This window comes from Trichosurus vulpecula, chromosome 7 (assembly GCF_011100635.1).
Source record: "Trichosurus vulpecula isolate mTriVul1 chromosome 7, mTriVul1.pri, whole genome shotgun sequence".
Classification (NCBI taxonomy): domain Eukaryota; kingdom Metazoa; phylum Chordata; class Mammalia; order Diprotodontia; family Phalangeridae; genus Trichosurus; species Trichosurus vulpecula.
In genome coordinates, this window is record NC_050579.1 from 148172345 (window position 1) to 148233292 (window position 60948).

Below are 60948 nucleotides of genomic sequence, written 5' to 3' on the forward strand. Positions count from 1 at the left end.
AATGAAATGGTTGACCATGAGGTTGTCAAAGTCTTCCCCACCCAGGTATGTATCCCCAGCTGTGGACTTGACTTGACTAAGAATGGAGGCCACCTCCAAAGTAAAAGATCAACATGTTTCTCTAGAGACCAGCCCTTTTTGTCCAAGCCATAAACAACAGCAACAGCAATTGGTTCATTGATGATTCTGAGTGCATGGAGACCAGCAATGATTCCAGCATCTTTGGTGGCCTAACATTGGGAACCGTTGAAGAATGCTGGTACTGTGATGACAGCATTTAGGGCAGTGTTCCCAAGGTAAGCTTTGACAATTTCTTTCATCTTGGTCAAGACCATAAAAGATACTTCTTCTGGATGGAAACTTTTGGTTTCTTCTTGGTATTCCACTTGGACATTAGGCCTGCCTGAGTCATTCAACACCATGAAGTGTCAATGCTTTGTATCTGACTGCACAATCACATTATCAAATCTGTAACCAGTCAGACATTTGGCATCAAAAACTGTGTTGCAGCTCAATTCTTCGCAGCATTGCCGATTCTATGTTGAAAAAGATGACATAGCTTGGGTGGTCCCGCTTCTTTGGTCGTTAGCAATGATCACCACTTTCCCATACCATCACTATGATAAATAAGATCACCATTCCTCCCACATAGGAATAAGTGTACCAAGATGAATGCCAACTGTGGATCCCTTCAACATGGTTTCTGGAAATTGAGGTTGGTGGGGGGGAGTCACAGCTAACTGCTATGGAGTAAGAAGGGCTGCTGCCATGCTGAGTAGACACTAATATAAACTTACTGGGAACAGGGACTTTTTTGCCTTTTTCTGTATCTCCAATACTTAGCACAGTGCCTGGTACATAGTAAGTTCTTAATAAATACTTGTTCACTTGACTTGAGGGTGAGGGGGACAAAGGGGAATGGATGAAAAGCCCTGCTCGGCACTCCATCACTGTTAAACAAATCATGGTACTAATGGTACTAATTTTCTAATCCGATCTACTATTTATTTATTTAAAGTTTGTTGCTGTTGTTGAAATCTAGCTAGTAAATTTATATCTATAATATCAATCTGTTGTTCTTGTGAACTAATTGGAATGTATCCTATTTTCATACTTCTAACAGCTGCGTTCAAAACTTACTAAAATTGTTTATCTGGAAGATGTTTAAACAGATTAGAAAATTTTTTCCAAATTATTTTTAAATATGCAGGTATGAGTCTTTATAGGTGACTTACATAATTTCCAGCAACAAAAGCATAGTTTTCAATATCTGACTAATCATGATGCCTTCACATTATGATTAATTAAAACTAAAGGTACAATATATAATTAAATTCATTATTAACACTAATGAGTATGAATGCACACTTCAAATAATCTCGATAATTATTTATAAAAATTTATAATTTCTTGTTTCACTTGTTGTCATATCTGATTATTGCCAGTTCTCGCTTAGTGGAAGTGAACCTCCCTCTGCCCTCTCAGGGTTCTACATGGCCCTGCCCCTGCACTTCATTGCCTGGAATGGAGGACCCCTGGCATGAGACTGTACCATTGTCTAGCATCTTCGGTATCTCAGCTCTGCAAGGGAGTTGAATTTGCATAATGCAAGTTATGTAAAACAAAAACTGTCCATATGTCAATGTTTATTACTTCATTTCATAGCTAATTAGTGGCTCATATTAGGATTAAGGCAGTGTCAACTCTGCCATTTATGTGCTTAGTTGGGCTTTCATTATTTGCATTATTTTCAGTTTGCAGTTTCTTTTTAATCCATCTGTTCGGTTTTTCAAAGGTTAGTTTTATTAATGCTAGATAATGTAATCTGCAAACACTCTTTACCAGGTACATGTTAGCTGCATATGTTGTGATATTCTGAAAGCAAATAGATTAGCGAGGGTACTATAATCAACTCCTTTTGATTATGAAACTCATATTCTTCTCATAAAATTCCTAGTTTTCCATATATGACACATTACCATCTGACATAAATACTAAATAAGGGGTCCCGTGTCACTCTGTATATCAACTACATAGAGCTTAAATTTTTGTTTTACTTTAGACAAACTATATGTGTAGGTGTGTGTGTGTAGATATGTATATATCTATATACATATTCCACTATTTTCTTTTCAAACCTCAGTGTGCCCACCAACCTTGGAAATGATTGACTTATAAGAAACACACTTAAAATATAAAGACTTAAACAAAATTAAAATGACTAGCTAAAATAAAGCTTACTATGCAAATCCAAAACTGGTAAAGTAGGAGCAATGATTTTGGAGAGTGTTCTCTTTCCACTCCATTCTGCAACTCTCTTCTTGTTTGTCCTTCATTTTTTGATATGGGTGAGTTCAGCACTTTAAGACAATAGTAGTAACAGATACTGTAAGGAGAGACAAATAAGAGAACTTATAATTTGCTTTATGCTTAAAAGCACCCATGAGAAAGATACCCATGAAACAGTATTAATATTTCAAATGGATCTGTAGTTTTGTTAATTTGGGCATTCCTCACAATAATATGGATTTCAACCAATCAATAATATGGATTTCAACCAATCTATTCTTATGTATCCTATGTGATTTTTATCTATTTTTCCTATTATTTCATCCCTGAATAATAATACACCAAATGTGCTAAGAGCCTTCCTTGAGTTCTCTTGACAAAAATACCAGTGGAGCATATGTGACATCCATAAGAAAGTTCTTATTATCAAAACTCTTGTCACTATCACAGGGTTCAAAAATAGAAACAATCTACTTCGGGGAACTGTGTAAGTTGCTGGCTTACTCATTTTAAAATTTTATGAAGAACTATGGGAGGCAGCATACAACAGTGAAAAGCATAGAACTATCATGTACTGATTCCCACAGTTACTGTACACAATCCAGAGGTCAAGCAATAGATGTCACTTCCCAAGCCTATCTTGTTATGGACATAACAGACCAAAAACACACCCCTTAGAAGCACCCCACCCTCACCCTTGCCCCAGGGTTTCCAGTAGTGAACGACGCCTGTGCCCTAGGTACAGAAACTACATATTCCTTTCTACCTGGCACCACCTAATTAGCATACTTGGCACACCATTCACTGAACTTTTTCAATGTGAGCTTTAGATTCAACCCCTAAGGAGCTCTGCCTGCTTTGTTAGCATTATAATAAACTTTTGCCACTTGACTAGAAGACTGCTTGAGTCCTCAAATTCTTTCCAGATGACACCACCCTGTACCTCAATAGTTTTAGGGTGCCTGCACCCCTAAAACTGTATCAGTCAGATCTACAATTTGAGAAGATCAATTTCATAGCTGAATAGAGAATGCACTAGAATGGGGAGAAACTTCAGGCAGGGAGACCAACGAGAAAGCTATTGTAATAGTCTAGGCGTGAGGTGATAAGGGCCTGTACTAAGATGGTGGCAAAGTCATAGAGGAAAAGGTGGCATATAATGAGAGAAAGGACTATTTCTCTCTTATATTAATAATCAATTTTTGAATTAGGACCAGGATTTTTTTTAAGTTGTTCAGGACATTGACCTGAAGAACATTGTTGATGGATGAGATTAACCAAATCCTTAGAGTACCTGCTCTTTGATCCTGAGTAGGAGACCCTACCAAACTAGAGAACCTTATAAAGAATTTAATCTAAGGTGAATTCCAGCCCGTAGTATTCTACTCAGGCTTGGATGAGGATAAATCCTTTGTCTAGATTGCCTGAGGCTGGGGATGGTCTGGGAATGAGAGTGATCAGAATCCCCCAGTCCCTCATTAGAATGGGTCTGCCTCTCATTATAATATTCATTCTTCTCATTAATTGTTAACCAATAAGAGTTGATTGTCATCCTCAGGAACACCTACTCTTCTAAGGGCATGTAAGCATTGAGTAGGTTCCATGAGGGGACTTTGGCATTCAAGAGTGCCACTGACCCCTTTTATTAATTATATGCTAGCGATGATTGATAAAATGATTACTCAAAAACTATGTCTCTCAAATTTTTTGTATGCCACCATATATCAAAGATGTTGCAAATTTTAAAATTGACAGGATTTAGTAACAGATTGGATATGAGGGAGGGAGATGTGAGTGAGCATTTGAGGTTGACACTAGGATTTCAGCCTGAATGGCTATGAGGATGGTAGTGTCCTCAACAGCAATACAGAAGCTAGGAAGAGGAGAGTGCTTAGAGAAATTGAGGATAAGATGTCTATCATCAGTTTGAGATTTCTAATAGTGTGATGAATGAAAATTCAATTTCTGGGTAATAATCAATTTTAGTCATTATGTCTAGTAGGTAATTAATAAAATGATGATCATTTGTCTTTCTCTTGTGAACCTAAGATGAATCCTGGAGGCCACCCAACACTGTATACCCTTGGAAAAGTAGGTGTTTCTGAAGGGAGAAATCAACTCTGATTGGCTAACAACCAATGAGAGCAAGGTGGCCCTATTCTAAAGAGCGGCTGGGGGGACCATGACTTTGATTATGTCACTCTTACTCATCTTTATCCAGACCACCCCTCATGGCCTGACCCCCTTGGGCAATCTAGAGAAAGGTATCTATCTCCACCCAAGACACTTATGTCTCAGTTGGTGGGGTCACGCCCAAGATTGAGGAGAGTGTTAACTCAGCCTCATCTATCAGCAATGTCTTTTGAAAGCATTGCTTTGAATGAGAAAATAGAAAGGGAAAAAGCCTGGATCCCCGATATTAATTGGTTATTAATATAAGAAAAATAACCATTTCTCTCATTAGGTAATTGGAGATGCAAGATTGAAGGTTATGAGAAAGATTAAGGATGAATAAATAGCTTTGAAAATTCCGAAGTATTATACAACTGTAAAGAATTGTTATTATTTTCTTTTGTATATGTGTTGCACGTACAACCTGACATGGTTGAATATAGTACAATTTTTTTATGGGGGGGGAAGGGGTTATGGCTTATCTCCTCAGGGGAAGGGAAGGACATGGCAAGATGAATTTGAGTAGCAAAGTTTTTAAAGGTGTGAGAGTGTATTGTAGGAAACCATAATGACATTGATGGATTACATTTATTTAGTGCTTTACAGTTTACAAAACAATTTCCTAACACAAATCTTATAAGATAAATAGAGCAAGTGTTATTTCATGCATTTTGTAGTTGAAAATACCGAGATTCAGAGAATTTATGTTGATTGACCATTGTAACACAGCTAATTAGTATTAGGTGGGACCAAATCTAAATTTTTTCTGACTCTCAGAATTCAGAAATCAGCAAAAGTCTAAGTTTGTTTTATTAGAGCAATGGGAGTAGAAAATAGAAGAATAAGGGCTTTAAAAAGAAATTCACATGTACTGGATTTTTAGGGGTATCACATATACTGCAAAACAAGGAAATTTGTAGTAAAGTTATCCCCCCCAAAAGTGTTTAAGTCATAAGGGGCAAAAAAGGTCTAGGGTCTAGGAGCTTTTATCTCTATAATTTTTGGGGGACCCAAATACAATGTTGCAACAATTCTTTTGTTCCACTGATAAGAATTTAAAAATAAATTTTTATTCTCCTCCCCCCAAATGTTCTTTATCCATAATGTTGCACATTTCTGAGAAATAGCTACTTGAAAGAATAGATGAAGTTCAAATCCAGTCTCAGACCTGACCTTGGGCAAGTCACTTAACCCTGTTTGCCTTAATTTCCTCATCTGTAAAATGAGCTGGAGGAGGAAATGGCAAACCATTTTAGTATCTTTGCCAAATAAAGACACCAAATATGGTCACAAAGAGTGGAACATGGCTGAAACAACTGAACAATAACAAGAAGAATACGTAAAATATGAAAAATTCTTATCAGAGAATTATAAACATTGTAACGAAGCCATAACTTAGTAAAACAAACTTATGAAATGTAAAAGGAGAGAGATATTTCCTGGGGAAGGAGAATGCTGGGAGATAGGATATTCCTCAAATAATTAATGGGATTTTGGAACTTCTCCATTGATTGTTTCAGGGCTGATGCTATGATCCTCTCCCTCTGGGATTTCCAGTGCATTTTTGAGGCTTCTCTCAGTTTCAGGGTCACCGATCATCGGTTACTGAATAGGATCTCAGCTAAGCACCGTCAGCTAATTTAGTGTTTATGCACAATCTAAAAATGCTATGATTTTTATTCCCCTGCCCTGCCTTTCTGACCCTCTGCCCCTATCCCTTCAGAATCAATGGGTCATTTTGTATTTTTATTTTTTTATAGGTTGCCTTGGCCAAAGAATTTATTCTCTAGTGGCCAGCTTACCAGTGATGTGAAAAGGGATGGTTTCATTCTTTATATTTGTGTCCCTAGTACATAGCATAGTGCCTGACATGTAAACTCTTAACAAATATTTGTGACATGCCCAGGGCACAGAAAATATTTGAGAAAGGATTTAATTCCAGTTCTTCTTAATTCCAAGCCTAACACTTTTCCCATTATATCATCTAGCTGCTACTTCATTAGTGTACTATAATTCTAACTTCAGATCCAACTTCCTTTAGCTTTATTTTGGTCTCTGAAAGAGTAACAAATTTGCTCTTACTTGGGCCCAGATTCAATCCCTTTTAGTTTGTGGACAAAATTATCATCTGAGTAGTCACCTAGGTGGAACAGTGGATAAGAGCTGTGGACCTGGAGCCAGGAAGACCTGAGTTCAAATTCAGTCTTAAACACTTGGCTGTGTGACCCTGGGCAAGTCACTTAACCTTTGCTACAGTTACTTAACTGTAAAATGGAGATGATTAATCAATAAACATTAAGTACCTACTACGTGCCAGATAATAATAGCACCAAGGTGGTTGTAGGGATTAAATGAGCAAATATTTATAATGCTTACTTTGCAAAAGTACTTAGCATAGTCCTTGGCATATAGTAGGTATTTAATAAGTCTTGCTTCTTTTTCTGTTCTCCTAGGATCTCCTTTTAGTAGTCTTTTTAAAATTTATTTTTTCTTATTTTTCCCTTTTTTTTGTGCTGCTGCTGGCTATTCCTCTGGCCTTCACTTCCTACTGGAGGGCAGAACATTGGAAACATACTACAGGCAAAGAATACTGGATTTGAAGCGAGAGGGCCCAGGTTTGTATCCTGGCTCTACTACTTAGTACATATGTTACTCTGAACAAGCCAAAACCCTTCTGAGCCTCAAATTCTCATTTAAAGATAAGAAGGTGGGCTTATGCAGTCCCTTCTAGCTTTATATCTCTGAGACTGTGATCTTGAATTCTATTTGAAAAGATGGCCCACTTTAAAAAAAATGTCCTCTTTGGTCTTTTTGACTCTAACCTCCTTCATTTGCCTTCCTGGGTCTCACTAAGGCATTCTACTTGTGTCATGGTCAAGTGGGTAAACTTTGTGGAAGATTAGATGTGGGTACAGCCTAGGCAGGGTTTCTGTTGCTTCCGACAAATTGGCCAAGACAGAGAAAACATCCTGGGGCTTGCCAAGGCCTTTTCCCATGAAGGAAAGTAAAACACCTTTGCCACAGAGAGGGCTTGGGCCTTGGAGTATATACCTAGTAAGTGGGACCAGGTTAGAGGGAGGGCTGAAGTATGCCTTCTTCTGACACTCCCACTTTGAAAATCTCTTATACTTGGCCTGCAAAGAAAGATTCTGGGAAGGTTCCGAGAGCTGGAACGATAACAGGAAGATTATTAAGGGATTTGTAACAAAGGAGGAACTAAAAAACTAGAGAAGGAAAGACTAGAACCTTTTTGTGAATGACAATTTATTGAAAAGTAATAATGAAAAGGTTTCGTGAACTGTTTAGTGTTTTGACTAAAGTAGATACTTTGCTAATGGGGAAGGCCCCCATGTCAATAAAGAGGTTTTAGAGCTGTACCTTGGCAGGTCTAATCTTCAAGGCAGTCTGGTTGGAAATGTAGACAGTGGGGACAACAGCTTTTTTATAGCCTGGGTCCAAATCCCTTTAATTAATACCCTTTTCAGGAAAGTATAGTTATTATTGTAGCATTCCCCTACCACACTTTATTCAGAAACAATGCTCATGAAAACCCATTTTCCATTGGTTCCCTTCCCTTCCCTCTCTACCCACTCCTCCCACCCCCATACTAGGCAGTCAGAAATAAAGATGTGATTTGGATTCATCACATCTTTGTTGTTATGTTTCTCATGGGGTAGGAGTGAATCTTGGCATCTGAGGTCATGGAGACTCGCTACACAAGGGTTGTCATTAGTCTTATTTCAACATGCTTATTTAAGAGGGCCCTGAGTTTGACTGGTGCCCTTGTGCCTTCTTCCATCTTTTTATTTATTTCCTTATTTTTTTCCTTATTTATTTTATTCTTATTTTATTTTATCCCCTTGTTTTGTCCCCTAATTTTTTCCTTATTTATCTTTTTCCTTTCCTTGCATTTTTGTGTCTATTAAATAGTTTGCTTGCAATACCTAAGGGAGAAATTTGTTTTTTCTTTTTGCAGGCACAATCTAGACTTAGCAGGTGGTGAACATAATTTTATATGATGAACATGGCAATGAAACTGAAATTCTGGAGAGCATAGATAGATTGAACGCAATATGTTTAAAAGCAGATTTTTTTCAATCGGCCATCACCTTGAGTCTTCAGTATTTACCTTCCATACTATTTGGTGCCTAAAGGTTTGAGAAGCAAAGCAGAAAAGTAGGAAATAGTTTTGATGTTTGTATTTTACAAATATTTTTGATGGTTTTTACAACTTTAAAATTGTTTATAATATATTTACTTGTAATACAACATTTTTTTTTTGAGGGAGGGAAGGCAGGGCAATTGAGGTTAAGTGACTTGCCCAAGGTCACACAGCTAGTAAGTGTGTCTAGTGTCTGAGGCTGGATTTGAACTCAGGTCCTCCTGACTCCAGGGCAGGCGCTCTATTCACTGTGCCACCTAGCTGCCCCTATAACATGTTTTATATTGTATTTCACTCTTTGTTTGTCATTTGAACATGGAACCAACTTGGGGAAGGTTCACTATTCCCCCAAAACGAGAGAATACCATTTTGTAAGCTCATATTCTTTGCAAATAGTTTAATGTGCACTTATTAACAAAGACAATTCCCAATTACCCAAAGGGAAACTAATTAGCTTTTGATTTTTTGAGGTTTCTAGCCAGACAATTTGGTTTGGTAAAGATGTCGAGTTTCATTTCTTCGAGAACCTGCTTCCCAACCCCAAATTCTGCATATGGAGGCAGTCAAACTTGTGCAAGCAACCTCATTTCCATGTGCCTGAATCAATATACCTTTCTCTTAAGCTTTGAGCCTACAAAGACTCCATAGTCCTACTGGTCTTAACCTAGACTCTTTGGGAATCTCTTAGGAACCAAAAGTCTGTAACTGCTATGCCCCATTCTCCCCAAGAGGATAGAGAATAGATGAAGAAAGATATTGTTGGTCTTGTGAAGTCAAGTCCTTGCCAATTCTTCAGTGTTCTCTGCGGCTGACAACCTAGCTGGGGAGCCTGAAACATAACTGTTACAACCATGCTGCTTTCCACTACTATGACTGTGTAAGATCTTTATAACACCAGCACACAGGAGAGCTGCTAGCACAGGTTCTTTGATCTGCTTTTCTAAGGAAAGCAACTTTAAGGGGTTTACAATCTCACTTTAATTAAACACACATAGATCATTTACTTAGTTCAGGGAGAAAAGTCAGCACCCTGAACTTCAGAGAAAACACAAACAGAAATTACAAGCAGAAATTATATAAACAGAACAAATAACACAAATCAGCAGACAGGGCTTCTGTCTATCCATAGCAATACATACATACATACATAGTTGCCAGAGAGAGAAGCACCAAAATCTGGGTTTTCAAAGCCAGGGTGGGGCTCCTTAACAGCTACCCAGAGTCTCGTTTGGTCAAATCACACAAACACTCTTCCAATGAGTGAGCCCCAAAGTAAAACACTAACCTCAGAGTACACACACACACATGCTTCTTCAGGGTCAGAGGGCATCACAACCAGGTGACTCAAACTCAAACTCATGTGACTTAGGCTTTCTTGTGACTTAAGCAAGTCATCAAAGACTTGATTCAAAGACTCTATCAAAGGCACTTGATTGCCTTAGTGCTGAGAAGCACTCCAAAAGAAAAAACAGCAAAAAGTCCCGCTTTGCTTGCCATTACAATAACCTGGCCCACAAGTTCACCTGGGACATAAACAGTACAAGAGAACATAAACATAACTGCACAGGGAAAATAGAACAACACAGCTGATGCTATTTTAGTGTATTCTACACACATTAGTTCATAATACAAATAAGGAAACTGAGACCTAAGAAGGTTAAGTCATTTACCTGTGGACACACAACTTGTACATAGTAGGTGGTGGTTGTTGTTTGTCCTTCATTCTCGAAGAGGGCTATGACATCAGGAAGATGATGTCATGACTTGTAAGTGAATTAAATTTAAGTGAGGGAGGGCTGTGTAAGTCACCAGCCTCACTTTCTCCTCCAGAGCCATCTGGGTCCAGTGGCAAGATGTAGATCAGGATGAGTGGAGATGGCCCCAGATGCTGTGGGAGACCTTGGCCTTTTTAAGCTAAGGTCTTTCCAAGTTCTCACTTTGACTGAGGCAACACTCATTCAGTGATTAAGGCTGGCTAAGAAATGAGCCAAGGAATGAGCCCTTTTATCTAGGATTTGAATACAGGCCTCATCTGAACTCTATATCCAAGGCTCCTCTCACCAGAAATTTAGCAATCAGCTTTCATGAGCTGGTATGAGCTGTCTCTCAGTACACCCAATGGGACAGAGTCCAGGTTCTTAGTAGAGAGGAGGTAGAGATTATGATATAAGTTGAGAAGGCACAATAAAGATCAAGTTGGGAAGTGAATAATTATTGAATATTAACTTAAAATCTTAAAATAAAATTTTGACCCAAAAGACCATATCAATATTTGTTAATTACATGGTGGTTTACTTAGAAAATCCCAAGAAGTTTTTTTATGAAAGGTAGTCCTGTGGGAGAGGGGATGAAAGGGGGATATAGGGTAAAATCTAGTCAGTAAAAAAGTATAAAATAAATCAATAAACATCTATTTTCAAAAGGAAATATAAATAATGTAAATAAGATAGAGATTTGGAAGAGAAAATGCTAAGATAGAGAGAATAGGTAGATTAAACAAAAAAGTGTCTATCTTTAGGTCACATAAACTTTAATATTTCCATAGGGCTTAAGTATATTTCTCTCTACTGCTGTATTCTACATGTGTGGCCAGTATTCCTCTGTAGTTGTGGGGATGTACACTCTGAATTGTGAGGGCAATATTTTATCTCTGTTGTTCATGCTACGCCTGAATTTGTGTGCCCTTAAAGTTATTTGAGTCTCGGTTTCTTTGCATGTAAAATAAATTATCTCTGTGGATCTTAAAGGATTTTCCTTATCTTACTAGTGAGGAAATTGACCCAGGAAAATGAAGAGACTTGTCAAATATCACATAGATAGCATACAACAGATCAAAGATTTAAATTCAGGTCTTCTAATTCCCTGAGGACAAATTCTTGTCCTAGGGAGAGTTGAATTGTATAAATTGAACGAGTGAGAAATCTGTGTCTCACTTCTCATAGCTTTTTTAGACTTTTTCATATCTAGGCTACACAATCCTGACACATTCTGATAGGCTGGGGGAAGCAAAATAAGCAATTATTGAGAGCCTACTATGTGCCAGACACTTGCTTAAGTACTTTACAAATATCTCGTTTGATCCTCTCAGCAGCCTTTTGAGGTAGATGTTATTATTGTCCCCACTTCACAGTTGAGGAAAATGAGGACAAAGGTGAAATGACGTGACAGCTAGTAAGTATCTGAGGTGGAATCTGAACTCAGGTCTTCCTGACCAGCCTCTACTATACTACCTACCTACCTCTATTATGACTAGGTCCCAATTAGTGAGAACAGTGAATTCTGCGAAAAGGCTCCACTTTATCCGAGTTCCCACGTATCCCAGTTCTCATATCCGAGTTCCAATTACTCCAAATTACAATTATGTAAAATACAATCACTGGTTCCAATGCAGTAGAAATATGTTGTATGAATTCAATTTGTACCAATCGAGACCTAGCAATATGTCAGAAAGGGGACTAACAGCAAATAGCTATTAACTATAAGGAAATGAATTCATGAGAAGATAACCTGGGCTAAGGAGTGCCCACAGCTACTAGATTTAACTCTTATAGGAACCTTTGGTTTCTATTTTTTTCCACCCAGTTCTCCCACCCCCCCCACTCTTGCAATGTTTTGCTGTTAGTACCAGTCATAGCCACTAGGGGGTACTGCTCTCTCTTGCTATGCTGGCAAAGGTATAGACTCCCTTGCTAAATTGATGTTTGATGATTTTAAAGGACATTATCAAACCAAGGATTTCATTATACCATCGCAGATCAGTCACTAACTTAAGAGTCTTAGTTGCCTAGGGGACTTGCCTGTGATCCCGATGTATCAAGCAAAACTTGAACGCAGCTCTCCCAAATTCTGACACTGGCTCTCCACCATGCCATGCTGCTTTTATTTATTGTGATTCAGTCATTTTTTCAGTCATGTCTGACTCTTAGTGACCCTATTTGGGATTTTGTTGGCAAAGGTACTGGAATGGTTTGCCATTTCCTTCTCCAGTTCATTTTACCGATGAGGAAGCTCAGGCAAACAGGGTTGAGTGACTTGCCCAGGGTCACGCAGCTAGTAAGTGTCTGAAGCCAAATTTGAAGTTAGGGAGGTAGTCTTCCTGATTCTAGGCCTGGCATTCTATTCTCAGAGTCACCTAGTGCCCACTGCCTTTATTACGTCAAGGTTTAAAAAATTACTTAGTGATGTTTGACTACTTAGTCAATAAACTTTTATTAAGTACCCACTATGTGCCAGGCACTGTTCTAAGCACAGAGGATTTGAAAATTATAATAGTTTTCTTGGAATAGTCTAAAATAGCATTTGCTCACTAGTTTCAAAGTGAGCTATGGGTGTTTGACTCATTTATTACATGGAGACTAAAAAAGACTTGCTATTTACGTGAACCTTGTTTTAAACAATTTTTTTTGGGTGGGGGTAGATACTTTTAAGAGGATTTAAGGGGGGAAAAGCATAAAATTGCTAGGAGAGGGATAGATTTCAATGATAGACATTTTAAAAAAGCAAAGGCAGAATTTTATCTTGAAAAGGTCCTAGCTGTGGGGAGAAAACAGTTTAAGACCTAGTTGCAGGCTTTTATTAAAGTTGGAGTTTTAGAATTTTCTTTCATGGTGAGTAAAATATTAACACATTGTAGTGGTCACATGGGTAGCTTTTGTAGCCATAAAGAATTGCTTAGATCTGAGTACTGAGAAGGTAGGTGACTTGCTTTCAACTTGCAGCCCTTTGACTGAATCCAAACTTGTTCTGTGAAGTTTGGATTCAGTCAAAGGGTCTCACTTGAGGATGTAGCGGGCCATGTGTGGCCTCGAGGCCGCAGGTTCCCCACCCCATCCAATATCTCATTCTGCCTCTCACCCGTGGCTCCAAGAAGCTGTAGTGTGCACAGTGGCCCACATCGTGATAGTCTTAGCAGACAGGCTGAAACCAGGTTGAAGGTAACGGATGGGCCTCAAACCTGTTGGTGAATTAAAGCATGTGAAGACTTCTTCCAGTGGAATGGGTGGACAAGGACAATTAATTCCAACAGCCATGAAGGTGGCTGAAGCAGTAGAGTGCTTAGAGCCAGAGTAGAGTAAAACATCGAAGACACCAAGGTCATCCACTGCATTCTGAGCCATCACTAGTCATTACGACTTTTGTATTGCCGCTGGACTTCATTGACTCTAAAAGAGAGAATGAAGCTAATGACTTCGCACAAGTCTGCCTCACTTAAATCCAATTCACGAGCAAGTCAAGGCGTCACCTCTTCATGTCACTGGTCCTCTTCAAAAGCAAAGGATGGGTAACGACAATTACCTCTCCAGTGGGCTTTGTCACTTCAGAATGTGGACACAAGATACCCACCCTGCTTGACTGACAGCCATGAGTATATTGACAACCTGGGGGAAAGAAATGTGACTTTTCAAGTGATGTCAAGGTAAACATTACTACAACAGAGACCATTATGATGAAAGCCCCTGAGCCCTGGCCAGTGGCCACATTTTTAATGTGAAATTCCAATACAAGAGTATTGTAATATTTTAAGGCATGGTCTAATAGGAGTTGCCCATAGAGATGACAGAATCTAGTTTTAGCTGTTTTCAGATTTTCTAGTCCATTTCTAATGTCTTAATAACGCCAGGAAAATGAAGAAAAACAGCCTGAAGAGGAAAGGTTATTCTGATGAGGAAAAAAATAATATTGCTATTATACCTTTGTGGTACTTAGGAGCAGCTGTAACTTTTAAAAGGGTTAATTAAGAACTAGATAGTAACATTCTTGTGAGATGTGAAGGAATTAGAGGAAAGAGTGAATAGTTTGGGCACATGTGTAAAATGTCAGCATGAACATTTTTCTCAATAATAATAATAGCACCTACTTAATAATATAAAGCACCTACTATGTGCCTAGCACTTTGCAAAGTACTTTTTAAAAATATCTCATTTGATCGTGAAAACCCTGGGAGGTAGGTGCTATTATTATCCCCATTTTACTATTGAAGAAACTGAACCAGACAGAGGTTGACTTGCCCAGGGTCACATTGTTAGTAACTGTCTGAGGTGGGATTTGAATTCAGGTCTTTCTGACTCCAGGCTTAGTATCCTAGCCATCGAACCACCTGCCTTCATAGTTTGAACCTCTTCATTTAAAAAATGGTAAACAGTCGTAGTAGTGATAAAAAAGAATTTTAATGTACTGAGCTTAAATTATAAGCAGTTTAGAATTAAGGAGATCTGTGTTTGACTCCTGCCAACATTTATTAGTTGTGTCAGTGTCTGCCTCAGTATCCTCACCTGTAAAATGTGGCTCTTAAAGCACCTACCACACAGTTGTGAAGATAGAGCGAGATCATCTATACGAAATGATTTGTGAGCCTTCAAGGACTTTATGAGGTTGGCGTTGTTTTTATTAACTTGCCCAGTGTCACCCAAGTAACACAGCAGTAGTGAGGCTTTGAGTGTGTGTCTTCTAACACCAAACCCAACATTGTCCCAATATCGCATTCAGGGGTAGGCACTACTTTCACAGTTCTGCTCGGCTACTTTTAGGCTAATGTACTAAGACCTAGAGGAATAAAGGTGTTTTATCAGAAATCAACAAAACTTCATAAACCATGCAAGGCAAAGAGTTATTTTAAAAATATCTCAGTGCTTCCTTTCCATTTGGTGATCTCGTTTCAAGGTAGACAAGGGCCACTCTAGGCAACGCATGGAGTTCCCTGCTTTTCTTGAACCCTTACTCTCTCAATAACCACTCTTTTTTTCTCTTTTGGGCACCTTTCACCCCTCGCCTCATTTGACTTTCCCCTCCCTCTCATTGTTAGTGATCATGTTTACTGGTAGTTTGGATTTCCTCATTTGAGAACTGTCTGTTCATAGACCCCTTTTTAAAAAATATATAAAAAAATTCCTCTATTGGTAAATGCTCTTATTCCTAAACTATTTGAATCAGTTCCTCATATATCTTGGGTATGAGATCTTTATCAGAGAAACTGGCTGCAAATATTTTCCCCAATGAATCTTTTCCCTTATAAGACTTAAGAAATCTGATTAAGGCAATGACAAATCATAATTGCAGAGGACCATGTTGAAGCATGCTGTCACCTCCTGACAAAGGAGTGATGGACTCTAGGTGCAGAAAAAGACATATAATTTTTGGCATGCAAATGGGTGGAATTAATTTCCTTGACTATGCTCATTTGTTAAAAAAAAAGTTAACTTTTTTTGAGGTTAGTAATGGAATTGAAAAAGAGGAAGAAGGGAGGAGGAAAGAGTAGGAAGAGAAAGGGAGAAAGGAGATAGGGAAGAGAAAAAAGAGAAGGAGGAGGGAGAAGAGGAGGAGGGAAAGGAGGGGAAGAGGAGGAGGGGAAAGAGGAGGAAGAAGAAAGGGGAAAGAGAATGGAGAGCAGGAGGAAAAGAAAAAGCAGGAAGAAGAGGAGAAAATGAACAAAAGAGAACAAAAAGAAGTTCACAAGGAAACAGTCAAGCAGGATAATTTTGAGAGTACCATATTGAATTTATTATAGCCTTGTTCAAAAGCATGGTATACATAATACAGGTTTGTAGTTTCATTTATAATCCACTTTTTCTGTTTTGCTTTGTAGATAGATAGAGATGTTCCTTTTTTTTGTTTTCATTAATTTCATAGTTTAAAAAAAAAAGATTCTAAGAAGAGGAGAAAAACCACTGGATTTTTAGTCTAAGACCTGTTTTACCTATTACAGGTTGCCACTTAACCTCAGGCAAGTTGCTAAATCTCTCAGTCTCAAGTTTCCTCCTCTATAAAATAGGAATGATAATTTACCTATGTACCTCACAAAGTTATTGTGAAGACCAAATGAGACATTTACGTAAAGCTTTACACAAAGCTTAAAGTGATAAATATGTCACATTATTTTACAGGGATTTAAAAATGCCTTCCTCCTTCCCCCCTCCAGTTCTCCTAGTGTTTATTTGTTTTCATTTTAATAAGTTTTCTCTAATTACCTGTGAAAACAATTTTAACATTCATTTTACAAAACATTGAGTTCAAAATTCTCCACTTCATCCTTTCCTTTCCCCTTCCTGATACCACAAGCCATTTAATACATACATATGTAATCATAATTGTCATGTTATGAAAGAAAACACAGACCCCCGCAACACACACACACACACACACATATACACACAGAGTGAAAAGTTGTATGTTTAGATCTACATTCAAACTCCATTGGTTCTTTCTTTGGAGGTGGGTAGCATTTTTCATCATGAGTCCTTTGGAATTGTCTTGGATCATTATATTGCTGAGAATAGCTAAGTCATTCACAGTTGATCATCATACAACATTCCTGTTACTGTGTATAATGTTTTCCTGCTTCTACTCACTTCCCTTTGCATCAGTTCATGTAAGTCTTTCCAGGTTCTTTTGAGAGCACCCTGATTGTCATTTCCTATACATTTCCATTACAATCATATGCTGCAACTTGTTCAGCCCTTAAAAATCTTCCCTTGCAATTTTATCTTTAATGATTTTTGTTTGTGCAAAACCTCTTATCTTCTGTCCTTTGTTTAGTCATGAACTTTTCCCATATTTCCAAAACATTGTTACTTTCTTGTTCTTCTAAATTGTTTATAATGTGGCCTTTTACATGTAAGTTATGCACCCATTTGGAGCTTATGTTGGCATAGGGCATGATTTATCTAAACCTAATTTCTGCCAGACTGCATTCCAGTTTTCCTAGCAGCTTTCCCCCTGAAAAAGTGAGTTCTTAGTTCAGTAGTTAGGCTCTGTGTTTATCAAATGTGTTGCTATAATGTTCATTTGCTTTTATATGTTCTGTCTGTAATCTGCTCCACTATACTCATTCAAGGTCTTATCCAAAATATAAGAACTGATTCAAATCTCTAAGAACAAAGGCCATTCACCAATAGACAAATTATAAAAGGCTAGGAATAGGAAACTGTCAAAGGAAGAAATCCAAGCTATCAACAACCACATAAAATCAATGATTCAAAGCACTAGTAATTAGAAAAGTGTAAATTAAAACAACTTTAAATTCAACCTCATATTCCTTTATTTTTTTTAAACCAGTACCAAATAGATTTGATGATTTGTAATTTAAAAGCTTGTACTGACAGGCCCCTCTCTTAACTTTTTTTTTCATTTTTTCCTTTGCTGTTCTGGACATTTTGTTCCTCCGTAAGAATTTTTTCATTATTTTTTCTTGTTCTATGAAATAATCCTTTGGTAGCTTGATTGGTATAGCATCGAATAAGTAATTATATTGGCACAACTTGTGCAGAAGCAATGAATTCTTTTTCCTATTACTTAAGTCTATTGTTATAAAGGGTTTTACAGTCGTATTTGCATGTTTCCTGTGTCTCTGTAGATAGAATCACAGATACTTTGTATATTCTGTTATTACCTCAAATGAAATTTTTATCCCTTCCGGTTGAGTGTTGGTAAGATATAAAATGCCTGATGATTTATGTGGGATTGTTTTGTGTACCGAAACATTACCAAAATTATTGTTTTAATTTTTAGTTGACTCTCTAAGATTCTCTTAAGTAAACTATCATAGACAAAAAGTAATTATTTCCTCTTTCTCTATGCTAATTCTCTCAATTTCTCTGTCTCAATGCAATTGCGAGTTTCCAAAACTATCTAAAGTAATAGCAGTGAAAAAGAGGCATTCTTGTGTCATCCCAGGTCTTGTAAGAAAGGTTTCCAGTTTTTATTGTATACAATGTTGGTGCTGGTTTTTAGATAAATATTACTTATCATATAAGGAAATGTACATTTATTCCCATGCTTTTTAGTGTTTAATAACAGAAATAGATGCTTAATTTTTATCAAAAGCCTTTTCAGTATCTACTGATATCATCACATGGTTTGTATTTTTAATGTTACATGTATAGTTGTATTGACCCTTATTTTCTGGTATACATTTATCTTGGTCATAGTATGTTTTCAATATATTGTTGTAGCCTCTTTGCTAAGATTTTAATATTTTTGTGTTTAATATTCATTAGGTATGGTGGTCCAGTTTTCTTTCTCTGTTTTAGGTATCAAAATTTTATTTGTATGAGTTTGGTATGTATCCTTTTCCTATTTTTTTTTTTGAGGTGATCAGGGACAAGTGACTTGCGCCATCATCACACAGCTAGCGTCTGAGGCCATATTTAACCTCAGGTCTTCCTGACTCCAGGACCAGTGTTCTATCCACTGTGCCACCTAGCTGTGCCTCCTTTTCCTATTTTCACAACAAAATACTCAAACTGTTCTTTGTATGTTTTGATAGAATTCACTTGAAAAATCACCTTGTCCTGTTGTTTCCCACTGCTTCTCACCATCTCCACTTCTTATCCTGTAACACTTTTAAGAGTTCATTTGTGGATTGTTGGATTTCTTTTCTCTGAAATTGAGCTAAATTCTCTATTTCTTGTTCTATTAATCTAGGTATTTCATGTTTTTGTAAATATTCCTCATTTTATCTTAGCTATCGGCTTTGTTTGCAATTAGGCAAAATAGCTCGATAGTTTCCTTGTTTCATCTTCAAATTTTATGACTTCTTTTTCATTTTGAAACAAACTTGTATTTATTTTCTTTTTTAGACACTTAAAAAACCCAGCTGCTAGTTTTATCAAATTTTTTTGTTCTTCCAATTTTGTTATTCTCCTTTGATTTTTAGTTATTGATTTGGAGGTCTTTTTTTTTTAATTGTTGCTTCTCTAGTGTTTTTCCTTTTTTTTTTTTAAAGTTACCTTTTGTTAATGAAAGGATTTAAAGACATTAATTATTCAATTTAACTGAATCCTGAAAAGTTCTGGTATATCTTCTCATTTTTGTCATTTTCTTTGATGAAATTTCCTATCATTTTTATGATTTGTTAGTAAAAGTAGAAGAAAAAGGCAGCAAAATTTTACATGTGGTCTACTTTTTTCTTTTGGGGCCAGTGCTAATGTACATGGTTAGTTTCAAAAATTCCTTTTTAAAACATTTCGAGAAAATATACCTCCTCTCACACACCCCCCCACCCCCAAAATGGATCAAGATACCATAGAATTTTTTGACTCTTCCTTGGAATAAATGCATGTTTTCAAGGCCCCAACACACTCAGAAATTCATGACTTTTTGAAAACAGTACTTGCTTCTCCTTAGTTCCAAATTCCTTAGAATTTAAGTTCAGTACATTAAAATTCACTTTTATTATTACTACAAGTGATTACTATTTTTTTCAATGAAAAGGTTCAAATTATGAAGGCAGCTAGATGGTTTAGTGGATAGAATACTGGGCCTGGAGTCAGGAAGATCTGAATTCAAATCCCACCTTAGACAATTACTAACAGTGACCCTGGTCAAGTCGCTTAACCTCTGTCTGCTTCACTTTAGGACCTATCTCCCAGGGTTGTGATGATCAAATGAAATAGATTACAGCGGCTCCTGAGTCCCATAAAGGCATAACAGCAATATTATTTTTTTCCCTTATTAGAATAACCTTTCCTCTTCAGGCCATTTTTCTTTATTTTCCTGGGGTTATTAATACATTAGAAATGGGCTAGAAAATCTGAAAACAGCTAAGTTAAAATTAGTCTCTGTCATTTCTATGGGCAACTCCTATTGACCACACCTCAAAATACTACAATACTCTCGTATTGGAATTTCACATTAAAAATGTGGCCACTGGCCAGGGCTCAGGGGTCTTCATCATAATGGTCTCTGTTCTGGTAATATTTACCTGGTGTCACTTGAAAAGTCAAATACTGGAATTTCTTTCCCCTAGATCATCAATGCTTATGTCTGTCAACTAGGTAAGGTAGGTACCTTGTTGTGTCCACATTCTGAAGTGACAAAGCCCACTTGAGAGGCAGTATGGGATAATGGATAGAGGGCCACTCTTAAGAGATGAAAAAAGACTGAGGTACAAGTCCAATGTGAGCTCAAGAAAAATTTGCCTTTCTCTGTATCCCCAGTACTTTGCACAATGCCTGATGTTTGTTGTTGTTGAGTTGTGTCTGACTATATGCCAACACCACGGCATGGAGTTTTCTTGGCAAAGACACTGGAGTGTCTAGCCATTTCCTTCTCCAGTGGATTAAGGTAAACAGGGGTTAAGTGACTTGCCCAAGGTCATACAGCTAGTGCCTTATCTTCCTGATTGTAAGCCTAGCACCCTATCCACTGAGCCACTTAGCTGCCCGATATACTTGTTGACCGACACATACTGGCTCCCCAACTATGCGCAAGCATGCAAGTCTAAGCAATTCTCTTTGGCTATAAGCTACAGACACAACCACTATGGTGTGTTAATATTTACTCTCCATGGAAGAAAACAATAAAATTCCAACTTTAATGAAAGCCTGGCAACTAGACCTTAAGCCGTTTTCTCTTCATAGCTAGGACCTTTCCAATACAATTCTGTCTTTGCTCTCCCAAACTGTTTTAAAATTATGTCGCTGAGATCTATTCCCTCCTATCAATTTTATGGCCTTTCCCCTGCTTAAATCCTCTTAAAGGTATTTATTTCACCCCTCAAAAAAAAAAAACTGTTTAAGCTAGGTTTGTATAAATAGCAAGTGTTTTTTACTCTCCATGTAATTCATGAGTCAAACTCCCACAGCTCACTTTGAAACTAGTAAGCAAATGCTGTTTGACTATTCTAAGAAAATTATTATCATTGTTAAGTCCTCTATGCCTAAGCCAGTACTTAGAATGGCGCCTGGCACATGGTAGGTACTTGATAAATGCTTATTGACTGACTAGCTGGAGATCACTCTGATTTATTTTTAACCTTGAAGTAATAAAAGATGCGTGATATAGTGGAGAGCCAGTGTTAGAATTTGGGAGAGCTGAGTTCAAGTTTGGCTTGTCACAGTGGGATCACAGGCAAGTCCTTCAACCTCTCAGTGCCCCCAAGTAACTAAGACTCTTAAGTTAGCGACTGATCTACAATGGTCTGATGAAATGGGTTTACAGGATTCAGAGACAGAGGGGAATTCAAGTGAGGAGTCTCTCGCTCTTTTATTTTTACAGATGAAGTCAACAGGACCCAGGTACATTAACAGACTGGACCAAGACCCCAGTTATTATGTAGTAGAGCCAAGATTCAAACTCAAAAAAGTTCCAGTATACTATGTGATACCCCAAGAAACCTTGTTGTTGCTGTTCAGCTTCTTCTTGGCAAAGGTACTGAAGCGATTTGCCATTTGCTTCTCCAGATCATTTTACGGATGAGGAAATTGAAGCAGAGAGGGTTAAGTCACTTGCCCAGGGTCACACAGCTAGTTTCAGAGGCCAGATTTGAACTCAGGTCTTCCTGACTACAGGCCTGGTGAGGCACTCTATCCACTGTGCCACCTAGTTACTCACATGCAAATTAAGTAATCAGCCTACTAAGAGCTATGTGGATCATTTCCTGGAACAGATTCACTGCTTCCACACTATTACCAACTTCTGATGACAACTCAGGTTAGTCCTCTGAGTTATGCACTGAAAGAAGCCTGCCCTTTGCACACTAATGGTTCACCTGTCATTTCACTGTGTTGGCAAGATAGGTGCCCCATATATTTCTTGAAAAGCATAAAGAACAAATGATTCCCCAGAGATTAATTAGCTCTAGTTGGGTCATTTTTAGTTTTTAACCATGAGGTCTATCTCCAAAGAAGGAAAGTGTGGAGTTTAGGGGGCAGACTGAAGTCTGACCCACATGATGATATAGCCATCCTGACTTCTCTAGCTGGAATTAATTAGACTGATCCAAAATAAGGCAAATCGAGGAAGCTAATTTCAATTAGGAATTACTGCCCCCCTCCACCCAAGTTCCTAAGCTCTGACACTAACTGTGTGACTTTGGTCAAGTCCCTTTAACTTCCCTGTTGTCAGTCTCCTCACAATGGGTAAAGGGCATCCAAGGTCCCCTTCAAGCATTAAATCTGTGACCTCATAAGGTGCAGGGTGGGAAAGGATCATAAAATTTAGAGCTGGAAGGAATCTTAAAGGTCACCTAATTCAAACTCTTCACTTTAGAGATGAGGAAACAGGCCTAGAGCAATCAGCAGTGCTAAACAGAAAAGCCAGAATTCAATTTTGATATTCTGATTCCATATACCATACCTCTATACTCTCTCTTCCACAAAAAGGATATATTTTATCACTATGGTCACATGAAACATGACTCTGAGACAGCCCCAGGAATGCTCCATGGATTCCCCCATATTGAGGACACCCACGAAGTCACATTTAGCCTGGGCAGGCCTTCCTTTCTGCTCACAAACACGGAGACTGCTTGATGCCATCAAAATGCACTGGATACTTTACAGTTGAAATTTTCAAGTCAATTTATTAAGCACAATGATGAAAGTCATCAGAAGAATATTCTTCTGAAAATTAAAATTATTTTTTTCTTAGAAAAAAGAAAAGGAAACCAACACACGCTCAGCAAAGCCACAGATGCTGTGGCATTCCAGCTTCTCTGCAAGCGGAGATACAAGGAGGGGACTCGCATACTGCTGACACCACCAGTTCATTAGTCAGTCTAGTTGCTAGTCACTCTCTAAATCAACTGGATTAAAATCAGGATCATCCTCGTCATCGTCTAGCTCCAAGTCATCCATTTCTTGGAACAAAGATTCATCTACTTCCACACTGTTACCAGCTGTAAAAAAAAAAGAAACACATTTTTTATTATTTCCTTAGGAACAGATGCAACTCAGTGGAATAACTAAATAGAACTTCTAGATTTCCTCATGGAAATGCAATTATTCAAAACTCATGACTTTTGGTTCAAATGATAGCAAGAATGAGTTTTTGTAATAAAAACAGGCACATGTTTATTATGTACAGCATTGTTGTTAGTCACTCGTGTCTGACTTAATCGATCGATCTAAAGATGATACTAACGATCTGACCATTGTTTGGTTGTAATTCATGCCGTTCCTGGCAGTACTGATAGATTTCTATATGGCAAAGTACACAGTAGGAGCTCAAGAAATCTTTCTAAGTGGATTGATTTGAACAGATTCTTACAGTCTCATTTAGGATCCCTTGATACCTCATGCACTGGAGAGCTGGCTTGCCACAATTCAGGGTAAAGCCTAAGGCCCAAAGAATAAAGTCAACTTAACTGGTCCACTCAGGGATCAAACAAAAGTTGCAAGCTCCTTAAGAGCAAGAGACTGTCATTTTTCACTTCTGTATCCCATGTCCAGCTAGGTGGCATAGTGGATAGGGTGCTTCACCAGGCCTGGAGTCAAGAAGACCTAAGTTCAAATGTGGCCTCAGACACTGGGCAAGTCACTTCACACTGTTTTTCTCAGTTCCTCATCTATAAAATGAGCCAGAGAAGGAAATAGCAAACCATTCCAGTATCTTTGCCGAGAAAACCCCAAATGCGTCACAAAGAGTCAGACATGACTGAAATGAGAAACAACATCATCTCACGCCCAGCACGGTAACTGGCATACAGGCACTTAGTGAATGTTCACTGTCTTTAAACCTATGATTTTGACTTCAAAATCATAGTACTTTATATAATTGAATATATAATAAAATGTATAACAGTGTATTCATAGAACAATCACAAAACAGCTTTTCTTTATTTCAAGCCCAAATCTTCTTTTCAACTTAGGCTCACTGCTTCTATTTCTGCCCTCTGGGGCAAACAGAGTAAGTCTAATTTTCCTCCTAGAGGACATTCCTTTAAATACTTAAGAGACAATAGGCACATCCCCCCAAATCTTTTCTTCTCTAGGATATTTAATTCCTTCAACCCATCCTTAAGACCTTTTACTATTCTATGGACTTTCTCAAGCTTATCAGTGTTCCAGCTAAAATGTGGTACCCAAAACAAACAGAAAAGTAGTTTTTTCTTTTCCAACATATTGAAAAAGAAAACAAAATTGGTCAAGGCACAGCAAGACTATGTAAGAATACCTCTGTATTCCTGAAAATGACTGCCTCTTTTGATAGAACCCAAGATCATGATTACTTTTTTAGCTGCTATATCATATGGTTGGTTCATATTGACCAAGTAGTTTCCCCCCAAATCCCTAGATATGTCTCCTACAAATTTCTCCCACTGTTTCCTGCTAAGAAGAAAGGTGTTCTGTGTTCGAGGCCTGGTGAGTTAAAGAGCAGGGATGGGTTCAATAAGAACTTACTAAGCCACAGGTGCTGTGCTAAGTGCTAAGGATACAACAGCCAAGAATCAAACAGTTCCTTTAAGTAGTCTACGTGCCACTGAGGCAGGGGTCACAAGTATGTATAGAACTGAATATAAAATATGAACAAAGTAATTTATGGGGAAAGGGCACTGGAACCCGAGAGAGAAGAGGAATCAAGATAGATTTCCTGGCACTGGAGCTGAATTTTAAAGTCTAATAGTTAATGGGCAAGTAGAAGAGGGCATAAGCATTTATTATGTACCTACTATATGCCAGGCACTGTGCTAACCACTTTACAAATATTAGCTCATTTGATCCTCGTAACAACCATATGAGGTAGGTGCTACTATATAATTCCCTATTTTACAGTTGAGGAAAATAAGGCAAATAGAGATAAGTGACTAGCCCCAGGCTCACACAGCTAGCAAGTGTCTGAGGCAGAAGCTGAACTCGGGTCTTTCTGACTCCAGGCCATGCACTCTTTCCACCAAGTCACCCAGCTGCCTCTAAAGGGCACATAAGATGCATCATCATAGGATTAAAATAGGTAGTTCCAGAAGGATCCCATTCTATCCCATTAGAAGATAACTTCCTTGAGGGTATAGACTATGTTTGCCTTCCTTTGGATCTCCGATGTTTAGTATAGTGCCTGGCATGTGGTATCTGCTTAATATTAATAAATGTTTGTTGCCCAATAAACTGGAAGGGACCTAAGAGATCATCTAGTCCAAAACTTTCATTTTATAAACTGGAAGCCCAAAGAATCCAAGTGATTTGCCAACAGTCATTAAATATCAGGGCCAGGAATCAAACTGAGCCATTCTTAGAATCTCAGGAATAGGAAAGGAGAAATAGGACAGGAGGTGTGACTCCTGGTGGGGGATCAGCATTTCAGTCAAGGGGATAAGGAGTTGTAAGGTGCTATTCGAGGGGTAACAATGTCTGATCACAATGTAGAAGACAGGTAGGAAGAAAAGTAAAGCCAGAAGGTGTCGAGCTGATGGATCTGGGGAGCAAGCACTCGAGGAAGGGAAGTTAGTGCCAGGAGGAGTAGCAGTAAAAGGGGGGAGGCTGTGATAAGAAAGAAGGTCAGTGTTAGGGATACCTCGCAGATTTCTCTCAAAGCCACCAGAGGACTTGGAAAGTAGCTTATGTGGATTTATGTAGAACAATTGAAAAAAAAAGTGGCTGGAGTGACGCTATTGCTGGATTTTTAAGACCTTTGGTTTTTCTTAACTTAGAAACTGATACTATTCTTGTTCAAGTTTTGCTCATACATAGAATAATTTTTAAAGTTAATAACCAATTTTAATATGTGTTAAATGTAAAAAGTTGACAAATATCTTCAACAATAAAGAACGCTTTTTAAAATTCCTGACATCTTTTTATACTAAGAGGAAGTTCTTCATTTTCAGTATGTTGGAAAAGAAAACACAAGCTACTAAATTTTCACATATTACAATTCTAAAGTCATAGTTGGCGTACCTTCTTCCAGGAACTGGATATCAGATGTGTCAAGATTGTGATCGGTTTCAAACAGTTGTTTTCCTGAGAGAAATCAGTATATTTTCATTAGAGTGAATGGTTTTCTTCACCCTCCTCAAGAAAAAAAAAAGCCCAGACTCCCTCTAGAATGATAATGAAACAAGAAGGAATATGTTGCTCTCATCATATGATAATAAATTCTGAGCTAGAAGAAACTTCAGAGGCCGTAGAGTCCCTCGTTTTATTTTACAAATGAGGAAACTGAGGCCTAGAGAGCTGAAGCACACAGGCAGGTAAATGGCAGAGCTGGGATATGAATCCAGAACTTTTGACTACAAATCAAGCATTCCTTCCACTTTACCAAGCTGCCACTCAATTTCAACGCATTTTGGAAGTTACCCAGCATGGCTGAAGGATACATGGGATCTATTCACATTAGTATGAGACCATAGCAGCTGACATTTATGTCCCTAGAGGTTCACCAATCACTTTATGTACATTATCTCATTTGACATTTACAACACCCCTGTGAGGTAAGGGCTATTATATATCATTCCCATTTTAAAGAAGGGGAAACTGAGACTCAGGGAGCTGAAGTGGCATGCCTAGAGTCACAGAGCAGTGTCATACAGCTGAAAGTGTTTGGGATTTGACGTCAAAGGACCTGGGTTCAAATCTCAGCTCTGCAATTTACTACTTGTACAACACTATTAGGCAGGTCAATTTACCTAGGCCTCCATTTCTCATCTATAAAATGAGTGCTAAAGATCCCTTCTGGTCCTAAATCTATGATCTTTGATAAAGGTCTGAGTTCAGAACTGAGCTGGGGTCATTCTGAGTATGGAATTTCTTTGAGGTTATCTGGTCCAATTCTGTCATTTTACAGATGTGAAAACTGAGTGCCACAGAAATGAATTACCCATAATCCTATAGGTATTAAGTGGCAAGCCCAGAATTTATACCCAGGTTCTAAGTCAGAGCCCTTTAGTCTGTATCATGCTGTGACAAAAGGGGAATACAGTGAGCTTTAGACTGATATAAACAGTGATGATAATATAGCTTGACTCTGGCACTGAAAAGCTTATAAATATCAATTTACCACATTATACACTTTTTTCTACATCTGTAAAATACAACCTGCAACTTCCCAACTTCCTTTTTTCATAAAGATACCACAAAAATTAGCAAGAATATAAATTACTATGTATTTGTCAAAATTTTTCCCAAATGTTCTTCTTGCTGGGACATGAACATGATGTCCTGGAAGAAAGGAAACAAAATCATACCACTTAATTTATTTTTTCCAGCTTGTTCGTCTTCCTTCATTCTTTTCCTTTTAATTTCTAAGAGCTCTGCATCAAACTTGGCCTTCCAACTTAAGAAATTCTCAATTGTTACAGGAGTGCCATGGAAACATTGCTTAGAAAACAAAAACAGATATATAAGGTACAGATAACTGAGTCCATAATTCTAAAGCCAAGTATTAACCCTGCTTCCCAAATTCCTGGACACTGAAAAGTTATCAACTGGCAACTAGAGCAGGAAGGTTAAATTAACATATTTCAGTCAATCCTAGTAAAATGTTTCAAAATAATTAACCTCCTTTCTGCTTGCTTTGGTACTTATCATTGTACCAAAGAAGACTTTTTTTCCCACAGGCTGCCCACATTAGGGTTCAATGGCATTTGGGAGAAGAAGTTCATGATTCTATCAATACAAAAGATAAGGAAAACACAAGATGTACACAAATGGCTATTAGTAGTAAGAAAGCAAAATAAGACAGCGATTATGGCCAATGAGTCTTTTAAAATAAGTACTTAACCCTTATGCTAATAATAATGCTAAGAAACCAATGTTTTTGTAGTTCCTAAAATCCTTATAACAAATATTTGCAACTTTCACAAAGCAATGTAGGGAGTTTTTAATAAGGATTTTATTTTTGTGGAGTATTTTACTTATATGGAATATTTTAAACAGAGACTGACAATACAAAACCACTTTTAACCCATCTGATATCATTCAGACTTTGTGGTATAATACCTGAGTTTTAATTTCACTGCTGGAACCCGAGTTAGTACTCCCTGCTGTACCACCAACCAAAGGAAAAGGGGCATCATTTTTGTTGTAATTCACCAAGTAATAAAAATATGAATTTAGGAAATAAAAAGCCACTTCCCAGAAAATAAACCTTGTCTTTTTCATACCCTTTCTGCCTCTTCTGCTTCTTTTTCTTTCTGCTTCTTTTCTTCTTCTCTTCTAGTTTTGATCTGATCCACAATTTCATTTAGTTTTTCTTGAACAGCTGATACTAGAGTGAAGATCATTACCATCCCAAGGTTTTCTTCTGCCTACAATGCCGAAGAAAGGCAAAATTTTCAAAAGTCTACAAGGAAACTCATCCAAGTAACCTGTTATTATGAACACTAACAATATATATAGAGACAAGGATTAAACCTATAATTTCACTGAGAATGAGAAAAGTCTCTACCAATCAGTCAACACCCTCTCTACAACTTAGTCTTCGAGAAGTGCCAAAAACAAAGGTAAGGCTAAGGGATTTCTCCAGTGGTCAAATAACCAATATGTCAATCAGTCAATAAACATTAATTAAGTACCATGTCCCAGGCACTGTGCTGAGGGATGAAAACATAAAAAAGAGACAAAAGACAGCCCCTTCTCTCAAGGACCTCACAGTCTAAGGGGGAGACGACAGGCATACTGCTTATGCAGAAACAAAGATATGTTACAGCGTAAGTTGGAGATAATCTGAGAAGGAATGCACTAGCATTAAGGGGAAACAAGAAAGGCTTTTTAAACAGAGGATGGGATTTTAGCTGAAACTTGAAGGAAGCCAGAGAAGCCAGGAAGTGGTTATGAGAAGGATATGCATTACAGACACAAGGGATGAACAAGTGAAAATGCGAAGTCGGGAGATGGAACACAGTGTGTGAAAAATAGCATGGAGAACAGTGTTCATGGGATCACCAGAGTATTGGGGGGACTGTAAGATCTAAGAAGACTAGAAAGGCAGGAAGGGATCAGGTTATGAAAGGCTTTTAAAAACCAAACACAGGATTTTATATTAAATTCTCAAGGCAACAGTGAGCTACTGGAATTTATTGATTAAGGGGAGGTGACATGGTCAGACCTGTGCTTTAAGAAGATAAATTGGGTAGCAGAATGGAAGATGGACAAAGGTAGGGAGAGACTTGCAACAGTCCAAGCATTAGGTGATGAGGACTTGCACCAAGGTGGTACCCATGTCAGAGGGGAGACAGACATATAAGAGATGTTATAAAGGTAGAATTGACAAGACTTGGCAACTAATACTGGGGATAGGAGAAGAGAGAGAGATTGAAGAACTGAGGATAAGATCTAAGTTGTGAGTCGAGGTGATTGGGAGGATGACGGTACCCTTTTATAGTAACAGGGAAGTTAGGAAGAAAGGAGGGATTGCGGGCAAAGACAGTGAATTCAGTTTTGGAAAAGTTAAGATGAAGTCATCTAGTGGATGTTTAGTTCAAGATGTCTAATAAGCAGTTGGAAATGTGAGGTTAGAGGTCAAGAGACAGATTAGGGCCACATCCTGAAAATCATTTGCATAGATAGCTTGAAGGTTAGCAGGTGTGACCTGGATGAAGATCTAGCAAAGAAGACTGAGAAAGGTAAGAGGAGAACCCAAAGAGACCAATATCACAAAAATCTAGAGAAGATAATATCAAGCTGAAGATGGTGACTAACAGTGCCAAAGGTTACAGGAAGGTAAGCAAGAATGAAGGTGGAGAAAAGGCCATTAGATTTGGAAATTTAAAAAATCACTGGTCACTTTGGAGAGAACAGTTTCAATTCAATGACAAGGTCACAAATCAGAAGGCAGTTATTTAGAGTGGGAGGAAAGGAAGAAAGCAGAAGCCCCGATTACAGATGGCTGATGTTCTTTTCTTGAAACCTTAACTTCTGAGATTTTCTGAATCACTTATTTATAGAAAATATTTTTAAAAGAAAAATAATTAAATGATGATTTTAGAGACATTTAAGATTTTGTCAAAATTTCCTGTTTTAACTCTGCCTTGGCTTTCTTTATACATGAAATGGTCTGACACACAAAAAAGCCAAGCAACCTTCCAACTTATAAATGAACTGCATTCCAAAATTAAGTTTTAAGTCAGGGGTTCAGAACTTGGAATGCATTTTCTCGTAGAAACAATGGTTCAAAAGTGGTTAGGTTTCCAAACTAAGACACAAAAATCTTTACATTTATAATGTAGCTGATCCATAATATTAATAGAGAACTTGCCTGAACTGTACTACAAAAACAGGGTGTTACCACCCCACTTCCTCAGGCCCTGGGAGGTTTTGAAGTAGATTAAAATTTATCTTTGGTACCTTTTCTACCTCCTTTTCTGCAACTTTCTGGGTCACTAATGTTTTCATGTTTTCCTACTGCAGAACCTCAATTCTATTTGCCCTACGTTCCCCCAAATGCTCCATGCTCCAAATTTACATTCCTCCTTCCCTGTCTCTCCCCACTCAAACTCTCATTCCTTTGGTACAAGTGATTGAATTAATTCACACTGCAGGGTGAATGAACAGATCCCTTAGTTTGTATTATGTGCATTTTTAAAAGAGCCAATTTGTCAACCCAAATGAAGTTGGTGAAATTTCAGAAGTGTAACAAACTGTACATAGGTGGGGATGGGGGATGGGGAGCAAGGGAAGAACAGGCAGTTTGGTGCAGGGGGAATACTCTAAGTAGTCCTTCTAAGCTATTATTGCTTTTGTGCATCTCTTCTTCCACTTCTGAATCTAAAGAATCTCAAAAGGTTCCAGGTTTTTTCTACAACTGATCTGACAGCTGTGGGAATCCCAGAGGTAAGGAGGACTGCCACTGAAAATAGGGTCATTTGCAAACTGAAGATAGGTGTCTATGTGCTCAATGCTTAATTTTTCTTTTCTTTTTTTTTGGGGTGGGGTGGGGTAAAGAAATGTGGTAGAGAAGAAAAAGCACTGAAGGAGTCAAGGTTTAATTCCTAGCTCCACTTCCTAGTTCTGTGACCTTGTACAAATCATAATCTTTCCTGGGGTAGAGGGAAGAAGGGTTGGCCCAGATGACAGAAGAGCCCTTCCAGCTCTTTAGGATTCTCTAAAGTCTTCAGGTTTAAAAGCTGCATTATCCAAACATCCTGAATAGAATTACAAAGTGTCAAGTTGTATCCCCTCATTTTATAGATGATATCCAAACACATGAAGTTATTTGTTTAAGGTCACAAAGCAAAATTACTGGCAGGACTGGAACACAAGTGTTCCAGCTTTTAGTTCTGTGCGCACAGAGTGCTATAGCTGTTAGAAAATGTAGAGTATTGAATCCAACTCTTTTCTTTTTGCACTTGAGGAAAATGAAGTCCAACGTAGTAAATGCCCTTCCCACAGTCTACAAGAAGAATTCGTCTTTGGAGTTACATCCATTATAGAAAAATAAGGAACTTTTTAACGCTAAGATGTTTAACAACTGGTAGCATTTTGCAGTCTTTATAACCAGTGCTTACTACTTCAGACCAATGAAACAATAACAAGAAAATAACAAAATGTTCCCTTTTTCTTACTTGTAATTCTAATAATTTTAATATATCTGAGACATCATTATCTTCTAGATTTTCCTGGGAGAATATTTCATATCGAGGCATTTCATCTGGATACTTTTCTCCATAAGTAAACTTAAGGGTTGTCTGGACAGCTAAGAAACAAAAGGGAAGCATCATGTTAACATCTTAAAATCTACAGCACACTGTTTCCAACATACCTGCTAAATCAGCATTTCAACCATAATAGCTTTGCATATGGAATAAAACAAGGCTATTTATTGGGTGGAGAAGCTATCTTTGATTGGAACATCAATATATTAAATGTTTGCTTACAGAACAGCAAAAATAAAAAAAAAACGAAGCTTTCTTGCTTGGAGTTTATCACATATCTGAGAAACTAGACGGATAAAAATTACTAGGGTTTTTTCCTTTAATTAAAAAACAAAACAAAACAAAACCTGACACTTAAAAAAGGGACCGGAGTAAGCATTACCCCTGGTTCATTTTCTCCAATACTAGGATTGCACCCCCCCCCGGCTTTTTTTTTTACACAAAGAATGAACGACTTTAGAAAAACTGATTATATTTTAAGCAGTCAATAACCATTCTTGCATAATAACTATATATTTCAGGCCATAGTGTAAACTCTTCAAAATTCTGCTGATAAGGCTTTTGAAAGTTATATCAGTGAATCAGTGAAAGTGACGTAAGCATTAGGATTCATCAGAGATCACCAAAGTGATAATACGGGTTGTTTTTAACAACTGTAGCTTCTACGCATGTTGGAGGATTGTTTTCATCATTTGGATAAATTTATTCTAAATTCAGAAATCGTTTTAAAACTTAAAAAGCCTCTCTTGCCAGTCCTAGTCACCAAACAAGGAGAAGCTGTGTAACCTAATATTTTAAGTTTCTATGCAGTGCTAAATAAAATCTTTATAGAAATATTTCATATAAAAATATAATTCTTTTTTAATAGTTAAAATAAACCTACAATTCTCTATATAAGCATTTCACATTAAAACTAACAGTAAAAAATTATATTAAGGTATAAAGATTCAAATACATTTATTATTTAGTAAGAAAAATTAAAACTGTACAAAAATTAAATAACTTAAACATCTGCCGGGTTTGTTAAAAGTGGTTATCTTCCTAATGCAACATGGCAAAATAGTCTACCCTTCAACCCCCACTTAAACACAGAGACACAGACTGAAATTAACATAATGAACTGCAGATGTTTACCTCCCCAAAAGTGAACTGTTTAAAGTGCATGCTTTGTTCTATTTAGTGTTTAACTTAAAAATAACCGAGGTTTTCTGACAAAATTGTAAAATTAATCTGAATAAAAATATCTGAAGAATCTAATTCTCTTTCTTCAAATTAATTTAATTTTAGTTTTCAACATTCACTTCCATAAGATTTTAAGTTTCAAATTGCCTCTGCCTCCTTCCCACCCTCAAGATGGCACGCAATCTGATAAAAGCTCTACATATACAAAGAATCCAATTCTTTACAGATTGCTTTACCTGTACAGTTTATTAAAAAAAAAAATCAAACATATGACATGGGGCGGGGTTTACTGAATGGAGTGCTGGACTTGGAGTCAGGAAGACCTGAATTTAAATGCTGTCTTTGACACTTATTAGGAGTGGCCCTGGACAAATTACTTAACTTCTCCGAGTTGTAATTTCTTCATCTGTAAAATGAGGGGGTTGGATTAGATGACCTTAAAGTTCCCTTCTAGCTCTAAATCTATTATCCTATGATCTTTCAGAGTTGTGGAGGACATGTATTAAAAAGCATAAAAAAACCCAAGAACGTACTTTTGGTAGAAAAGTAATCAAAATTAAGTTTCCTAGGTTGTGATTTGAAGTTATTTATTCCACTTACAAATAAAAGACAAAAAAACCCAAGACACCTTATGACTTTATTCAGCTGCTACTTCCACCATTTATTGTCATGGTCCAAAATGTCTTGAGGAAAAAAAAAATTAAAAGACCTTCCTGAATTCAGTCATTTAAGTCTTGTGAAAAAAAGGACTGATGGTTCTGATTACCTAACAACAAAGTTCAAGAGAAAAGATCAATGTCAATACAGCCTGATGAGTTCTAGACCCAGTTCTCTGAGAAGCAGAGGATCCGAGGGAAAAGTTATCTGAGACACTTAAAAGTGAGAGAATCCCACGATGTCTTCTTAATGAAGAGTGGCCAATGAAGGTACTGAGCTAATTATAAATAACATGAAGTGCTTCATTTACTATTTATTTCACCAGGCATTTACTGGACACCTATAATGTACATTATCCTTTCTGGTGCTATAAAGTAATCAAAGGGCCTAAAATCCACAATTCCTGACCATAGAGATCTTCCAGTTTAGGTGGAGAACATCAAAAAACGCATCTTCCTGTGATCCAGTTTGCGTACAAAGCACTGACTGATAAGATTCTGCAAATGTGAAAAACATAATCTGAAATTATGGCCAATTCCAATTACAGAATCAGAATTTAGAGTTCTCCTCTGTTTTCCACGTATAATGAGCAGAGTCTTTAGTAAGCAAAAAGACCATCCCCATAGGCTCGAATATCTGTAAAACAGCTGACCCTTGTAGGAAGAGCATTGTCTTATATTTGGTTTCTGATTTAGATTCTCCTAATCAGTTTTACGGACCAAAAAAACCAAGCCCATTCCACTATCCAAGTCCCTCTTTACCATACTGAAACAAACATGAATCTTGGAACAGATGGACACAGGGCCACTTGTGGCTAAAACAGAAAAGTGAGAGCTAAGGATAGCCTCATTTCTGGAAGCCATGGGATGATGATTTTTTTTTTTTTAAAAAGTAGCTAGTAGAAACAATATTTGAATCTCCTATTAATGCCACCACTTGCCACCACTCTCAACTTCTTCTTTTCCATATCTCCTTCTTTCCTGGGTCCTTTTTTCCCTACTTCTTTAGCTTTAAAGACTAAAACCTACTCCAGTGAGAGGTGGGTCTGGCTATCAGAAAAGGTCTCACTAATTTACCTCCCTATTCTCCAAGGCTCAGCTATATTAATTTGGAACTCAGTTAACAGGGATAATAAGACTGGGAGAATTCATGAGCATAACTAAGACCAGAAAGCCAATTTAATAACTTAACAAAAATTTCTCTTGTCACATGCAAAGCCACATCAAGACTAGAAAGTTTGGTGAACATACAAAACTGTAGCAGAGAAGTAGCCTGTCAAAGTTCACAAGAGGCTCAGGTCTGGGCCAGGCACCTCCTTCCTCTGATAGTGCTGAAGGCATACTATCCAGATATCTCTTCCCAAATGTCTCCTTTGCAGTGCTATAGCCAATCCTTTCAATTTTTCCGTTTATGGAATGGAACTGGATTTATGATTTCAATGTTATAAGGAAGTCTCTAAGAGGAAATTCCCTCTACTAATAAAGATCATCAGCACCTTCTCTTCAATTTAGGATACTGCCTGGGCAACTGAAAGGTCAAGTCACTTACCCAAGGAGTCAGACAAAGGACTTGGACCCAGATATTTCTGGCCTCAAGGCCAGATCTCTATCCACTATAGCTACCTGATTCTATCAGTGTTTCGATGAAAACAATGCTTTAAGGGGAAAAATGCTAATCTTTCCTAGAAGTAGCAGAGTATAAAGAACGCCCAAATCTGGAGTTCAAAGACTTAGGCTGAGTCACAGAGCTCTGGAGCTTCTTAGCTTCTGTGTAAGAGATCACACAATCATTATGAGGGTCAATTTCCTCATCTGTAAAATAAGCATAATGCTTGTATTCTCTCATGGGTATACTGTTAGGAGAGTACTCTGTAAACTGCAAAGCATGAGCTACTGTTGTAACACCGTGAGACTTCTGAATACTGCTAAGCACAGCTACCCCAATACTAAGAAATAATTAATAATATCGAGAAATCCAGAAATAATACCCATGTCTTTCATGTAGGGCTAAAACGTCCAGCCTTATTTGTTCTGTTCTATTATTAAATCATCTCCAATGAGTGGCTGTTTTAGGATGGAAGCTTTAGGTGGTAAACATCTCTCTTGCTGATTACCTTTTGTATTTCTCCGATAAGCTAGTATTTAGACAATGGATGCTCACAAAAGATACTCAATATTCATGAACAAATGTTGAGTTCCTGTCTTTGTATCCAGAACCTTTTTTTTAAAGGAACCTTAGAGGGAAAAGGGCCTATTTATACAAAAATATAGCATCTCTTTTTGTGGTAGCTAAGAACTGGAAATTGAGGGAATGCCCATCAGTTGAGGGGATGGCTGAAAAAGATGTAGTTTATGACTGTACTGGAATATTATTGTGTTATAAGAAATTATAAGGATGAGTTCAGAAAAACCTAGAAAGACTTATATGAACTGATACAAAGTGAAGTGAGCATAACCAGGAGACCATTGGACACAGTAGCAGCAATACTGTATGATGAAGAACTGTGAATGACTTAGCTATTCTCAGCAATATAACGATCTAAGACAATCCCAAATGACTCAATGAAAAATGCTATTTGCCTCCAGAGAAAGAATTGATGTTGTCTGAATACAGACTAAAGGATACTATTTTTCAGTTCCCGTTTCTTTTTTTTTTGTTCCAGCCTTCTTGCACAAAATGACAAATATGGTAATGTTTTACATGACTGCACACATATAAGCTGTATCAAATTGCTTACTGTCTCAGGGAAGGAGGAGAGGCAGGGGAAGGATTTGGAAATCAAAACTTTTAAAAAAAGAACAAATGTTAAAAATTATTTTTATATGTAGTGGGGGAAAAATAAAATATTTTTGTTTGGGTTTTTTTGGGGAAGGCAGGGCAATTGGGGTTAAGTGACTTGCCCAAGGTCACACAGCTAGTACATGTGTCAAGTGTCTGAGGCCGCATTTGAACTCAGGTCCTCCTGACTCCAGGGCCGGTGCTCTACTCACTGCACCACCAGCTGCCCCAAAATAAAATATTTTTAAAAAGAAAAGGAACCTTAGAGATCATATAATACAGGCCATCATTTTACAGAGGAGGGAACTCAGGCTCAGAGAAATGATACGTGTCCAAGACCATGTTATTAACTGGCAGAAAAGCCATGACAAGAATCCAGTCATATATACATATATATGCATGCTACTGAAGATTCAGACTTCCTGGTGCAACAAGTGGATCCTTAACACCCAATCATTACCCTTACCTTAAAATACCTCAAATTCCTGGGTGAGAATTTGGGGGAAATCAAAAGTAGAAGAGCTATACACTTACTTTCATCATTTTCTCCTGCTTCAGATGTCACAGTAATAGTGAAACTGGTTGGATTTTCTGATAATACTGTAAGAAAATATAAACAGCAACCAAATTAAAGAATGTTTCCCCAAATTGAATGTTTGTCTCTTTTGAATAAACTATAATAACAGTTTGTTTGTATTTGTCTATAATCCTGCATTTCGATTTCAACAGAATGCAAACTAAACAAAGCTCTTAAACAAGAAAGCATGCAACATTTCCTTACTCGAGTCCAAAAGAAATGTCAATATACATAACACCTTACAGTGTTTTCATACAATTAAGCAACTCAATTTTTAACTTCAGCATTTCCAGGTCTTAATGATGTTCTACAAATCACTGACATAGCTCAAAATATATCCTTATTAATCAGAAACCATTTGTTCATGAATAAGAAGTGCCGTATCTAATTTCTGTACTGGGATAGTGCCTAGAGAGTCATTAACACAAACACTGAATATTAATCTGACAGGTTAACCCTTCTTGCTGAGGAAGGTACATTTGCTAAACATAGAGATTAACCTCAAAGCCCTCTTTTAACCCAAAACCCTCCTCCCCCCACTGCACCCCTGCCGCCCCAATCACCAACACTATCCTCTACTCCCACTGGAAACATAAATTAAGAGAGGTTTTAGGAGAAAATTTCTTTGTAGCAAATTCCATGTCCATCACCTGCAACTTATCTCTATACCATTCGAGGTGGAGCCAAAGATTGGCATGGCTCGTAAATAGGAAGATACCCAAAAAGGCTGTAATTCCCAGGAAATATGACCATGAAATATCCTAACTTCTGTGTCCAGGAACTAAGATAATTTCATATTAAGAAAACATAAATAAATGGGACAGTAATTTTAAATTGAAGAATGAAACACACAAAAAAGGAGAAAACCAAATCTCAGTGTATGTTTGAATTTCTATCTGATGTTGTTAAAGGTGCTCAACTGTAGGAGTGCCTGAAGGGGTCAAATTAGAGCTGATGACCTAAACGCTGAACCAACCCCTTCCATCAAGAGGGGAGCAACACTGATGTTACACACTAATATCTTAGAACATCACAAAGGACCAAGGAGTTCGTAATCAATAAGATCAATACACTGAGTGGCTAGCAACAATCCTTAATCTCAGCTGCCACTCTTTCACCTCCATGCATTCGCATAGGTCATCCACTCCACCTATAGTAATCCCCTCCTCATAGCGTCCTTTAAATAGTCTTTTTTTTCAACCAACTTGAATGCCACTTCTTTCTATGAAGCTTTCCCTGATTCCCACTTCATCTCTCCCCTGCTGAAAGTAATTTTCCCACCTCCTCATCATACCTACTCTGCTTTGAATTTATTTGTGTACACTTCATGTCTTCATTATCAGACTGAATGCTTCTTGATGGCTACAACTTGTTTTCTCATGGTCATATCCCATAAAAGTGCACTTGGAGAGTGGAGATTAATTGTAGCACTTTGTGCAGTGCATGTACTGTTGGAGCCTTGAGGTTGCTTTACTGGCCAAAAGAAAACCAAAATCACATACAAACCTGAACTAAATGTTATAATGAATTCTACTGCACTTCCCAGGGTCAATGTTTTGCTCATGAAGAAGAAAATAAGATCAGAATAGCCAGTTCATATTTTAGAAGATAATTTGGGGAGGGGGAAGAAGAAAATAAGATCAGAATAGCCAGTTCATATTTTAGAAGATAATTTGGGGAGGGGGATGCCATAGCATCCAACAAAGAGCTAAAAGTCTGCATGTGTTACGATCAGCCTCAGAAAAATTTATCAGCATGATGCTATTCCTTTGTCAGGACCCTATCATATTTAAGCAACAAAATCCTGAATTGATGACAATTGAAGCTATATCAGATGTAGCTAACAGACAGGACTGTGGCTATTTAGTTTATAAAAAAACTACCTGGCACAAAGCCAGAAAAATGTATTTATTTCAAGGTTTAACAACATTGGGCACTAAATATCATGGCACTTCTTATCTGTACACTGTGGACATTCACTATACGTATTCACAATTACCTACTTTGACAAATTTATAATCTCACTGCCACAAGTAATCCTTCGCCAGTACAAATTACAACCATTCAAAACCTTCTTGTGGGAGACTGATTCATCTTTTCATAAATCACCTATGGAGGACTTTCCCAATATGCTGAAGACTGTCCTCTAGTTCTTTTAATGTCTGAGGCATTGATCTCAGTGGAGCATTCAGGCTGTTTATTCTCACTAATAAACTACTGACCCAGAGGCTTGTCCATTTTCCTTCTCATTTTAACATCAAAATATCTCACAAAGAAGTTCAAATCACTGGACAGCAACAATCGTTGATACAAAATCACCAGGGGCCAGCTCGAGGGCTTTCCAGCTGTTATCAAACCTCCTTTACCTCTGCCCAGGGGTTTGCCACCAGGATTTTCACCTACCCCTTTCCTTTAAGGTCCAAGAAGTACCTAGTACTTGCTCTAAAAGATCGATTCTACTTTTCTGTCAAAAGTTGTAGGGGATTTTTTGGGGAAACAGCTGGGCTCAGCAGTCACTATAGTCCCTTCCCAACTCCAAGATTATGAGTCTAGAGATACTGTTAGTGAACCTGATTTGGATCTTGACCTGAGATTGGGAACTAATTCCCTTTGATGCCATGTAGCCCCTCTTCACTATTCTGTTTCACTGAAAATTGAAAAACAAATCTGGCTCCTTAATTTGGGAGAATGATTCTGAGATCCAAATGAAATTTGTCTTGCTATAGCTTAATAAATGCTTTGTGATAAGGACCTTAAAATCACTTGGAATAATTCAGTGTATCTACTTCATTTCACATCAACATGACTAAACACCACTTTTTTAGTACTGACTTTATCAATGTGGGTACTCCCTTCATTAATGCAGACTGTAGTCTTTACAGACCTTAGTAGATCCTTTTACAATGTTCTGTGCCAAAAAATCAAACTTTACCACCTGGTGGTAGCCAGCATTTAGGTAAGTATCTTCTGAATTTAGCTAGTTGGGTCTATAAATAAAAATTCTTTTAAAAGAAACAATAACATCAGATCACAGGATTTTAGATCTGGAAAAGACCACCGAGATCAACTAACTAGGCTCAGAGTGGTGAAGGTAACTTGCCCAGTAGCCAACAGACTTTTGACTCTAAATCTACAACATACTAGTTCATGACTGAAGTAAAATCAGAATAATTATAATTTGTGTTTCTCTGGACAATGATGACAGCAAAGCTTTGTACTCGTTGAAACTGGCATGAAAATAACAATTCACAGATACAAAAACAGAAGAAGTGGATAACAAGTATCCATTCTATAAATTTTCAAAGAGTCAAATCACGTTTTACTTCAAAACTCCTAGTCTCCCTTTTCTAATAGCAAAGGGTTTAACTGTGAATTAGAAACATTAAAGTAAGGTCTTAAGAATCACAGTATCCACGAAGATAACAGAGTAAGGAAGGAACCTTCTGAAGCCCTCCCAAATTACCCTTCAAACAACTAGAAAACTGCATCAGAATCTGTCTAGAAGCAGGGAAGGAGCTTAAACGGCATGGCAACAAAGTTCTGTCTCACTGGGATTATAGGTCCAAGAGCAACAGTAGCAGTCAACCTCACAGCAGAGAGCCTGCAAGAAGGCTCCAAACCTAGAGCAATCCACCACCACCAAAGGAGGCCCTGGCTTCCTGCAAGCCAGCACACTCCTAGGCAAGTCTGTGCAGTGCAGCAAGGACCCCTTCTCCCCCCCCAGTAAAAGCCACCAGCTAGGCCTTAAACCCACTGTTGACCAGTAGTAAAGGCCCATGCCAGGGCTGGCCAAAAGCAAGGCTCCACCCTGGGGCCTACCAACAGAGAGACCCTGTTACCAAAGCAATACAGCAGCAAGGCCCCACCCCAGGATCAGGCCAGCAGCTGAACCCCACGCCCAGGGGTGGCCAATAGGGAGACGTCATCCCCCAGTAAAAGCTAGAAGGGAATCCTACCCTCCAGAGAAAGCAAGCAGTCAAGCCCCAAAGCCCAGTGAAAGCCAGCAATAAGACTCAGAACCCCAGCACAAAAAGCCTGGGACAATGCAAGACCAGAGGTCAACTTTCACATTAAAAAAAAAAAAATTCACAAAAAAGGCAGAAAAAAATGAGCTAAAAATAAAAAAAAGAGTTAAAGTTACTATAGTGATAAACTATAAACTTAGAAGAGGACAAGAGTGTCAAAATGGCTACTTGAGAAGCCTAAAGAAAAAGGTAATTTGGTCCCAGGCCCAAAAAGCATTCTTGGAAGAACTAAAAAAGGATTTTAAAAAGCAACTTAGAGAAGTAGAAGAAAATGTGGGAAAAGAAATGAGAGTCATGCAAAAGGATCATGAAAAGAGTCAATAGTATGTGAAAAGATGTAGAAAAATTTACTGAGGAAACTAATTTCCTAAAAAATAGAATTGACCAAATGGAAAATGAAGTACAGAAGCTTGCTGAAGAAAATAATTGCTTAAAAATTAGAAATGAAGGGGGAAACTAGGTGGTATAGTGAGTAGAGCACTGGCCCTGAAGTCAGGAAGACCTGAGTTCAAATCCAGCCTCAGACACTTGACACACTTACTAGCTGTGTGACCTTGGGCAAATCACTTAACCCCAATTGCCCTGCCATCCCCCTCGCAAAAAAAAAAAAATTAGAATTGAATGTGTGGAAAATAATGACTATGAGACATCAAGATAGAATAAAACAAAATCAAAAAAGTAAGAAAAGAAGAAAATATGAAATTTCTAATTGGAGAAACAAATGACATAGAAAATAGATTCAAGAGAGACAATAAAAGAATTATTGTGCTATCTGAAGGCCAAGATGAGGGGGGGCGGAAAAAAAGGCCTGGACAACATCTTCCAAGAAATTATCAAAGAAAACTGCCCTGATATATTAGAACCAGAGGGCAAAATAGAAATTGAAAGAATTCAACGAACATCACCTGAAAGATATCCCCAAATGAAAACTCCGAAGAACATCATAGACAAATACAGATCAAGGAGAAAGTATTGCAAGCAGCTCCCCCCTAACCCTGTCCCCCCCCCAAAATACCCAATTCAAATATCATGGAGTTACAGTCAGGATTACACAGGATTTGGCAGCTTTCACATTAAAACCCCGGGTGTGTGTGTGTGTGTGTGTGTGTGCACCACAGAGTGGGGCTTGGAATATGATATACTGGAAGGCAAAGGAGTTAGGATTACAACCAAGAATCACCTTCCAAGCAAAACTGAATATAATCTTTCAGGGAGAAAATGGTCATTTAACAAAATGGAGGACTTTCAAGCATTTCTAATTAAAAGACCAGAGCTGAATAAAAACATCCGACCTCCAAATACAAGACTCAAGGAAAACATATATAGATTAAAAAAAAAAAGAAACAAGAAAGAAAAAACATAAAATTCAATAAGGTTAAACTGTTTCTATTTCTATATGGGAAGATAATATTTGTAACTCTTAAGAACTTTATTACTACAAGAACACTTAGGAGTATATGTAGACAGAGGATGTGGACAGAAGGTGACTTTGATGGGATGATACCCCAAGAAAACAAAATAAAGGGGTGAGAAAGAAAATTGCACTGGAAGGAGGGGGAAGATTAAATGGGGTAAATTATCCCATAGAAAAGAGACATGAACTATTATAATGGAGGAGAAGATAGGGGTGGGGGGCAAAGTTTAAACTTTACTCTCATCAAAATTAGCTCAAGGAGGGAATAACATACACATTCAGTTGGATATAGAAATCTATCTTACCCTATAAGGAAGTAAAAAGGGATGGGGATAATAGAACAGGGTGGGGGGACTGATAAAAGGGAGGGTATGTTAGGAAAGGTGGTGATCAGAAGTAAAACACTTGAGAGGAGGGAAAGGATGGGAGGCAAGGAGGGGAGGAACAAGGGAAAAATAGCATGCACAAGTAGTTATCATAACTATAAATGTGAATGGGATGAACTCTCCCACAAAACAGAAGTGGCCAGTCAAGTGGATCAAAAACCAGAATCCTACCAGGCGTTGTTTATAAGAAACACATATGAAGCAGAGAGATAGAAGGTAAAGGTAAGAGGCTGCAGCAGAATCTATTATGCTTCAGCTCTAGGAGAGAAAGCAGGGGCAGCAATCATGATCTCAAAGCAAAAGCAAAAATAGATAAAGAAGGAAACTATCTTGCTGAAAGGTACCATAGACAATGAAGTCACATCAATACTAAACACACATGCGCCAAATTGGTATAACATCTAAATTTTTGAAGAAGTTGAATGAATCATAGGAGGAAATAGATAATAAAACTATACTAATGGGGACCTCAGCTTTCCATTCTCAGAACTAGATAAATCTAACCAAAAAATAAACAAGAAAGAAGTTAAAAATAAAATTCTGGAAAAGTTAGATATGACAGATCTCTGTAGGAAACAGAATGGAAATAGAAAGGAATATACCTTTTTTGCAGCAGTACATGGCACCTACACAAAAACTGATCACATATTAGTACATTAAAAAACTCACAACCAAATGCAGAAAAGCAGAAGTGGCAAATGCATCCTTTTCAGATCATAAAGCTATTAAAATTATATTCATTAATGGACAATGGAAAGCGAGATTAAAAATTTATTGGAAATTAATTAACCCAATCCTAAAAAACAAGTGGGTTAAAGAACAAATTGTAGAAACAATCGATAATTTCATTAAAGAAAATGACAAGACAACACACCAAAATTTATGGGATACGGCCAAAGTTAGTGGAAAATTTGTATCTCTAATTGCTTACATCAATAGAGAAAGAACAGATCAATGAATTGGTCATGCAACTAAAAAAACTAGTAAAAGAATAAATTTAAAATCCCCAATTAAACACCAAATTGGAAATCCTAAAAATCAAAAGAGAGATTAATAAAACTGAAAGAAAACCAATGCACTAATAAAAAAAACTAGATGCTGGTTTTATGAAAAACAAACAATAGAGAAACTATTAGTTCATTTGATTTAAAAAGGGAAATAAGAAAACTAAATTGCTAGTATCAAAAATGAAAGAGATGAATTCACCAACAATGAAGAGGAAATTATAACAATTGTTAGGAGCTATTTTGCCAAATTATATGCCAATAAATTTAACAATCTAAATGAAACGGATGAATAGCTACAAAATATTACCCAGATTAACAGAAGAAATAAAATACTTATATAACCCAATCTTAGAAAAAGAAATTGAACAAGCCATCAATGGACTTCCTAAGAAAAAATCCCCAGGACTTGATGGATTCACAAGTGAATTCTACTAAATATTTAAAGAACAATTAATCCTAATATTATGTAAACTATTTGGAAAAATAGGTGAAGAAGTCCTACCAAATGCCTTTTATTGATACAAATATGGTGCTGATAAGGGCCAAAAAGGAGAAGGAAAATTATAGACCAATTTCCCTAATGAATATTGATGCAAATATTTTAAATAAAATACTAACAGATAGATAACAGCAATATATCAGAAGGATTATACACTATGACCAGGTGGCATTTATACCAGGAAGGCAGGGCTGATTCAATATTTGGACAACTATCAGCATAACTGACCATATCAATAACAAAACAAGAGAAATAATATGCTCTCACTGGATGGAGAAAAAGCCTTTGACAAGATACAACACCCATTCCTATTAAAAAACACTACAGAGCATAGGAATAAATGGAGCTTAAACCATCAGCAAGCATTATTCATAATGGGGACAAGCTAGGAGCCTTCCCAATAAAATCTAGGTGAAGCAAGGATGCCCATTATCACCTCTATTATTTAATATTGTACGAGAAATGTTAGTTATAGCAATAAGGTAATAAAAAGGAATTAGAATAGACAATGAAGAAACAAAACTGTCACTCTTTGCGGTTGATATGTTATACTTAGAAAATCCTAGGGAATTAAATGTTTAATAAGATCATACATATATAGCTTATATCAGATTGCATGCAAAAGTGGGAAGTGGAAGGGGGAATTAGAACTCAAAATCTTAGAAAAGCAAATGCTGAAAATCAAAAAATAAATAAAATTTTAAAAAGAAATTAGCAACTTTAGCAAACTTGCAGGATACTAAATAAACCCACATTTCTACATATTACCAACAAAGTCCAGCAGCTAGAGACAGAAAGAGAAATTCCATTTAAAATAACTGTAGACAATATAAAATACTTGTGAGTCTACTTGTAAGACAAACCTAGAAACTCTCTGAACACAACTATAAAACACTTTTCACACAAATAAAGTCAGATCCAAACAACTGGAAAAATATTAATCGCTCATGGGTGTGTTGGTAAGCAAAATGGGCTCTTAGCACTCAGTTCAACCAAGTGCCCTTGAAGAGTTTGGCTTTTGTTTCCTTTGATTAATTCAGTGTATTTCATTGAGTCTTACTAGGTGCTAAGTCCCAGGCCCAAACCCCTATTAGGTGCTAAACCTATGTGAGTGTGAAGCTCCCAGGGTACTAAGGGGAGGTGCTAACTCAAGAGCCAATCATAGGAGCCTAAGTTCTGGTAATTCAGATGATGTTTGATGACATCTGAAATGGTATAAGAAGAGAAGACAGAGCTATTTGTGCAGGGCTCTCACTCTTGGTGGTGGGCGCGCTGATGCGGAGACTCCGGGCAGCTGTAGCTAAGAGCCCTCCAGCTCATAAACCCGGACGTTGAGACTTTGTTAAACTCTGGTAACTATATTGGGATTTGAATCAGACAAGGTCTGTTTGTCGATGTTTGTACTTTGTTTGTATTTTGCTCTAAAGTTCAGGGTGCTGGATTTTTCCCCGGAACTGAGTGATATTTGTATGCTGGATTAAAATAAGCTTGTTAACCCCTTAACGTTGCTTTCCTTAGTAAAGGAGATCAAAAGAACCTGGGCTTTTGCAAAGTGCTGGCAGCGTTCTTGTTGTTGGGCTTGTGTTGGTCTTTTACCCCCACAACAATTGCTAGCTGGATTGTTGAAACAATGGGTAGGCTGAGCCAATATAATAAAAATGACAATTCTATCTATTTACTTAGTGCCATACAAATCAAACTATCAAAAAAATTATTTTATAGAGCTAGAAAAAATAATAACAAAATTCATCTGGAAGAATGAGAGCTCAAGGATATCAAGGTAATCAATGAAAAAAAAATGTGAAAGGAGGTGGTCTAGTCAAACTAGATCTCAAACTATTATAAAGTGGTAATTATCAAAACAGCTAATACCAAGAAATACTGGTGGGTCAGTAGGTACAAATTCCATTACAGTAAATGGCCATCGTAATCTAGTATATGATAAATCCAAAGATCTAAGCTTTTGGAACAAAAACTCATTATGTGACAAAAGCTGCTGGGAAAAATAGCAAATAGTATGGCAGAAACTAGGTACAGACCAAAATCTCACGCCATATACCAAGATAAAGTCAAAATGGGCACGTTATTTACACATAAAGGGTGATACCATAAGCAAATTAAAAGAGCATGGAATAGTTGATCTATCAGATTTATGAATGGGGGAAGAAATCTAGGACCAAGGAAGATATAGAGAGCACTACAAAATATAAAACAGATAATTTTGATTATATAAAATTAAGAAGTTTTTGCACAAACAAAACCAATGCAACCAAAATTATAAGGAAAGCAGAAAACTGGCAGGAAAATTTGCAACAAGTATCTCTGATAAAGCCTTCATTTATCAAATATATAATGAAGTGAGTCAAACTTATAAAAATACAAGTTATTCCCCAATTGATAAATGGTCAAAGGATATGAACTGGCAGTTTTTAGACAAAGAAATCAAAGCTATCCATAGTCATATGAAAAAATGCTCTAAATCTCTATTGATCAGAGAAATGCAAGTTAAAACAACTGTGAGGTACCACCTCATACCTATCAGAATGGCTAATATGGCAAAAAAGGAAAATGGTGAATGTTGGAGGGGATGTGGGAAAACTGGGACACCAATACATTGTTGGTAGAATTGTGAACTGATCCAACTATTCTGGAGGGCAATTTGGAACTATGGCCAAAGGGCATACCTTTGATCCAGCAATACCACTGCTAGGTCTACATCCCAGAGACATCTCGAAAAAAAAAAAGGGAAAAGGACTTATTTGTACAAAAATATTTATAGTACCTCTTTCTGTGGTGGCTAAGAATTGGAAATTAAAGGGATGCCCATCAATTGGGGAATGGCTAAACAAGCTGTGGTATATGCTTGTAATGGAATAGTATTGTGCTATAAGAAATGACAAGAAGGATGATTACAGAAAAACCTGGAAAGACTTAGTTGAACTGTTACACAGTGAAGTGAACAGAAACAGGAGAACGCTGTACATGGTAACAACAATGCTGTTGGATAAAGAATTGTGAATGACTTAGCTATTCTCAGCAATACAATGATCCAAGAGACTCTCAAAGGACCAGTGATGAAGCATACTATCTGCCTCCAGATAAAGAACTGACATTTGTGAATGCAGACTGAAGCATGCTATTTTTCACTTTCATTCATTTTTTTCCTTTATTTGAGTCATTAAACAAAGTGACTAACATGGAAATGTTTTACATGATATAACATATCTGATGGCATATCATCTCAGGGAGGGGGGAGGGAAAGAGGGATAGAATTTGGAACTCAAAATTTTAAATAAAAATGTAAAAAAAAAAAAAAAAGCAGCATCAACTCTACTTATCCCCCACTGCTACTAATGATTTTTACTACTTTAAATACTGCAACCTATAGGCATTTACGAGGTACTAACAAATAAGTCACACTCTTTTTTTCTGAGAGAAAAAAGAATGGCAAATCCAGTTTTCTTTATGCTGACTCACATATGGAACATATCCTAATTCTTAGTTACAAAAATCACCTCACTGTATGCTTAAGAACATAATCAACAGCTGTCCATGTTTGTGATTTTGGTCCCCTCCCCCCCCCAAAAAGAAAATTCATACATATTGATGCCATAAACTAGAAACAATGGAGTGTGGTTCAAACCTAGGATACATGCTGAAGAGAAGGTCAATTCCACAGTATAGACACTTTCCAACTTTACTCATCTCTGAATATTCTCATAGCTCAAACTACACTGGTTCAGAGGAGGCCTTGGCCAAAGGCCTTGATGACATCCTCTAGTAATTCCAAGACTTTCAGTCACAGTCAAGGGCTACTTTACAAAGTGTGAATGTTAAGAAGCCTCTCTAACTACTTAAGGAAGAGCAGTATCTGGGAAAGAGCACAGAGCTGGGAGCTCAGAGACTTGGATTACAGGATTTAAAGCTGAAAGGGATCCTTCTAGGTCACCTACTCCAAGCCACTCACTTTAGAAATCAGGAAATTGAGAATCAGAGAGCAAGTAATTAATCTGAGCCACACAGACAGTAAACAGCAGTTGTGGTATTGGAACTCCGGTCTTTTGATTGTACCTTCTTTTTAACTATCTTCTCTGGTATGACCTCAAGCAAGGCACAGGCTCAGGGAGAGTAAGGTGATCTAGTCCATACCCATATACCATATACCATCCCCCACCCCCACCCCCCACCCCCCACCTCCAACCTGACAGAAAAAGACAGTGAAACCCAAAGGGTTTTAATGTCTTAGGATCATAGATTTGGAGCTAAAAAGAACCTTAAAGGCCATATAATACAACCTCCTCGCTTTATAGATGACAAAACTGAGACCCTGAAGTTGGCTGAATAGCCAAAGATCACTCCACTAGTAAATGGCAGGTCACACAGGTAATAACTAACATTTATATGATGTCATTTTAAGGTTTACAAAGCATTTTTTATTAAAATTACCTGATTTGTTCCTCACAATAACTACAATGTAGCTATTGGAAAAAAAGGGTGGGGGGTGGATGTTGGATTAAATAGCCTTTAAGGTCCCTTCCAGCTCTAAATCTGATACTATGACCTTGTGTAAGTCATTTAATCTCTAAGCCTGAAGTTCCCTTATTTGTCAAATAAGGAGGTGGGTGGAATAGATCATTCTTCATCCCCATTTAATAAATGAGACTTGCCCAGGTTCACAAGTTACTATGGAAAGCTTATGGAATTCACACCTCTGTGGTTTTGTTACCTCAGCTGGAGAATGAATTACACACAGCAGCTGATCTCTCCCCTTTAGGCCAGAGCTAGACTGTATTCACAATACCAATTCACTCAAGTCTCTATGCCCTAAACCAAATAGAGACTAGTGAGGTTTACTTCTGAATGAAAACATTCAGGTAACCACTTTCACTCCAACAAAAAGTGAAATTTGGTATCTATTTCCAGTAAGTCAAGGTTTCTTAACCTTTTAAGTAGGCTTAGTCTGTAAATGTCTGTAATGTAAAAATCTCTTTTCTTAATGTCTACCCTGATTTGATTGTAAGCTCTCTGAAAGCAGGAACTCCTTTCCCCCTATTTTTTACCTTCAGCTATTAGCAGTGTCTGGCACGTATGGTACTTCATAAATATTTGGCTGAAATGCCAACATAACTTATTTTTCATGTATCATGGACACCTTTGGCAGTTAAGTGAAGTCTATGGACCCCTTCTTAGATTAATGTTTCTAAATGGGTAAAATAAAAAAATTAAAATTAAAAACAGGATTACAAATCCGTTATGGGATATAATCTCCCAAAAGTCATACAAAGCTTAAAACTGGGACACCTGGTATATACCTATACGGATGTATTGAGTAGGCATTATACATACATACACACACACGTATACATATATGTATATATATATATATATATGTTTATATGTGAATGGGCAGCTAGTGGCACAGAGGATAGAATGCTTGGTCTGGAGTGAGGGAGACTTAATTTCAAATTCAGCTTCAGATACTTCCGTGTGAGCCTCGGCAAGTCACTAAACGTGTTTCTCTCAGTTTCCTCATTTGTAAAATGATCTGGAGAAGGAAATGGCAAACCACTCCATTATTTTTGCCAAGAAAACCCCAAAAGGAGTCATAAAGAGTCAGACAATTGAAAAACCACTAAATAACAACAAAAAATATTTATGTATATAAAAGCAGAAGTTCTCAATCTGTGGCTCATGGATTATTTTTACATACATGTGTATATACACGCACACAAATATACATACCTATAAGTACACGCATATACGTATGTCTATATAAACGTATATATTCCCTTGTATCTATGTATGTCTACATGATACACATTTTATCTACATACACATACATATACACGCACATACATATACGCGTTATGTGTGGGTGTAAAAAAGTTCAAAAGCTCCAGGTTAAGAACTCCTGTTCTTTCTACGTCAATTTCTACTGTCAAAAAGAAGCAGAACTGCCAGATGTTACCTGCTCATTACCGCATGGAAACTAAACTGCCACTAACTTAGTTACAGGCCAGGCACCTTCCACGCCCCCGCCCAGGGACCCAGGGAGGAGACGCAGCGACCTCAGTGACCAAGCCTGGCCCAGGACGCGCCTGCGGGAAGGAGCGAGGCCTAGGTAAGACTGATTTTCGGCCGGTAACTCGAAAAGCTATGACACCCTACGCGGAGGGAGGGCCGGCCGATGAGCCCAAGAGTGAGGATCCCGGCGCTGCCTCTACGCGCGGGGCCCCGGGCAGCGCCGAGGTTCGGCGTTCCCTAGAGGGAACGTGCACGGGAGAGGGGCGCCTCCACGGTGCGGGGCTGGCCTGGGGGCTGTGCCGGGAGCAGGGGGACCAGCAAACAGCTGCCCTCCCCCCTCTGATTGCAGTCACCTGTGAAGGAGTCCGGGTAGATGGACTCCAAAGCCTCCAGCTCGTTGCGCTGCTCCTCGCTGTAATCCGTCATCGTGGCTCAAGCCGCTAGCCCATGGAACGCTCGGACATGGACAGCTAGAAGCTCGAACCTGGAACCCCGGGGGCCCGCCGGCCTGGCGGGCGGGGGGCGCAGGCGCAGATTGCTCCGATTTAGGACTCGCTGGTGTTCGTAGCCAGGCTGGGGCCTGATGCGGGAGTGGGGATGGGGGTGGGGGAGAGGAAGGGGGGAAAGAGGGGGATCCCCACCTCTTCACTTCCTCCAGGCTCTACGGCTCTCCAATCGGCTGCTTGAGTCTGGCCAGCGCGTGAAAACTAGCCCTGCCTCTCTGCTGGGTGGAATCACTTTGGATCGCGAGATCTGGCGTTCTCTGTGGCCATCCACCGGCGAGAGGAGAATCTCGCGTTTGTAGGGCCTCTAAGAATGCCGATCGTCGGTAGATGCATTAGGACTGGGTGTCGCGTCACGTGCTGACGCCGAGCTCAGGAAGGCGGAGCGTGCCGCTTGCCTGCGGAAGGGGTTGTGAGTAGATAAGGCCAATGTCAAGTCGCACGCTCCCCCCTAACTTCCGGTTGCTGAACCCTCACATCTAGAGACGAAGAGGAGCGTTAGCGTTCTTCGTATCTCCTGCTCGTTTGTTGTTAGCCATTTTAGGGAGCTGGAAAGCACTTTCGTCATCGTGTAAAAAGGGCCCTCATTTTACAGGCCTGGAAACAGGTACCCAGGGAGGGAGGGGGTGGAACGAGACTCATTAAGGGTCGGTGGTGGAGTTGGGAGTGGGGGCCTCGATTTTCCCCGAGGAGCGGCCCCGTGTCACGTGACTCGCAGAACTGTTCTCGCGCTCTTTGGGCTGTTGGAGATGCGCCACGATCTCGACGCCCACCTGAGCTTAGGCGACAGGGCTGCGCCACAGTTCACCGTTGCGGCAGCTTCTAATCTTTGCGGAGGTAAACTGGCGTCCTTCCTCCGAGGAATGAGGCCGCTCTTTTAAAGGGGACACTGAGACGTCATCTCATTCGACCCCTGAGATAGTGTTAAGTATTTTCCTCTCCCCTTGGCCCTTGCGGGAACGCCGCGGGAGGTGGATCGTGTTAATGGTTTGTTTCTGAGGAAACGGCCTTGGAAAGATTGTTTTACTCAGCACAGAGGACGCAGCTCCTATGTGACGACGCTAGGACTTGAATCCGGGTCTTAAAAAAAATTACCCTAGTTCTTTTGACTGTACAGGCTACTTGTCTGTCTTTGACTGCTGTCACGGTTGTCTCCAAAAAGAGAGACAAGGAAAAAGGGATATAGTATGAAAGGTGCGCCTGGAAGGGAAGCTTAGTGAGACTTGATGAAAAAAATACACTCAATTCGTAGCTAAGAGCCTATTACTAAGCCTGATATGTGCCAGGCACTGTGCTGTGAATTGGGGGTACAAAAAGAAGCAAGACGTTCCAGGACCTTAAGTAGTTTACCGTCGAATGCGTTTTATTTAGCCTGATTTCTGACTTTGAAGGGGCTACGGAGAAAATAGTGAGTTTGTAAGCCATTTTGGCCAGACTGTAAAGCATGTGAAGGGGAATAAGATGAAGTTAGCCTGAAGGATCGATGTCAGCCAGATTGGAGTAGTTTTAAGCGTCGCGCCGGGTAGTTTATGTTTTATTGTATAGGTAATAGGAAGCCAGTGAAGATTTGGGATAGCACTGGGTAGTGGTTAAGAGACTGGTCTTGGGAGCCAAAAGACCTGGACTCCTCATCTTGGCATTTGCACATTGTAACTTTTAAAACCACTAGAACTGACTGGTTTGCTGTTATCTACAATCAGTAGTTGGGATGGAATCTGTGCCTTGGAACAAACTGTCCCACATAATTGGGAAGAGGTTGGGGGAGGGGGAGGGGGAGGGAAGGCGGTCAGTGCCTTGGCTGTAGGTGGAGGTTTGCCAGTCTTTTACTATTCAAAAAAATTGTCTCAGTTGAACACAGAAGGCTAGAGGAAACGTTTGTTTTCCCTTTTAAAAAAAAATCACTTGGTCACAAGACCCAGAACTCGGGCTTTTAATATAACATTGTAATATATATACATCTGTGTCCTTGACACTCAGAACACTCCGTATAACATGTGTATATAATTTTGTACTAGTTTGTTTTAATTATTCAGTGAGCATCTACTAAGCATCTCCTATGGATTAGGCACTGCAGGGTCCTGAAACTGAAAGACAAAAAAGAAAATTTTTTTTTATTTCCTTTAGTATGAACCTTTTCATATATTAACTTAATCTACACACATTGTTTCTAATAGCTATGCTGTAATCTCATTGAGTTGTTTATCCATACTCTTGGAAAGTCAGGTTGTTTCCAGTTGTGTGGTCTGCAGTATTTTTGTAAAATAGCACAGGTCCGAGTATCTTTGTAAAAATTATTATGGTCAACAGTGAACACAGATAACTATTTTCCCATACAACTGCCCTAAATTTTTATCATGTTTATCTTTTACAGGTCTAATATACTGACCACAGCTGATATTTACATAATATTTTAAGATCGCAAAGTGCCCAACGTATTTCCGTATTTTATAGGTGAAGACACTAAAGAGAGACTTAGCCAGGTTGTGACTTGCCTGGGTCCACCACAGAACTGGTAAGTCTAGAAGTTTGAATCTAGGTCTATCTTGATTCCAAGTCATCCTGTTATATCAGGCTGTCTATCTAATATATACTAATAATTTGCTTTCCTTGAGTTGTCGGTGAGGTAAGTGATACATTTTTGTGTGTGATGATATCCTGAAATGTCTTTATTATATACTATTGCTGCTTTGCCTATTAAATGTAATCTGTATGTTGGTAAATGTATTTTTTAAGTAGTACTTTATATGTTTGTATTTTCCATAAGATTATGTATTTATATTTTACATAGATCTATATACTTATGTCCTTAAATTTTTACTCTGATGCTTCATTGCCAAAGCTGTGCCAGTGTAACATAAGTTCTGGCAAAGTGTATCAAGCTGGAAAAGTGTTTAAATTCAGTCCTGCATTGTTCAGGGAACCAACCTAGCTAAGTTTCAAAAAGCTGGTCCTGAGTTTTTGACTATAGCAATCCTCAAAGACCATCTCTTAAGTGATATAGGGCTTACAATCAACCCGTACAGACGGTACCCACATTGATGACATTACAGATAACTTGAAATATATTATGTGTTTGTATAAATGTTTTATTTGTATAGCTTACATCACTAGCATTTATTAACTGCTAATTACAGATATTTTCCCATACCATTCCTTTCCTTTTCTTGTTTATTGCATTTCATTGTGCAAAAGTGAAATGTATATACTAAAATATATATAATACTATATTCATTACCTACTGAAATGTCCTCTTCACATGTTTCAGAACTTCAGTGGATCTGTGACATCCTTTGTGAGGGTATTATATACCCTTCACCAGTGCAGATCACAATCCACCTCTCGTTCTGTGCAATTCCATCTCTTCCCTTAAATCCTGGGCTAGGGGAAGAGAAGAGATTGGGAGACAGGCATTCATCTTCATCGTGTTAGGTGGTAAAGATTTGTGACAGAGGTTTGTGTTGATTTTTTTGTGTTTGTTTTTCCTCTGCAGCCTCCATTGTCTCCTAAGAATATTCCAGAGGAGTGGGTTGGGCCCTAAACCCAGAGTCTAGGGTACAGATTTCTGTGTCTGTCACTAGTTTTGCTGTTAGGGGAACTTGTACTCATTTAATCTCACACGGAAGGAGTGCTGATTGAAAAAAATAATACATGTATACTACAATATGTACATATGTATGTATGTATGCAGTTCATTAGTTTGAAATATTTCGAAACCAGACCTTTATTGGACATTGTGGAAAGGGTCTTGTTAAATTAAATTCCCAAAGAAATAAATTTCTTTTCATTATCTAAAGCCTCACCTTTTACCAAAGATGATCATGAGTAATTAGTTTATGCTTATTTTCTTTTAAGTTTCATTGCTTCTGTCTGATAAAAACTAAAATGCGTAAAACTGGAGAAAATACTTTAGAAGTTCTACTAGGAAGTATTGAATTAGGATTGTTCTGGCAAAACCTTAACAGCAAAAGTATTGCTTAAGGGTTTGATTTGCTAATGTGTTCAAGCTGTAACATTTTTGTTTTTTTTTAAATTATTTTTTCTTTAATTTATTTACTATATTTAGTTTTCAGCATTGATTTTCACAAGAGTTTGAATTACAAATTTTCTCCCCATTTCTATCCTCCTACCCACTCCAAGATGGCGTGTATTCTGGTCACCCCGTTCTCCAGTCAGCCCTCCCTTCTGTCACCCCACTCCCCTCCCATCCCCCTTACCCTTCTTCTCTTGTAGGGCAAGATAAATTTCTATGCCCCATTGCCTGTGTATCTTACTAGTTGCATTCAAAAACTTTTTTTTTGTTGTTTTCGAACGTCTGTTTTTAAAACTTTGAGTTCCATATTCTCTCCCCTCTTCCCTCCCTGCTCACCCTCCGTAAGAAGGCAAGCAATTCAACATAGGCCACGTGTGTATCATTATGTAAATCCCTTCCACAATACTCATGTTGTGAAAGATTAACTATGTTTTGCTCCTTCCTAACCTACCCCCCTTTATTGAATTTTCTCCCTTGACCCTGTCCCTTTTTGAAAGTGTTTGTTTTTGATTACCTCCTCTCCATGTCTGCCCTCCCTTCTATCGTCCCCCCTTTTTTATCTTCTTCCTCCTCCTTTCCTGTGGGGTAAGATACCCAATTGAGTGTGTATGGTATTCCATCCTCAGGTCAAATCCAATGAGAGCAAGATTTACTCATTCTTCCTCACCTGCTTCCTCTTCCCTTCCTACAGAACTGCTTTTTCTTGCCACTTTTATGCGAGATAATTTACTCCATTCTGTTTTTCCCTTTCTCCCTCTCTCAATGTATTCCTCTCTTATCCCTTAAATTGATTTTTTTTAGATATTATCCCTTCATATTCAACTCACCCTGTGCCCTCTGTCTATATATATATATATATATATATATATATATTTACACATACCTACATATATACATACATAGACACACATATGTGTGTGTATGTATATATATCTATACACACACACACACACACACACACATATATATATATATATATATATATATATATATATATATATATATATATATATACATGTGCATATTCCTTTCAGCTACTATGATACTGAGGTCTCATGAATCATACACATCATCTTTCCATGTAGGAATGTAAACAAAACAGTTCAACTTTAGTAAGTCCCTTATGGTTTCTCTTTCTTGTTTACCTTTTCATGCTTCTCTTGATTCTTGTGTTTGAAAGTCAGATTTTCTATTCAGCTCTGATCTTTTCACTGAGAAAGCTTGAAAGTCCTCTATTTTGTTGAAAATCCATATTTTGCCTTGGAGCATGATACTCAGTTTTGTTGGGTAGGTGATTCTTGGTTTTAATCCTAGCTTCATTGACCTCCGAAATATCATATTCCAAGCTCTTCGGTCCCTTAATGTGGAAGCTGCTAGATCCTGTGTTATCCTGATTGTGTTTCCACAATACTCAAATTGTTTCTTTCTGGCTGCTTGCAGTATTTTCTCCTTGACCTGGGAGCTCTGGAATTTGGTGACAATATTCCTAGGAGTTTTCTTTTTGGGATCTTTTTCAGGAAGTGATCTATGGATTCTTTCAATTTCTGTTTTGCCTTCTGGCTCTAGAATATCAGGGCAGTTCTCCTTGATAATTTCTTGAAAGATGATATCTAGGCTCTTTTTTTGATCGTGGCTTTCAGGTAGTCCAATCATTTTTAAATTATCTCTCCTGGACCTATTCTCCAGGTCAGTGGTTTTTCCAGTGAGATATTTCACATTGCCTTCCATTTGTTCATTCCTTTGGTTCTGTTTTATCATATCTTGATTTCTCATAAAGTCACTAGCTTCCACTTGCTCCAATCTAATTTTTAAGGTAGTATTTTCTTCATCGTCTTTTGGACAACCTTTTTCATTTGGGTAATTCTACCTTTCAAGGCATTCTTCTCCTCATTGGCTTTTTGGAGCTCTTTTGCCATTTGCGTTAGTCTATTTTTTAAGGTATTGTTTTCTTCAATTTTTTTTTGGGTCTCTTTTAGCAAGTCATTGACTTGTTTTTCATGGTTTTCCTGCATCGTTCTCATTTCTCTTCCCAATTTTTCCTCTACTTCTCTAACTTGCTTTTCCAACTCCTATTTGAGCTCTTCCATGGCCTGAGACCAGTTCATGTTTTTCTTGAAGGCTTTTGATGTAGGCTCTTTGACTTTGTTGACTTCTTCTGGCTGTATGTTTTGGTCTTTTTTGTCACCAAAGAAAGATTCCAAAGTCTGAGACTGAACCTGAGTGCGTTTTGCTGCCTGGCCATGTTCCCAGCCAACTTACTTGACCCTTCAGTTTTTCAGCAGGGTATGACTGCTTGCAGAGTAAAGAGTACTTTGTTCCAAGCTTGAGGGGATGCGCCGTTGATTTCAGAGCTGTTTCTATACAGCCAGCTCTGCCACACCAGCACTCCTTCTCCCCCAAGAACCGCCAACCCGGGCCTGACTCAGATCTTAAGCAGGCTCTGCGTTCCTGCTCTGATCTGCCACTTAATTACTCCCACCAGGTGGGCCTGGGGCCAGAAGCAGCTGCAGCTGTAGTTCTGTAGCTGCACCACCCCTGCTGCCCCGGTGTGGTGGCTGAACTGTGAACTCTTTTCACTCTGTCCCCTGCAGCTTTTCCCACTAACCTTCTCTGTTTTCTTTGGTGTTTGTGGATTGAGAAGTCTGGTAACTGCCACAGCTCACTGATTCAGGGCGCTAGGGCCTGTTCTGCCTGGCTCCTGGTCTGGTTGTTCCTGCTGCCGCCCTTGCTGGGCTCTGTTCCCCTCCACTCCGTGCATGATAGACCTCATCCAGCGACCATCCAGGCTGTCCTGGGCTGGAGCCCTGCTTCCCTCTGCTATTTTGTGGGTTCTGCAGTTCTAGAATTTGTTCAGAGCCATTTTTTATAGGTTTTTGGAGGTACCTGGCAGGGAGTTCACGCAAGTCCCTGCTTTCCAGCTGCCATCTTGGCCAAGCTATAATGTTTTTTTAAAAAATTTCTCATAAGTTGTATTTTACATGATTTTTTTTCCCTTTATTTTTAGATTTTGAATGATACAGTTGTTTACGGTGAAGCAAGGTGAGAGGAAATGACTGTTACAAAACAGAAGATGAGCAAGAACAAAGAAGATGCTCCCCATGAGTTGGAAAGCCAGTTCATATTACGTCTACCTCCAGATTATGCTTCCACTGTGAGAAGGGCAATACAGTCTGGAAGTGTCAATCTGAAAGATAAATTGACCATTGAATTGCATGCAGATGGACGTCATGGAATTGTCCGGGTAGACCGAGCCCCTTTAGCTGCGAAGGTGGTAGACCTGCCCTGCGTTACTGAATCCTTGAAAACTATAGATAAAAAAACCTTTTACAAGACAGCAGATATCTGCCAGATGCTTGTGTGCAGTGAGGATGGAGATCTTTACCCACCTCCAGAAGAACCAGTTGCCAGTACTGATCCAAAAGCAAGTAAGAAAAAAGATAAGGACAGGGAGAGGAAATTCATCTGGAACCATGGTATTACTCTACCGCTAAAGAACGTCAGAAAGAGGAGATTCCGTAAGACAGCCAAGAAGAAGTACATTGAATCGCCAGATGTGGAAAAAGAAGTAAAGAGGCTTCTCAGTACAGATGCAGAGGCTGTCAGTGCCCGATGGGAGGTGATTGCAGAAGATGAAACAAAGGAAGCAGACAACCAGGTTTCCCTAGCAGGCCTAGATATTTCCTCTCCAGGAATGAGTGGTCATAAGCAGGGCCATGGATCTTCAGAACATGATGAGCTTCGGGAGATATTTAATGATATTAGCAGCAGTAGTGAAGAGGAAGATGAGAGAGATCCTCATGATGATGAAGATATAAACATCCTTGACACTGAGGAAGACCTAGAGAGGCAACTACAAGACAAGCTTGATGAATCTGATGAACAGCGCCAAGAAAACGAGATGGTTGTGGGAATTCAGAAGCAGATTGATATAATGAAAGGTAAACTTCAAGAAACTCAAGGGAGAGCAAAAAGACAGGAAGACCTTATCATCAAAGTAGAAAATCTGGCACTCAAGACTCGTCTTCAGGCTGTGCTGGTTGAGCTCAAACAGCAGGAAGAACGAGAGAAACAACAGCTCAGTTCCTTGCAGGAACAGCTAGAATCACTCCTGGAGAAATAAGAGGCTCCTGCTTGCAAATTCGCTATTGTGCCAACATTGGTAAATGGCTCACATTCCATCCTTTGGGTTGAGGACAATATAGATTGTTAATACAGAAATTTGACTATTTACATTTCATCATTTTTCTGTCGCGTAGTTTGAATTCATCCCATTTCTCTGTAATGGTGTTTATTTTGCTAGAATCTTACACACTAATAAGTAGAAGGTGATAGGTGAGAGAAGACTGGTTGTAGAAGAGTTTTGGGATTAATGAACTAAATGGTTCAGCCCCTATAATTCCCACATTTATTCCATTCTTTTCTTCCCAATATGAGAACTTACTATCGCTTTGTGGTAAGAACCAATTCAACTATAAGGAGATTTGAGGATAGATGCTGTAAAGCTTGTTTTGCATATATTTTAGTTTCTCAACTGTTGTAGGTAACTCCTCTCAATGTAGAGAAGAAAATTATATATATACTGATAGATAACTGCCACAGAAAATAAAAGTGGCAGCCATTCTTGTCTAACAGAAGTAGTTTCCTACTGAGTATTTGTCTCTCCATTTTTTTACTTTGTTAATGTTAATATTCATGGGATTAATGAACAGTTATTTCTATGATATGTTGTAGACTCTTATTATAAGAGAGTGATAGGCTGTTTGGCAACTGTTAAGGCTCCATTTTGTATCTCCCCTTCACAATTGATAAAAATGTTAATTCTTTTTTCTCGTATTATATATGTGTTTTTGTTTAACTCAGACTTACCTTGAATTTATTATAATAGGGTTCCAAGTTAATTCTTCATGCTGTGATCCGGTTTTACCAGCTGTATTAAAGAATGATTTGGCTCCCTATTCTGGTTTGTCATGTCTTGAGTTTTTATAATATTAATCTATTCCTGGAATCTGGTCTATTCCTTTGCTCACTTAACTCTGTATAATCCAACAAGCTGTACATAAATGTCTGATTTTATGTTTTAATATCTGGATGAACAAACCAGCTATCATCACTTTAAAAATTAGTTCTCATACATAATATAGTTATACCAATACGTATGTGCTTATGTGAGAGGCGGAATAGTATAGTGCAGGAATCACCAAACCATAGCCCACAGCCTGTTTTTGTACAGCCCATGGGCTAAGAATGGTTTTTAATAAAATGTAAAAACCATTTTTAGTTCACAGGCCGTGCAGAAACAGGTAGCAGGCCAGATTTAGCCCTTTGGATGTAGTTACCAGTGGATCAAGGGCCAACCTTGAAATCGGAGATCTAGGTTCAAGTTCCAATTCTGACATACCATGTGACTATTGGGTAAGTTACTCAACCTTTCTGCCCCAGTCAGCTTCATACTACTGTAAACTGCAGAGAAGGTGACAGTCTTCTTTTGTAGAGGAATTTCTTCAGAAAGTACGAAATCACAAGCCTGATAATAGTGGAAATGAAATCTAATAAATGGCATGTAATGGTTTCAGGTTTACAAAGTATCCCATTTGAGCCTGTCAGTCCTCTTCTGAGGTAGCTGCTACACAAGGTATACACATTTTATAAATGAGAAAACGGCTTTAGAGAACTTCATGACTTGCTTATAGACATACATGTTTAGAGAGGACTAGCAACTCTGGTAGGGGTCTTGCCAAGGCCTTTCCAGGGCTGCTTACCCACTTTTGGTGTCCCCCTGTCTTCCACTCTCACCTGTGGCTCCAAGAATCTGTAGTGTGCACAGTGGCCACATCCCAATAAAGTGTTCTGGCAGATGGGCTAAACCAGGTTGAGGATAGCCGAAAGGCTTTAAAACTGTTGGTGAGTTAGGGGGATGCCTATTCCAAGCATGTGAAGACTTATG

The 60948-nt window shown here is 38.3% G+C and overlaps 2 protein-coding genes and 1 pseudogene across 6 annotated transcripts; 1 reads left to right on the forward strand and 2 right to left on the reverse strand.

The window, feature by feature from the left end:
- The window catches only part of LOC118857678, a 1805-nt pseudogene extending 1194 nt beyond the window's left edge, over nt 1-611 (reverse strand).
- Nucleotides 612-21579: 20968 nt separating this feature from the next.
- RWDD1 (RWD domain containing 1) lies at nt 21580-51971 on the reverse strand. The gene is made up of 7 exons (XM_036766463.1): nt 50825-51971; nt 37074-37139; nt 31833-31963; nt 28434-28577; nt 27516-27648; nt 26230-26292; nt 21580-23237 (listed from the first exon to the last, which is right to left on the reverse strand). The coding sequence occupies exons 1-7, from the start codon at nt 50895-50897 to the stop codon at nt 23125-23127; spliced, it is 723 nt and encodes a 240-aa protein (XP_036622358.1). The 5' UTR covers nt 50898-51971; the 3' UTR covers nt 21580-23124.
- On the forward strand, nt 51286-59960 carry LOC118856261 (transcription initiation factor TFIID subunit 7-like). Of its 5 annotated transcripts, none has more exons than XM_036766456.1 (3): nt 51286-51581; nt 53346-53486; nt 58009-59960. In XM_036766456.1, the coding sequence occupies exon 3, from the start codon at nt 58054-58056 to the stop codon at nt 59122-59124; it is 1071 nt and encodes a 356-aa protein (XP_036622351.1). In that variant the 5' UTR covers nt 51286-51581; nt 53346-53486; nt 58009-58053; the 3' UTR covers nt 59125-59960. The 5 variants fall into 5 exon arrangements, with proteins under 5 accessions (XP_036622351.1, XP_036622356.1, XP_036622352.1 ...); XM_036766461.1 differs by having other exon boundaries at nt 53426-53486; XM_036766457.1 differs by lacking the exon at nt 51286-51581 and adding an exon at nt 51705-51897.
- The last annotated feature ends 988 nt before the right edge of the window (nt 59961-60948 follow it).

Bases quoted from the DNA above. Each gene is read 5' to 3' on its own strand.
- RWDD1 (XM_036766463.1), bottom strand. From the start codon at position 50,897: ATGACGGATTACAGCGAGGAGCAGCGCAACGAGCTGGAGGCTTTGGAG. The intron at 31,964-37,073 runs GTAAGTGTATAG...TTTGTTTCTTAG, and splicing joins AGCAGGAGAAAATGATGAAA to CTGTCCAGACAACCCTTAAG. The intron at 27,649-28,433 runs GTATGAAAAAGA...TTGTTTTCTAAG, and splicing joins AAGCAGAAGAGGCAGAAAGG to CAATGTTTCCATGGCACTCC.
- LOC118856261 (XM_036766456.1), top strand. From the start codon at position 58,054: ATGACTGTTACAAAACAGAAGATGAGCAAGAACAAAGAAGATGCTCCC.